This window comes from Carcharhinus amblyrhynchos, chromosome 6 (assembly GCF_965287045.1).
Source record: "Carcharhinus amblyrhynchos chromosome 6, sCarAmb.v2.hapA, whole genome shotgun sequence".
NCBI lineage: Eukaryota > Metazoa > Chordata > Chondrichthyes > Carcharhiniformes > Carcharhinidae > Carcharhinus > Carcharhinus amblyrhynchos.
The window spans coordinates 85,031,280-85,103,368 of record NC_137329.1 but is presented as its reverse complement, the minus strand read 5'-3'; the positions used below and the strand labels follow the sequence as shown (position 1 = coordinate 85,103,368).

Genomic DNA, 72,089 nt, shown 5'->3' with positions numbered 1-72,089 from the left:
TCCTAAACTCAGGAAACTTTGCCCCAGTACTTGGAAAGCAATATTTTTAGAAGACAGCAACCTTCTAAGTATAACAGCAGGTACAGGAGGGCAAAGTATTTTTGATGCTCACCTTTCTCCTTAAGCATAAATTCCACTTGGCACTGTGCAAACATCAGGGATAATATACTGACTGCATTAGAGGAATTTAAATGCTTTCACTAGTCTGAATAAACAAAATTCTCAAATACCATTTTATATTCAAAACAAGAGATCGTTGATAATGAGCTGCCAGTAAATTGTGCCTGGATGTTAATGCTCCATCTACCACCCTCTCAACAAGTCGGCTTACGAGGTCAACGCTGAGTATTCGTTTGGCCTCCAGTAACTGAGCTAGGTGTTGCAGAGTTAAGAACAGCATCATTTCCTCATTCACATTACACTCACAGCTGGGCATCCCTCTGCAAATGTCACGTATCTGGAGAAGGCTCAAATTCCTGCCAATCTGCTCGCAGGCATGTACACAATGTAAGGAAGAATAAACATTCTGCAGTCTGGCTTGATTGCCCTCAGGGATCACGGGACCTTTCTGAACAGATAACATTTTGCTTCTTTGTCCTGTATCCTAGGGAGGGGCACAGTGTGTCTGTAAATAAAGTGGTTATCGAATCCTCGATGTGATTGATGTCACAAGGCATGGATTGCACTTGTATTGCAGACGATGGCTCTGATATGATGGGTATATATGATTACATTGTTGCACCTGAAGCAGTGCCTGTAATCTGATGTGGAATCTGTCCTATTTAGTCCAGCAGATTTGACAGTGTTGCCACCAGCACAGATGCTTGTCTGAGAATCTGGCTTTAAAGTAATTCTGTCATTTAAAGAGGCCACAAACTTCATACACAGGCCCGCGGGGAACAATACTGCCTGTGCTGATGAAAATATAATGAGATTACGGTCTGAGAGGTGCATTTCAACACCATGCCCAATATCATTATAATGGCAGGGTTTACACTGGCAGTTTCCAGTCACAATGGGCACCGTTTCATACTGGTAAATAACCTGGGATAATAATTGAGGCCATAGTCACCTATTTCTGGGTAACTCCAGTCAGTTTATCATTTACTGTGATGTTGTAGCCTCATGCAAGCTCACTTCCTGGACTAACTCAGTGTTAATTCCACCAAAATGTACAATAGACAGCAACAACAACTTGCATTTTGTTAGCACTTTTATTGTAGGGAAACATTCCAAGACACCGTTGAAAAGTTGCACTTTCCTCTAGCTTCTCTCCCATCTCACTTCATGCCCTCTCTGATCTGGTGGTGCCCTTAGACCACTTGTTGCTTTTTTGATCCTATTCCCACAAACATGCTGACCATTCGGCTTCCCTTTTGGGCCAGACAAATGAGCTAATATGGCAAACTATTCCCACTCCGTAGGTATTGTCCCTCCTCTCTTTCAAACCGACAGTCATCAGTCCCTCTTCTAAAATTTACCTTTGACCCCTCTGTCCTTGCCAACATTTACCCCACTTCAGGCAACCCTTCCCAACATTCTTTGGACCTCCAGGACCTCACCTCTACTCAGGCCATAACATCGATACAGCCTTGATTGAAGTAAAACTGATGTCAATGGCGGCAACTTACATTAATACCGTAAGAAGTCTCACAACACCAGGTTAAAGTCCAACCAGTTTATTTGGAATCACGAGCTTTTAGAGCGCTGCTCCTTCATCAGGTGAATAGAGAGATTGGTTCACAAACATGGCCATTTAACCTGGTGTCGTGAGAGTTCTTACTGTGCCCATCCCAGTCCAATGCCGGCATCTCCACTTCATTAATACAGCACTTCGAATGCAGAAACTACACTTCAATGGGGCATTATCAAACAAAATTTGACTCTGAGCCACTTAATGATATACTAGGATGGATCAAAAGATTAGAAGAGCCTTAATGGAAGAAAAAGAGGTGGTGAGGCAAATGGGATAGAGGAAATTTCCGAATTTAGGGTCCACGCAATTAAAGACATGATATAATGATTAAAAATTGAGATAGCGCAAGAGGCCAGAATGGAAGGAGCACAGAGATCCCAGACCACTGTAAAACTGGTGGAGGTTACAGAGATAGGAAGGGGGCAAGGCCATTGAGGGATTTGAAAATAAGGAGGAGGATTTTAAAATCAGAGCTTAGTGGACTGGGAGCCAATGTTGGTAAGTAAGCACAGTGAGATGAAGAATAGGAATTTATGTGTGTTAGAGTATGGCAGCAGAACATTTGATGATTTCATGTTTATAGAGGGTACAAAATTAGAGGCCAACTACAAAATCATTGGATTTTTTAAAACAAATTAGCACTGGGATGTGTCATTGCAGGAAAAGACAACATTTATTGCGCATCCCCAATTGCCCCTGAGAAGTTGGTGGTAAGTTGTCATCTCGAACCTTTGCAGTCCATGTGATATATCTACACTGGTGTAGTTAGGATAGGAATTCCAGGATTTTGATTCAGTGGTAGTGATAGCATTCCAAGTCAGGATGGTTAACTTGCAGATGGTGGTATTCCAATGTTCCTGCTATTCAAATTGCAGAAGGCAGAGGTTGTGAGTTTGGAAGATGTGATTGAAGAAGCTTTAGTGCATTTAGCTGAAGCATGTTTTTATCAGGTGTATAGAGCATCCATGATGCATTGATTGTGGAGGGAGTGAATGTTTAGGATGATGAATGGGATACCAGTCAAACAGATGATGCTGAGCTTCTTGAGTGCTGTTGGTGCTGCATTCATTCAAGTAAGTTGAGAATGTTTCATCACACTCCGGGCTTGTCCCTTGTGGATGGTGAGCAGGCTCTGGGCAGTTAGGAGGAAAGTTACTCATCCAACTTCTTAAATAAAAACAATGAAGGTTTCCCTCCTGTTTCCCATTGTCTTCAATTTTAACAGGTTCCTTGATGCCATGGTTGGTCAAAGGCTACCTTGATGTCAAAGGCAGTCGTGTTCAATTCATCTCTGGAATTTCACTCTTTTGTCCATGTTTGGACAAAGGCTGAAGTGAGGTTTGGAGTTGACTGGTCAATGTGGAAACCAAACTGAGCATGGGTGAAGAGGTTACTGCTGAGTGCTGCCTGATAACACTGTCATGACAACTTCCATCACTTTGATGATGCTTAACAACTGACTATAGGAAGGTAATTGGCTGGTTTGGATTTGTCCAGCTTTAGTTAGACAGGGTATAGCAGGCAATTTTCCACTTTGAAGAATGTGTACTTCAGCAGCAGTGAGCATCCTCTGTGACTACAGGCCAGTTATGCTCTTCCTCCTAGAATCATAGAATCTCTACAATGTAGAAGAGGCCATTTGGCCCATTCACTTCACACTGATTCTCTGACAGAGTATTTTATCCAGGCCCTCTCCCCTGACCTATTCCTGCAACCCCACACATTCCTCACGGCTAATCCATCTAACCTACATGTCTTTGGAGCATGGGAGGAAACCAGACAACCCAGAAGAAACCCACACAGACACGGGGAGAATGTGCAAACTCCACCCAGCAAGTTATCCGAGGGCAGAATTGAACTCGGGTCCCTGGAGTATTGAGACAGCAGTGCTAGCCAGTGTGCCACCTCAACCTCTTTACATGGTTGACCACATCACACCCCCCTAACATTACTCTGCTTTTGTGTAGCTGGGTGGGATTGCCGTTGCTTGGTTCTATTGCTGTCTTTCCAGACGTAGCCAGAGACCTTTCTGCAATTGCTTTCTTCATACCCTCGGTGTTCTCCAAATTTCCACCTTCATACTCCCCTCAGTGACAGTATCCAAAGGCACACGTTAGCTTCCAGATAAGAACATAAGAACATAAGAAATAGGAGCAGGAGTAGGCCATCTGGCCCTTCGAGCCTGCCCCGCCATTCAATAAGATCATGGCTGATCTGTCGTGGCTCAGTTCCACTTTCCCGCCCTCTCCCCATAACCCTTAATCCCCTCTCTTATCAAAAACCCATCAACCCGCTTCTTAAAAATATTTAGCGAGGCAGCCTCCACCACTTCAACGGGCAGAGAATTCCAGAGATTCACCACCCTTTGAGTGAAGAAGTTCCTCCTCAACTCCGTTCTGAACCGCCCCCCCTTTATCTTGAGGCTGTGCCCCCTAGTCCTACTGTCTTTTTTGAGCGGGAAGAGTCTTTCCACCTCTATCCTATCCATCCCATTCATCATCTTATACGTCTCAATGAGATCTCCCCTCATTCTTCTAAACTCTAACGAGTACAAGCCTAGTTTATTCAGCCTCTCCTCATAGCTCAACCCCCTCAACTCCGGTATCAGCCTAGTAAACCTCCTCTGCACTCCCTCCAAGGCCAAAATATCCTTGCGCAGGTGCGGCGCCCAAAACTGCTGTTTGTGGATGACTCTATCCAGCTCTATCTCGTTCTTTGTATCAGCATCAAGTCTTGCCTTGCTGCAGGCATATTTTGCCTTTTTTTTACAAAGTATCATTCCAGATGGGAAAGGTGGAGGATAGCTGACTGGCGGTGTTACCGGGTTTCCCCACTGCATTTTTAAACTCTTTGCCAAAAGGACTGAAGTGGCGGGTCCCAGAGCGCACCCCTTCAGTAACTCAGTGTGCTGTCTTTAACAAAAATGGAGGCAACTGCCCTCCTACCTCACACCTGGAATTCCATCCCTTCACAACACAGAAATCTGCCCCCCCAGCACCTCCCTCATGAAACCCCCTCGGCACCTCCCCCATAAAACCCATAGAAACCCCGGCTCCTCCCCCATAGAAACCCCGGCACCTCCCCCATAGAAACCCCAGCACCTCCCCCATAGAAACCCCGGTACCTCCCCCATAGAAACCCCGGCACCTCCCCCATAGAAACCCTGGCACCTCCCCCATAGAAACCCTGGTACCTCCCCCATAGAAACCCCGGTACCTCCCCCATAGAAACCCCGGTACCTCCCCCATAGAAACCCCAGCAGCTCCCCCATAGAAACCCTGGTACCTCCCCCATAGAAACCCTGGTACCTCCCCCATAGAAACCCTGGTACCTCCCCCATAGAAACCCTGGTACCTCCCCCATAGAAACCCCGGCACCTCCCCCATAGAAACCCCGGTACCTCCCCCATAGAAACCCCGGTACCTCCCCCATAGAAACCCCGGTACCTCCCCCATAGAAACCCTGGTACCTCCCCCATAGAAACCCTGGTACCTCCCCCATAGAAACCCCGGTACCTCCCCCATAGAAACCCCGGCACCACCCCCATAGAAACCCCGGTACCTCCCCCATAGAAACCCCGGTACCTCCCCCATAGAAACCCCAGCACCTCCCCCATAGAAACCCTGGTACCTCCCCCATAGAAACCCTGGTACCTCCCCCATAGAAACCCCGGTTCCTCCCCCATAGAAACCCCGGCACCTCCCCCATAGAAACCCCGGCACCTCCCCCATAGAAACCCTGGCACCTCCCCCATAGAAACCCCGGCACCTCCCCCATAGAAACCCTGGTACCTCCCCCATAGAAACCCCGGTACCTCCCCCATAGAAACCCCAGCACCTCCCCCATAGAAACCCCAGCACCTCCCCCATAGAAACCCTGGCACCTCCCCCATAGAAACCCCGGTACCGCCCCCATAGAAACCCCGGTACCTCCCCCATAGAAACCCCGGTACCTCCCCCATAGAAACCCTGGTACCTCCCCCATAGAAACCCCGGTACCTCCCCCATAGAAACCCCGGCACCTCCCCCATAGAAACCCCGGTACCTCCCCCATAGAAACCCTGGCACCTCCCCCATAGAAACCCTGGCATCACCCCCATGGAGCCCTCTGGCACCTCCCCTATGGAGCTCCCTCCCCTCCCACAGAACTCACCCATGGATCACTCCAAGAGGCAGTGCTCATGCAGTGCTAGGATATTGCCTGGGCATGACCCTCTCCCTCCTGGGGGTTGTACTGACCTATGCATCACCAGAGGGTTTTGTTTGCTAGGTGTACATTATGGGAGACCTGTTGCGCTTTACAGTGGCATGCCGTGAATGGACAGTTCACTGTGTGGGGACCATTATGCATAAAGGCCTGACAACAATGGATCAGGCAAATCCAGCTGGCGTGAAGGCCAATCTGGGACTCTAGTGCTCTGTCATTCTCGCCCCACCCCCAAAAAAAACAGAAGTAGAAAATTCACCCCTGCAGCTGTGAAGCGCCATGATGTGTTTCCTTATATTAAAGTTGCTCTATAAATGAAAGATATTGTTGCTATCAGAAGCTATGAGAGTTGGCTAAAAGCTTGTGAAACAAATTGGATTTTACTAAGAGTCCTGGAGGAGGAGGGAGGATGTGCAGTTGTGGAGCGCTTTAATGAGGGAATCGGTTCAATCTGGTCGTTTGTTCTTTTTGATTTCTAACAAACTAATAAATCGAAGTTGTCATTGATGTGATACAGAGCTGTTCACCACGCGTGAAGATGGTCAAATGTCTTGGGATTCTCTTTCCTGTGGGTTACACGACTCGTGTCAACTGATTTCTTTGCGTGTACTGTCTGACTTTGTTGTTAGTGACCTACATACTTAATAGGGGAGGTGGGGGAAACAGGAGCAGGAAAGGATGGCATCAGGGTCCATATCATCTCAGAGAGCTGATGAAATGACCTTGAAATAATAACTGCTAATAAAATCTGTCTGATCCCTGAATCACCATGGTGATGTCATGTGATGTATTGGGATGAGACAGGCGTACAATACATGAGGGAAGCCCTTGCATTCTCACTACAGATGGCAGGCAATAAGCCTGAACAATTACTGTTCCACTACCAATGCAATCTTTCCATTTTTTATGGAATTGGTTGACTTTTTTTGTGTGTTCTCCTATTTCGTTCCTTCTTAAAAAACAACTGCGTGTAGCAAACAGCATCTGTGAAGCATCACTCTCTAAGACTTTTAATTTCACCTTTATCTTCATCCTCCTCCTCATCCTCCTTCTCATAACGTGGGATTAGGGGGATTTCCACTGGGAAATCCATTTCCGCAGTCCAGAAATTTCCTTTCCCAAGCACGTATAAAATGGTCAGGTTTAACCTCTGAAAGAGTTACAGAGCAAGAGCCATTCAAAAATCGTGGCCTGGATTTTACTCCTCAGAAATGGATGGCGATGGAGGCAGTTGAGGGGGGTGGGGGGAGGGGGTGGCTGGGCTGTAATGTTGTGTGGGATAGTGTCATGTCAGCCACCCCCTCTTCCCCCCCACACCCCCAGTATAATCAGGTAATGCCCAAATGTTACAAGTGGCAGATATCAAGCTGCAAGGGGATGTCACTCACATTTTTGTAAAAGGCAATTTAAAAAGTACTTAAGCTTATTAATGAGGCAATAGAATGGGATTTTCCTCACCCTTTGGGTGCAGACAGCAACATGGAGACTGAGATATCACGTGTCCAGGCTATACTGATAAAAGACAAGCTGCCTGTAGATGTTGGAGTGGCAGTGTCACTAAAGACTGCACCAGTCGGCTTGTCACCGACTTGTACACCCTACTGGTAGAGGAGGTGGGCTCCGGTTGTGTTGGTGGTCATCTGATGCCGGTGGCCATCAAGATCACAGTGGCGCTAAATTCCTGTGCCTCTGGTTCATTGGGATGTATGGCTTCTCCCAATCAGCTACACATAAAGCAAGGCGGTGATGGATGCCCTTCCCAGGAGAGCCAGTCGATTCAGAAATGTATACACTCAGGCTTAGAGAATTAGAGACGTCAGTGCCATGGCTGGATACTCCAATGCTCAGGGTCTCATAGACTGCATACATGTGGCCATTATCGCTCCTAAAAATTCCATCCAGCAGCCTTCATTGAGCAGTAGGGTTTTTACTCAACCAGCCTGTGACCACTACCAGCACATCCTGCAGGTGTGTGCTCTTGGAAACAGTCACAGGTACCAGTGCTTTTCAGCCCCACACTGAACCTGCCACTGACTGACTGCTGGACCTTGCCTGTAACTGACGGATGTTACTCCTGCGTGCCACTGCCCAGCGGTGCAAACAGTTCCTCTGTCTGTACCTGTATAAAGGCTCGTAACATTCTGCTTTGAGTTGAGTTTCAATGAAAGTGATGGATCTCATCAACAAGGGATACCCCACTGAGAGATGACTGCTGCAACCAGGGAGGAGCCTGAGGACTGAGGAAGAGAAACATAACATGAGATACGATGAGAACAGAGCAACCATCAAACAGATTATTGATCTCCCCAAAATAAGATTCAGGTACCTGGACCAAGTTCTTCGATATACCCCAGCAAGGCTCTCCTGGATGGCGCTGATGTGCTGACTCTACGCAGCCTGGCACTGCAGAGCAGAGAGGCCCTGGCTGCTGAAGACATGGTGAAGTGTAAGGCATTTTCAGACGAGATGGAAGATGATGATGAGCTGTTACATTCTGATAGACAAAAGTGGTGTCAAGATTTAGGCACAAGACACCTACAGTCAGGAGTTTCTGATGATCCTTACCACATCTAGCCAAATATAGATGCATATTCTTCCCACACCAATGCCACTCACATCAGGTGAAAGCCCAGACCTACACGCCACTTGCATCTGATAGTTCTCTAATGTGTAAAAGATGAACAAACACACACACACACACACACACACACACACACACACACACACACACACACACACACACACACACACACACACACACACACACACACACACGTCATAGTCACCCCAGCCAACCCCTGGACTGACACATGTCACTTTTGCATGGCAAAAGGCAAAGGGCCAGCAACAACAGATGGAAGCTCTCAGTAATGAAATCAGGCATTTAATACATTAATTATATCATGCATGTTGTGAATCATTCTCTGTCTAGGCATCTGCGATTCTCCCTTTACTGCCAGCTGCAATGGAGCCAGGTTGTTGACCTTGATGACCTTGGAGACTGTCCTCTGGAAGGCCTCAGCATGCTGAAGGACCCTTCTCTGCCATCATGGTAACTTGACACACAGGTTAAGACAATACTGGACCAAGCAAAAATAAGAAGTCTCACAACACCAGGTTAAAGTCCAACAGGTTTATTTGGTAGTAAACACCACCAGCTTTTGGGGTTTGCCCCTTCATCAGGTGAGTGGGGAGTTCTGATCACAAACAGAGTATATAAAGGCACACACAATTTACAGAATACTGATTAAAATGCAAATCTTTACAGCTAATCTGCTATTCAAGTCCTGAAGGTGCAGACAATGTGAGTGGAGATAGCATTAAGCATAGGTTAAAGAGATGTGTATTGTCTCCAGACAGGACAGTAAGTGAGATTTTGCAAGCCCAGGCAAGTCATGGGGGTTACAGATAGTGTGACATGAACCCAAGATCCTGGTTGAGGCCGTCCTCATGTGTACAGAACTTGGCATGGATGACAACGGATGAATGAACACTGCTCGACAAGGCTGTTCCCTTCCTGTTGGCGAACACTTCAGTGATCACGGGCATTCGGCTTCTGATCTTCGGGTAAATGTTCTCCAATGCGGCCTTTATGACATATGACAGCGCAGAGTCGCTGAGCAGGAACTGATAGCCAAGTTTTGCACACAGGAGGATGGACTCAACCGGGATCTTGGGTTCATGACACAGTATCTGTAACCCCCATGACTTGCCTGGGGTTGCAAAATCTCACTAACTGTCCTGTCTGGAGACAATACACGTCTTTTTAACCTGTGCTTAATGCTATCTCCGCTCGCATCGTCTGCACCTTTAAGACTTGATTAGCTGTAAAGACTCGCATTCTAATCAGTATTCTGTAAACAGTGTGTGCCTTTATATGCCCTGTTTGTGATCAGAACTCCCCACTGATTTTAATGAAGGGGCAAACCCCGAAAGCTAGTGGTGTTTGCTACCAAATAAACCTGTTGGACTGTAACCTGGTGTTGTGAGACTTCTTACTGTGTTTACCCCAGTCCAACGCCGGCATTTCCACATCATGACTCCTACCAAGCAAGAGTCCCAGGCCAGCAACATGGACTCCCACTGACTATGGCAAAACCTGTAAGACATAACACACTACAAGATGAAGGCCTGTAGAATCCCCGGCTCCAACGCATCCCTCCCCAATGAGTTCAACGCATTCTATGCCCGTTTTGAGCAAGAGGTTAGCGAGAGCACGCCTTCCGCCCTGGAAGCCTCGGCTGAGCCAATATCCGAGGTCACCATCGCAGATGTCAGATCAGCCTTCTCAAAAATCAAATCACAGAAAGTGACTGGCCAGATGGGGTACCCGGACGAGCACTCAGATCCTGTACGGACCAGCTGGCAGGGGTATTTGCAGACATTTTTAACCTCCTCTTACACTAACCTGAGGTTCCTGTCTGCTTCAAGAAGATGACCACCATACCTGTACCAAAGAAATGCCAGGCAGTGTGTCTTAATGATTATCACCCAGTGGCTCTGACAACCATCATTATGAAGTGCTTCGAAAGGTTAGTCATGGCACAAATCAATTCCAGCCTCCCAGATTGCCTGGATCCATTACAGTTCACCTATTGCTGCAACAGTTACACAGCAGATGCCATTTCCCTGGCCCCACATTCAACCCTGGAACACCTAGATAACAAGGACAGCTATTTATTGACTGCAGCTCAGCCTTTAACATCATTATTCCTATAAAACTCATCTTGAAACTCCATGGCCTAGAGTTTGGTTCTCCCTCTACAGGTCTGCATGCATCTCCTGCACCTACTGACTGACGTCCTGGATCTGTCTCTCCATGACTGTCACCAATCTCTCAATGAAAGAGGTCACCTTATTTGCAGGCAAAAGGGAGATTGCAACACTCATGGCTTGGGTGAACTCATTCACTTTACAACAGGATACCCTCTGTAAACTCGGTCAGATCTTCAAGCACATCATCTTGTAGGGCCAGCATCTGACACCTGATGAGTGACTCCAGAGACAGATCATCAGCCTGGGGCTCAACATGGGCCTGGTCTCCATCATAGCACTGAGAGTCAGTGGCCTGGATTGTCAGGGCCTCTGACAGCTGGTTAAGTATACGTGTTGTGCCGATACCAGCTTGTGACGCGGATCCAGTTGTGAGCAATTACTCACTGAGGTGAAAGTATCTGAATTGTTGGAGGGTGCAGGGGAATGATTTGACACTGGATCCTTTGAGGGCCCCTCTCCCACTTCAGAGGTGGATGAATGTCCCTGGAGACAGGAACTCTGTGTTCCTGTGTGAGCGGATAGATTGATCAGTATTTCTCATCCTCCAAACTGGTACCCACAGATTTGGCTGCGTCTCACATCGATGCCTACACATTGGAAACACCCACAAGACCATCCCTTGCGCTTGCCGGAGGCTTCCCTCATACCTGATAGAGCATGATCACTCACAACACAATGGCCACCAACTAGGCTGCCAGCTCCAGAGTTATTCCTGCTTGGGAATGAGGATGGTGATGATTGGAACTCTGTCACTCATCCAGGCCCCATCCCTGATGTTTGTGGTGCTTTTCTATTGCAGGACGATGGAAGAGTGACATTAGTAGCTACGCTAGAGAAAATACAAGACCTAATCACTGTCTGTGGCCTGTATCATAAATGTGGTACTGAGTCACTTTGGAAGCATTTTGCGTAGGTCAGCAATGCCAGCCTTGGTCCTCTTAGCAGAGTTGCAGCCATTCCTTTCCATGAGAGTGCTGCAGCCTTCACAAATTGTCAATGAAACGGTGGGCTAGACGTTGCAGGGTCTCTGCTGTCTGGATAAGGGAGGGGCTGTCAATAGCTGGACAGTGGGGCATGTCGCTGAAAGCTGAATGCTGGAGGGGTCAGTGGTAGTTGGATAATGGGGAGGGTCACTGTTAATGGATGCTGGAAGTGATCATTGGTAAATGGGTGATGAGGAGGGTCACTGATAGCTGGATAGTGGGGGATGTCACTGGATCCTGGAGGGTACTGGAGGTGGTCACTGGTAATTGGATGCTTGTAGGCCTGAATCTTCAGAGGATGGTTGCTGGGACGATTGCTAAGGGGATGACCACTTGAATTAGGGTCCAGCTGCTGGTGCCTCTTTAAATATGGCACCCGTATTTTCTTCCATGTCAGGTAATGGCTGGTTCTAAACTCTGCCTTCTGGCCTTTAATTGGCTGGTGGTATAAGCCCAAATTGGGGCGCTCACCAACAGAGATGGGAAAATGTTTTGCCCTTTCCCACCTGTCAACTGTCCAGAAAGTTTGAAGTTTTTAAAGTTTATTTATTGGTGTCACAAGTAGGCTTACATTAACCTGTGACCAATGGTGTGCCTCAGGGATCGGTGCTGGGTCCACTGTTATTTGTCATTTATATTAGTGATTTTAATGAGAATTTAGGAAGCATGGTTAATAAGATTGGTGGTATAGTGGACAGTGAAGAAAGTTATCTCCAATTGCAATGGGATCTTGATCAATTGGGTCAGTGGGCTGATGAATAGTAGATGGAGTTTAATTTAGATAAATGTGAGGTGATGCATTTTGGACTTACTCAGTGAATGGTAGGGCACTGGGGAGAGTTACAGAACAAAGAGATCTAAGAGTACAAGTTCATAGCTCTTTGAAAGTGGAGCCACAAGTGCACAGAGTGAAGCAGGTATGCAGCACACTTGGTTTCATTGGTCAGAACATTGAATACAGGAGTTGGGACATCTTGTTGAAGTTGTACAAGACATTGGTATGGCCACACTTGGAATACTATGTACAGTTCTGGTCACCCTATTACAGAAAGGATATTATTAAACCAGAAAGAGTGCAGAAGAGATTTACTCGGATGCTACTGGGACTTGTGTTTGAGTAATAAGGAGAGGCTGGATAGACTGGGACTTTTTTCTCTGGAGCATAGAAGGTTGAGGGGTGATCTTATAGAGGTCTATAAAATAATGAGGGACACAGATCAGCTAGATAGTCAATATATTTTCCCAAAGGAAGGGAAGTCTAAAACTAGAGGTCATAGGTTTAAGGTGTCAGGGGAGAGATACAAAATGGCCCAGAGGGGCAATTTTTTCACACAGACGATGGTGTGTGTGGAACAAGCTGCCAGAGATAATAGTAGAGGCAGGTACAATTTTGTCTTTTAAAAAGACAGTTACATGGGTAAGATGGGCATAGAGGGATATGGGCCAAATGCGGGCAATTGGGACTAGCTATTGCACCTAAGCAGCACAGCTTTTGGACTGTGGGAGGAAATGGGAGCAGCCAGAGGAAACCCACTCAGACATGAGTAGAACGTGCAGACTCCGCACAGACAGTGACTCAAGCCGGGAATTGAACCCGCTGTGAGGCAGCAGTGCTAAACACTGTGCCACCATGCTGCCCATGATAAAGCTGATGTGCTAAAGAAAACAAAATATTTTAACCCTTTGACTAATGTAACATTCAAGGACAGGCAAAAGACAAGGTTTTTTTGCACATTTTGAAGAAGGATAAATGTTTATTTCTCAATAATCGAATGTATTTGGAACAGCGCTCACCATATATGGACACAGGCATTCACAAACACATCTCCAAGCACGAGGGAATGTGATTGCAAAAGAGGGAGCGCACACTCAAATTTTAAGGATCCAGAATTTCACTGAATCTTTGATTCTTTTGATTTGCAGTGTTGAAGTGTTGCAGGTCTGTAAATTCCATCTGGTTCATCAAAGAAATGGGATTTGGAAGTTTCTGATCCACAGTGCCCACGCCTTGCAATAGCAGATTTTTAGCTTCATTCCACTTTGATGGTGATAGCATTCTCTTGGGTAGATATTGGGCCAAATGGAGGAGGAAGAATTAGGCAGACTCAGTGGCCCCAATTCACAGCTGGTGGGTCAGTCTCCAGGCAGTGGGGTATGAAAGTTTCAGCAGAAGAATCTTGTTACAACATTTTTGGATCAGTATTGAGGAGGAAGACACTATTGCTCCATTGTACTAAATTAAACTGACCATAATATCAGCCAAAACCTGACAGTAAGAAGGCCAAAGTGTGGCACCTAAAGGATACCAGGAAGTGCCTGTGGGACCATGCTCCTAATGGGAGTCAGTACTTTCAAGGGAATATTGGTGGAACAGTGTTTGAAATTAGACATGTAAACAGACACAGGATGGCAACGAATATCATCAATGCAGATTTTATTTTATTTCTTGGAATCTGTCGGGACTTCACCGGACTGAGGCCCAGGAAGGTTAAAATCCTGAGCAGTAAGTACTTATTTAATCACTTGCCTGTTCCATTTCCAAGCTGGCAAGGGTTAAAATCGGGCCTCATGTTCTTGGTTTTCTTATGATTCCAGTAAGACCATAAGAGGATAAAACAAGATCCCTTCTAAACCACAGGCAGAACTTTCAATTCCCAGCGTAAGCCCTGTTTTCCTTTCAAGTTAACTCTCAGATGAATTGCTGCCTTGTCCACGCCTTGTTCAATTTTTTAAAAAGCTGCAACACCTTGAGTACATAAAAAGCCCCTTCAGCCACTAAAATATAGACAAATCTGCTCACTTGAATACAAACCACCGTCAATTGTGTGAAATGAAGGCAGTGGGAGGCTCCAATGAATAGTTTCGGTGATTGAAGAAAGGGAATAAAGTTACCTCAGTGAGGCTGATGGACTTTAATGAGGAGAAATAACTAGAACCGAGTCTGCAACACTCCTGGGTGCCAATTATAGGAGCTGCAGGCATAGAAAATGGGAAGACTGTTAAGAAAGTTTAGTCAACCTGTTTAAGATGCTCCAAGCGCATACAGATGGGTTCCTTGTAACAGCTTTCATGTTCAGATTAGTTGTTTCTGGATAGCTCAGACTGAAAGGATCATGTATAGGTTGTCTCCTCCCCTCCTCTTTTACCTCTTCTTTCTCTTCCTCTAGCTTCTGCTCTTTAGTTGCTGGCCATGGCAAGGACCGTCTCCTCATGGTGACTAGCATGCAGCAGGACATCAGCCATTCTGCTCAGTACTTCCCTAGAGTTGTCCAAATGATGGAACTTTGATTCAGCTTGACAATGGTCTGTTCCATCATGTTGCTTTTAACAGTGTGGCTCTGATTGTATGCAAAATGGGCAATGCCATCAACCCTCCATCATCCACCATTGCCATCGGTGCATCAACCTTTCCCTGCTGTGTGCCTGAGCTACTGAGTGCCCGCTCCTCAGGCATGTGCATCTCCACCCAACACCCTGCACCAGCTCTTCCAATCCAAGGAAACCTGCTTCCATTTACGTCAGCTATTGACACTGGCTTCCCATACTCCAATCAGGCTGGCACTGTCTGGCTGGCACTGTCTGGCTGGCACTGCCAGGGTGTCAAGGGACAGTGCCTGGGTGCTGTCCAGCTTTGTCTCTGAACACTTGGAAACTACACTGGCCTCTGTGCCTCTGGCATGGTCATCTCGACTGCAATAGAACAGTAATGATTCCTGCTAGCGATACCCCCACGCTGGTGGCTGGAAACATTTGACATGCCTGGAAGATACAGCATTAAGCTGTTTAATCAGATGTTAATTCATTTAAATTCATTTACGTTCCCTTTCTGGGAGTGAACCTGATTACATCATCAGCCAGAAGTGGGTGGGGTGGAGGTGGGGTGGAGGTGGTTGGTGGGCGGGAGGCAGTGGGAATTGGTGAGATCTCATTCTGAGATCTCCCCAGTGCAAAATCCCGTTATGGCCCTCTCGCCAGTTTTCGGCCAGCTGAGGAAATTTGGACTAAGGAAACTGAGGAAATTTGGCACGTCAGCTACGACTTTCACCACCTTTTAAAAACGCATCACAGAAAGCATTCTTGGTATACTTGGTATGGCTCCTGCTTTGCTCAAGACCACAAGGAACTACAAAAGGTTGTGAATGTAGCCCAATCCATCATGGAAGTCAGCCTCCCATCCATTGACTCTGTCCACACTTCCCGCTGCCTCGGCAAAGCAGCCAGCATAATTAAGGACTCCACTCACCCTGGACATTCTCCCTTCCACCTTCTTCTGTCAGGAAAAAGATACAAAAGTCTGAGGTCACGTACCAAGGGACTCAAGAACAGTTTCTTCCCTGCTGCCATCAAACTTTTGAATGGACTTACCTTGCATTAAGCTGATCTTTCTATGACTGGAGCGCAACATTCTGCACTCTCTTGTTTCCTTCTCTATGAACGGTCTGCTTTATGTGTATAGCATGCAAGAAACAATACTTTTCAATGTATACTAATACACATGACAATATTAAATCAAATCAAAACCAGAACACGATTTGTACCCATGTTGAATGGGCCCAGAAAATGTCCCCTGTTATCTTTTGGATAAGACATTCAATTGAGATCTGGTCTGTTTTTGCAAATGAACCTGAAACATCCCATGGTAATAATTGGAAGAGGGAGATAGGTTGTCTCCTAGGTGTCCTGGCCAGTATTTAACCCCAACTCAACATCATTTGAACAGATGATTTGGTCAATGCCACATCACTGTTGTGGGATCTTGGTGTGCACAAATTGTCTGCAGTGTTTCTTCCATTAGAAGAGTCATTACATTTCAAAAAGAATTTTGTCTGGTGACATTCTGTTCTTGAAATTTCTGTGTACTTGAAATTCACCGTAGAAATCCAAGACTTTCTCTTTAAAATCAAAATGATTTTCATTGTTATTAACCGGGATAAATCTCTGGGCCACTTTTCCAGTCACTATTCTGGTTGCTATGATTCTGCCACTGAAGTTGTGGATAAACGGGAGATTATTGAATCCATCATGACACAAAGCCAGATTGTTATCCCTACTCCCATGATAAATCACAAACTAAAATATCCACACTTAATTAAAATTAAACATGTATGGATTCCACAAATCAAACTAGTTATTTATGAACCCTTGTTACGTCTGTTAATATTTTTGAATCATTTGTTGGAGTTGTATGTCTCATTTTACTATATATATTTGATATGATTTGAACTATCATCTTATATTTATAACCAAATAATATAGATAAGTGGAACCATGGTAGATATCTATCCCCTCACTCTGCCTTCTGAAGACAATTAAATTCCAAAGTGGCAATATCAACTTTTTTGTACTGTGTTGTGCTAAATTTCAGAGGAAGCCAAGAAAACAACAACATGAGATAGATTTTGACTTGGTGTGGTAATGTACAATGGGTGATAGAAAATCAACAACTACAAAGTCAATAAAAAGTCAAAATCTACCCTCATGTGTTCCTAGAGCAACGTATCTCCCCATTATTCTACTAACCTGGCTAGATATATCAGATGATCAAATTAGAATACTAAATTTATATACGCAATCTGGTAGCACAGAAGGTCCTTTCTTCTGAGCCAGAAGCTCCAATTTGAGTTTCACCCCAGGTCTTGATGGCCAAGGAAGGTGTGCTTACAACGTGGTCAAACACAATGGGCAGGATTTAAAGTAAATTTTATTTATTCGTCAAAAGTAGGCACTGCAATGAAGTTACTGTGAAATTCCCCCCAGTCGCTACACTCCGGCGCCTGTCCGGGTTAATGCACCTAACCAGCACACTGAAGTGAGGTTAGAGAATTTGGCATCCAGCTAAATCTCAGTTCATTGCAGCGGGATGGGAACGGCTATAAGATTCCGGCCACTAAGTGTCAACCTGCAAAATCCAATGGGTGGTGGTAAGAGTGGGTGACACTCCTGGTCAGCCATACTTGATGCAGTGTGGCATCCCTCAAGTTTTAAGCATTGGTGAAAGACTAGCAATCTGCTCCAGGAGCAGACAAAAGTTTGCCTTAGTGCAGCACTATGTGCGGGATGAGAATTGGAAATATATATTTAGTAATTGGAGGCGTATGTGAATCTTAATGCTCCAAATGATATATTGGCCCACACTTCACATGGTGCTAGTATCACAATTAGTCCCTGTTGTCCATCCTTTGATGTCTAGTTTTGTATTCAAGTATCAAGTATTAAAGACAAACCACCACTTTTAACATAGAATGGCAGTATCAGCACAGATTAAGCAATTCAGATCAAAACATGTAGGAGGTTGGACGGATCGAATCACTGAGATAGAGGAAATATTTATGAAGATGATGGCTCAGCGACTCATGTTGACATACTAACATAGCAATTCATTTTTAATGCTGATCAACTAAGTCTGTAAGCCAGAAATAACGGTATTCTGGAATCACAGGTTTCACAGCCCTGAGTGATGTACGTGAAAGATAGCACAGAGAAGACTGACATTAAGGAAAAGTTTGCAGCAAGTATAACTGACACAATATTACCAGTTTGCTTGTGAGAGCAGAATTCAAGAAAGTGCTTTAGTATTATTCACTGTCTCCTTTTGAGTTTGCAATCCAAACAATAACTGGATTGGGGTCTCCTGGCTTACCTCCAAAGCATGGCGTCGGGTGATAGGTCAGTCTGTGACCATACTTTCTTACACAGTCTGCTTCTGATATCCGATCGTATCACAGACATGGAACCATTTGTTGTGCGCTATTGAGTTAGGATAAGTTTCACTTCTGAAAATCCAGGACAGTCAATGAAGAAGATTCACTAAATCCCAGCTGTACTAATACCCCATTGCTCAGTGGGTCACAATGGAAACGCTTGGAACAGCAAGTCTACAAAGTGGCCTTGAATTATTTCATGACTATCGTCTATAATCATAAAATGATACAGTGCAGAAGAAGCTCTTTGGCCCACTGAGTCCGCACCAACATCAACATACTGGATCATACTGTGGAATGAGTCCAGCTATTAAATATTAACTTTCATGGGAGATGTATAAACCTAATGTACTGTAACAGACAGAGATTCTCCAAGTTGCAGGGTATATTTTTACTATAATTCACTCTGATTGTGGCCCTGCATTGAAAGCTACTTTGCAGATATGTTTCAAAGGAACTTCAAATACAGATTGATTCAGCTGCTGCCAGTTTAGTGGCATTTCAAACTCTGGAAGATAAAACAGAAAGCAGCAGCTTTCCCCAGGTAGAATCTGAAATTCGGACTCATTATTTTTTATTTCACTAAAGGGAAGTGAGATCCAAAGCATTTAGATAAATAGAGCACTTTGTGTAGATAATTGGGGTTATAACGTTCTTAAAATCATATGTGTAAAAAATAATACAGAGTTAGCTAGTGTTTGGATGTGGGATTATTCAAAATGCATCTTATTTGTCTCTCTGACTTGATTTGTTGAAAATTTGGCTTTAGTGGAATAGGTGTCCCCTCACTGAAAAGCTTGGTTCGTCCTGTTTCTCAGTGTTTGGGAATTTGGGTTGGGAGATTGTGTAAAACTGGCAGCAGCTATGACTACGCTACGTATTCAATATACTTGGGGAGTCACAACTCACCACTTGCAATCATCAGTTTCCTCTTGCTTTCATTTGTGTAGTCGTCTGTTGTGCATTGTAATGTGGATGTGGAGTCTTATTGCACTCTCGTATGGCTTTCTGTGGTACAGATACAGGTGAATCGTCTGATTGTTGTTGGGACTTTTCTGTCATTCTAGCTTGCCTTCTGTCCTTTGCTGCCTGTATTCTTATCTCTTTGAAAAAAGCTACACCACTATTTGAGATCGCTTCCCAGGTAGCTCTTCCTTGTCCTTTTTCTTCTGTGATGGATATGTCAAATTTCCTGAGGTTGATCTTCAAGGAGTCCTTGAATGTTAATCTCAGTATATCTCGCTGGCCGTGTCCAGGCTTAACTTGTGAATACGCAGTCAGACATAAGTACTACATGTCCACTCCATCTGAGCTAAACTCTGATGACGAGTACTTCAATTCCAGACATTTCTGTTCTGAAGTGTTTGTCCTCCTATTTGATGCTGATGATGTTCCGAATGCATCTCACGTGGAAGCTGTCCAACTGCTGGATCAGATGATAAGTGTCTCAGAGTCATATAGGAGAGGAGGTGTTACTACAGCTTTATACGCAGCAAGTGTTATTATTATTGTTTGGTACCTTGTTTCCTCACTACAAACAGATACCAAGCTGTCTCATTGTCAATGCAGACATTTCTGGAGAATGTGCGCCTAAGATAGATAAAGTTATCTATTGCATTCAGGGTGTGTCATTGTTAGCTACAAAAGGTGGGCATAGTCAATTAGGTGTTGTTTGGTGGAGTATCTTTGTCTTCCTTTAGCTGATGATTAACCACTTAAAATATCTATATGTTTATAATGGGCAACTACATATATTGGTCAAAAGAGTGAGAATTATTAGCTTATGGTCTTATGGATATGGAAGCAGAATGAGGCCATTCAGCCCATTGGGTCTGCTCTGACATTCAATCATGGCTGATAAGTTTCTTACCCCATTCTCCCACCTTTTCCCCTCAACCTTTGACCCCTTTACCAATCAAGACCTATCTATCTCTGGCTTAAATACACTCAATGATTTGGCCTCCACAGCCTTCTGTGGCAACAAATTCCAGAGATTCACCACCCTTTGGCTGAAGAAATTCCTCCTCATCTCAGATCTAAAAGGTTGTTCCTTTATTCTGAGGCTGTGCCATCAGATCCTGGTCTTTCCTACAAATGGAAACATCTTCCCCATGTCCACTCTATCCAGGCTTTTCCATGTTCTGTAAATTTCTGTAAATGAGAACCCACTTCATCTTTCTAGCCTCTGTTAAGTAGACTCAGAGTCCTCAAACTTTTTATTCCAGGGATCATTCTCATGAACCTCCTCTGGATCCTCTCTAGGGCCAGCACATCCTTTCTTAGATACACTTGCATTAACAGCAATTTCAAAGTTGCTGGCTATAGCATCTTAATATCTCTGTTCATTTCAGGCAAAAGTAACTGTACTTTACTCACTGTTGCATTTCTCGTTGAGGTTTCCTTCATTCTATTTACGCTAGTATTCAGGTTTTGCTTATTTACAGTGTTTCTGAGTTGGACTCTGAACTTCTTGCCTCATTTACAATGCCAATGGTTTTAGGCAGTGCTGCTGAAAGGACCATAGCTTTTACTTTACCATCTTTCCAATTTCAACTCCTTGAGCTTTCAGTGGCCCTGCCACAACATGGAAAAAAAATTGTATTATCCAAATGGAACAACATGTCCAGAATGAAGGACGTTTATTTTCCCTGTAACAAGCTTCATGCAACTCCTCAGTTTCCAGATTCTTTGACAAGACTGGCTCAGATGCTGGTGAAAAATCTTTGCTTCCCAGCAGTGGATATGTTCTGGTACAGCGCAAGGAAGTGTCAACTTTACAAGATGAGGAATTCAGACATTGGCTCTATGCCTACAGATGGGTTCTAGGAATACTGGGATTCAAGGGTAGAGTGAGAAGAGATTATTTGAGTGGAAAGAGTTTTTGTGAATTGTTAACAAAGACCAGACCAGATGTGCTGTAGAGATAGATTCTTGGGGGATAGAGGTTGGAGGGGGAGCTAAGCAAGAGTGGTACAGTTGTTATATATCCTGCTCAATGTTAATCCTTATGGGTGGCACGGCGACACAGCGGTCAGCACTGCAGCCTTACAGCGCCAGGGATCCAGGTTCAGTTCCAACCTTGGGTGATTGTGTGGAGTTTGCATGTTCTCCCCATCTCTATGTGGATTTTCTCCAGGTGTTCTGGTTTCCTCCCACACTCCAAAGATGTGTGGGTTAGGTTGATTGGCCATGCTAAATTGCCCAATAGTGTCAAGGGGACTAGCAGAATGAATATGTGGGGTTATGGATAGGTGGATTATTGTCGATACAGGCTCGATGGGCTGAATGGCCTCCTTCTTACTGTAAGGATTCTATGTTCTATGTCTTTAATAAAGAGTAAAATTGAAAGGGTGGGGATGGGGGGTGTGCGTAAAACCATTGGATCACATCAGTTTCCCAATGGCCAGGTCAGGGGAAACTGGCCTGGTGTGTAATTCAATATAAAACTGGACTTACATTTGCTGAATTTGCTTTTACATTCCCCTTTCTCTGAGTTTCACTCTGCAGACTCTGAAAGGTTCTGTATGAATAATGCAACAAGATTGGGATCATTGTTATTATTTATTAACAAGATGAAAATGACAGACATGCTACACACACACACACACACACACACACACACACACACACACACACACACACACACACACACACACACACACACACACACACACACACAGGCATTCCTCTTAGAGTTGAAAAGATTTGTTCAATCTCAGCTTTATAACAGTCTGAAATCAGGCAGAAAAGATGTAGGTGATTTTTATGGGCTGGATCATATTGGTGTGATTAATTCTTATGAACATTGCCATCTATATGGTACAAAATCTAATTAGGAGACACACTATTTGAAAGAATATATTAAACAATTTACATAACCAGATACAATTTAAATAATAGAAGCTTGCAAAAGCATTTCCATCATTCTGAGTACAGAAACAACAAAGGAGTCAAAGAGCCTCAACCGAGGGGGAACTCACTCTGTTTCTGCTATAAAATCAAGGATACATTTACTCTGCTGGTCTGACCTCAACATTTGGTGAGGAAATGACATGAAATGAGAACATTTCACTCACACTTCAAGCTTTCTTCTGGATGTTAAAGTCTACATTTGACCCAGGCAGGGTACTGTGAGCTTCAGGTGAACCTTGAGCACATTGCCTGAGTGTCTTACTGCCCAGTCTGTTATCTATTTGCAGGCAAGCACCAGCAAATGAGCATCAAGCTACTGTGCAGTTGTTAGAAACTCAACTGGCTCAGTAAGGTCTTTCTGGGAAAGGCAGTTGCCTATCTGTAAGTGCAGCTCTACAATTCACAGTTGGCATAGGGCAACAAGGGATGGGCAATAAATATACATATTGGATTCTTGCTCTCTTTAATGTTTAACCTTATTGCTGGTATGGAGGAGCCAGCTGTAATAAAATGGTATGGGGAATGGGGCATTGACCATGAATTTGGCTAAGATGTACCATGGGATCTTGTTATTCCACAGTTTTCATCACAGAGACATTGTTAAGCACATTAAATGGCACACATTCCATGCTTTTAAAGAAATGCAGTTCTCAGAACCATAGAATCCGATAGTGCAGAAGGAGGTCATTCAGCCCATCGAGCCTGCACTGCCAACAATCCCACTAAGGCCACATAGCCCCACATATTTACCATGCAAGTCCCCCTGACACGAAGGGGTAATTTAGCATGGCCAGTCAACCTAATCCGCACATCTTTGGAGTGTAGGTGGAAATTGGAGCACTGGAGGAAACCAACGCAGACATGGGGAGAACATGCAGACTCTGCACAGACAGTGACCCGAAGACCTTGCGCTGTGAGGCAGCAGTGCTAACCACTGTGCCACAAGTTTGATTGCATATTTCACTTTTGAAAACCAATTATTTAAAGTGGTGAATCAACCATTTTGATGCTTTGCATTCTATTGCCATATTACATGACTGCTTGGGATTATTTGTCAGTGTTTGTCTCAGAAATAGAATCATCACCTTGCAGTGAAGGTAAGAGTAGGAAAAGGGAGAAAGTAGAGGCCAGGTGTAGAAGATAAAATTCCTTTGGTCAGCAATTCCTGTTTTGTTTTGTGGCTCTTAGAAGTTTGAAATAATCACAACATTTTACCCAGGTATTTTTTCAGATGTGCTGCAGAATAATACAATATTGCACAAGTTGTTGTGCAGTAGTGAGTGGTGTGGCATTCTGACTAAATATATGTTTAAATATATACATGATTAATATAGTTCCTGATTAATTTTGGAATAGTACAACAATATAACATCCTCTTTCTTTAAAAAGAATAATAACTCTTCACATCGACTTACTGATTCAATCATTAACTTTTCTAAATGTCTAAAGAAAAGACAATTTAAATCAACTTTTAAAATTAAATTTTCAATTCTTTAAAATAATTTTCACAGTATTGATTTCATGGTGGTAAAATGCTGTATCTCCATTTTATGGATTTGGTATGCCTCCAGCTAGTGGTTTTGCTATTCATTTCTCTGTTTTTTTGTAGAAACATCTACTTGCAGAGGTTTCTTTCTGTTCTTGTGTGACAGATTTGTCTCCTTGCACACTACTGCTTTGTGTTTGCTGAAACTCCACTCATGTGGATCTGACCACTAGTACTCATGTCATTTCCCATCAATTCTCATGGGTTTGATGTGTGCTCTGACATGTATGAATGAACTCATATACTGGACCAGGCCATAGGAACTTCTCGGAGATTCCACCTCAGAGATAGCTGTCAATTTTTCAGAGCTGAGTTTGACTCCGTAAAGTGTGAGCATCATTCTGAAGAACTGGAAATCTGTTACCTTCACAAAGCATTTGATTGTGTTTGGCTTGATCCCAGCTTTCCTGGTTCTCTCCATGGTTTCATTTAGACGGTGGTCATAATCTTCTTCTACACCATAGATATTATTAGCTGTGCTATTCGGTTTCATTGTATCCCTTATACACCTCATCTACTGTCTCACTTCAAGACCAAAAAGTAGACACAGGGATTTATACCTTCCAAAGGGTATGTTGAATGTTGTGAAATTTCTCATCAAGCTTGATGGTCCAGTAGCCATTTCTTACTGAAAATCTTTGATGCTGGCATGATCTCTTCCGTGTTGGAGTAGAGTAGTGATTTCTTTTATTGCTTCTTTAAGATCTTTGAGACCCAAGCAACTTCATAGCCATTTGACTTTGTTCTCACGATAATGGAATTTATCTAACCTGCAGAGTCTTTTACTCTGGCAATCACTTTATTTTCTTCCGTTACATGGATGTGCTCTGTCAAGCTAGGTGTTTGATTAATTGCACTTAATGTGGTGGTGGGCATGGACAGGAGGGTGGGAAGGTGAATCACTAGTTTCTTCTCTAGATCAATGGTGATAGGATATCCAAAATCTTTGAAACATCTAAAGTTCTCATCAAAACATGCTGGATACATTTAGACCAGATCTGTCTTGCTTCTGACTGGAGGATCTTTTCAATGGGTGTACTACCTCAACCCTCAGTGATACCTCCTCAATCTCATAATTTATTGAGATCAGCTTTGCTCTTTATAACTGTCTAACCCCAGGATAGCAGGACCATCTGTTGGATAATGTAGAATGTGCTTTGCTAGTCCTTCTGATTTGAATTGTTCATAGCTGTTGAATCTCAGTTCCCCAATGTCATCTGCATCATGTTATTCGGTTTTAGAGCATTTTGCGTTGGGTGCCCATTTTCTTTCTGATTTTCTGGAAAGATCTCTGATATAGTCTGTGTGACTTGATGTTACTGTGTGCTCCGGTATCAAGTTTCAGTTTCAGGTTTATGGTTGTGGGCTTATTTCTCACCTTCTACCTGATCTGAATGGTTGCGTTTCTTCTCAGTGGGAACAGTTGCATCCAAACATTTCCTGCAGGTGTATGGTTTCTATGTCTATTATGTCTTCAAACGTATCAACTTATTTTTGGGCATGGATATTTTGGTTTCTTTTCCTTCTCCTTTGCCCTGTCACTCTGCCTCTGGTAATTCCTTTACCTTCTTCTTTCTTTGCTCTGCACATCTTTTCCTAGCTTTCTACTCACTCTGCCATTTGAACTATATGTGGGACACTTCCTTCTCTCTGTGAACTCATGTGGTCACTAACATCTTTCTCTGGTGTGCATTTTTTTGCTCCTATTTCACTGCATCAAACCTGCTACCTTTCCCTTGACAGAATTACTAATGTTGGAGGTGGTCCAGAGAAGGTTTATCCCGGGTATGGAGGGATTTTCTTATGATGGGAGGTTGAGTAGGTTGGGCCTGTACTCATTGGAGATCAGAAAAATGAGACACGGCCTAATTGAAACATGTAGGACTCTGCTGGGGCTTGGCAGGGTAGGTACTGAGAGGTTGATTCCCTCTGTGGGAGAGCCTACCACCAGAGGGCATAATCTCAGATTAAGGGGTCACCCATTTCAAACAGAGATGAGGAGGAATTTCTTCTCTGAGAGGTTATTGAATCTGTGGAATTCTTTATTGCAGAGGGTTGTGGATGCTGGGTCATTAAGTATGTTCAAGGCTGAGATAGACAGATTTTTAATTAATAAGTGAATCAAGGATTAAGGGGATAAGGCAGGAAAGTGGAGTTGAGTATTATCATGTTGGATCAATCATGATATTATTGAATGGTGGGACAGACTTGATGGGCTGAATGGCCTACTTCTGCTCCTATGTGTTATGAACTTATGGACTTACCTGAAGGCTAGCCATTTGGGGCATCAGCATTTTTTATCTGTCTACCCCTGGCAATGTCAACAGCCTGTGATATTTTGAGTTTGTTTTTTTTCAATTATAGCTTCTTGTACATCGGGATATGATGAGCCTCAGATGAGCTGATCTGCCAGCCTTTCATCTGTTCACTTAAATTTCCTGTTCACTATTCTCAATCTCATTCAGAAAATATCAACTGGCTCAGATGGTTCCTTCCTTAGGTTTTGAAATTCACATTGATGGTTTGCTGAATATTTTAAACATTTTGTCTGGGTTTTTTATTGTGTCTTCACTGATTTCTTAACTATTAAAACAATCTAAGCCTTTCTCTCTTAAACCCAAAAGGATGTAGCTGACCCTTTCCGTTTCACTCACAACATTTTAAACATCACCGAATGTCAATCCGCACTTTTATTTAAACTTCTCAAATTCTTCCACGATATCATCAGTCTCCCATTTCATCCTGAGCTAGGGCTGTGCACTCATTGCTGTGGTGGCAGTCATTTCATTCTTGTGAATCTAACTCAGCATTTATTTTGATAATATTGTTAGGTTTTGCTCCTGCTGCCTCCAAGTTATACTTTGCAGTTCCCAGAAGTTCAAAATATGCGCTTATAGACAAAAATACTGCACTTTAAATCAAGTGCATTTTTTCCAGATCCCCGTGCGCTATGAAATGATACTGCGGTGTTCAATGGTTTGATTGATCTGTGTTTGACTGTGTTGGTCTGTCCTTTAATCTATGTAATTGTACTTGATTACTTAAGCCTACATGTGCAGCTGGAGAGCTGAAAAAAAGTGAGAAAATTCCAGAAATGACCAGGGCCTAAACACATTTGAGGGTATACAAAATCCTGAGTTCTGAGACTTTAAAAGTGTTGGAAATAAACTTGTCCTAGATTCAGAACTAGTGTCACCTCTACATTGGTCTGAGATAAATCAGGCATATAAGATAAACAGCAAACTGGTGAATAGGAGCAGATATAGGCAGCACGATGGCACAGTGATTAGCACTGCTGCCTCACAATGCCAGAGACCTGGATTCAATTTCGGTCTCAGGTGACTGCCTGTGTGGAGTTTGCACATTCTCCCCATGTCGGTGTGGGTTTCCACCAGGAGCTCTGGTTTCCTCTCACAGTCCAAAAATGTGTGGATTAGGTTAATTGACCATGTTAAATTATAGCTCCTTAGTGTCCCAAGATGTGTAGGTTAGGAGGATTAACAGGGTAAATATATTTGGTTATGGGGATAGGGGCTGGGTGGGATTGTTGTCAGTGCAGAATGGGCCAAATGGCCTCCTTTAGCATGGTGGGGATTTTATGATTCTATGATAGAGTGCAGTAATCAGTGATGATGCATTCTGACTATGCATATATGCATTTGCACAAACAATACAGTTCCTAAATCATTCTGGAACAATAAATTAACATAATAACCCTCATTTGCCTAAAAATGTTTGAAAGGTGATAAGAAATGATTGGATATATGGCCCTATCCCATATCACAGAGCAGTCACTAAACATACCTAAATAGCAATAGGCACATCTTTTTAACATTTTCTGATGTGAAATTAGAATTTGTACACGGTTTCATTTTCCCTGAAACTTGAAACTTAGAGCTGGCAGCTATGTGTTAAATCTACCATCGACCATTCCAGCCTTTCAACTTTAAAGTGTTAATATTACTGTGAAGGTTTTTGGGTGGTATAATGTGCAAATGGCTGTCACCTTCAAGTTGCACATTTTCAAATGTCAGGCAGGAAACCTGTCGTCAAGAGAAGACTCTAGGGCTTTGTATACGTAAATCCTGGTACGTGAAAGGAGTAGGTCAGATCAGCTCGCAGACTGGGCATGTTATCCAGATGATCATGTTCTTATCTTTATTATTTCAGTGGCAGCTCAAAGATAATCCAGTTCTTTCATTCAGCAGATACATCTACTGAGGTTTGAAACAATAAAAAAACACGTTACATTTGCTCACTCACATGATTAAACTTTGTTTTGGAAAGAAGCTTTAAAATTTGAACTGAGATGCATGTGTTCCTATCTAAAAATGCTTCTCATTTTGAATTAGCAACCCACCTCTCGATTTTTTTAACTATGTACATTCGAGGCCCAACTTTCTGTTAGTTGGTAAACTGGCCTCTTTTGACATTCCCAGATGGTCACGCCACCAGTGCTACTCAAGGGCTGTTGTTCCTGACACAGTGACTGATGTTGCTGCTTGCTCTCATACATGTTCAGGAAATATGTGGCTCTAATGAAAGTTCAGCTCCCTGAAATGTGAGCTCTTTGTTCAGATGCTGATGCTACCACCATCAGACGCTACCAGACCTGCTGAATACATCCAGCATTTTCGGTTTATATTTAATCTCGTTTTCACATCGCTGTCAATGTGTAAATGCTGTCAATCCCAGATTTCTGGTGGTCTGCCAATGTTAGTACTGAACCCTCAGTGTTGGAATAGCTACAGCAGTTTTAGATTATGTCTGACAACATGATGCAATACACTCTGTTGGACAGTTGTCAATGTTTTAAACTTCTGGGTCACTGACACATGTTATATTTTCATTAAGTGTCAAATAACAGAAATCGATACAATTCTCTCTCTGTGGGATTGGGATTCTTTATGATATTAGAACTGGCGCGCTCCCTTTCTCCATCCCCAAAGTGATTAACTTTAAAATGCATGTTTTATGGAGGGAATTTGGAAGAATTTCATTTTTTGATTTGATTTATTATTGTCATATGAGCAGCACAGTGGCACAGTTGTTAGCACTGCTGCCTCACAGCGCCAGGGACCTGGGTTCAATTTCTGGCTTTGGTCACTGTCTGTCTGCATGTTCTCCCCGCATCTATGTGGGTTTCCCCAGGTGCTCTGGTTTCCTCTCACAGTCCAAAGATGTGCTGGTTAGGTGGATAGGACATGCTAAATTGCCCCTTAGTGTCAGGGGGACTAGCTAGGGTAAATGCATGGGTTTATGGGGATAGGGCCTGGGTAGGATTGTGGTTGGTGCAGACTCGATGGGCCAGATGGCCTCCTTCTGCACTGTAGGATTCTATGATTCAATTGGTGTACAGCAAAAATTATTGTTTCTTGCGTGCTATACAGGCAAAGCATGCCATACATAGAGAAGGAAAGGAGAAGATGCAGAATGTAGTGTTACAGTCGTAGCTAGGGTGTAGAGAAAGATCAAATTAGTATGAGGTAGGCCCATTCAAAAGTCTGGTGGCAGCAGGGAAGAAACTGTTCTCGAGTTGGTTGGTATGTGACCTCAGGCTTTTGTATCTTTTTCCCAATGGGAGAGGGTGCAAGAGAGAACGTCTGGGGTGCGTGAGATCCTTAATTATGCTGGCTGCTTTTCCAAGGCAGCAGGAAGTGTAGATGGAGACAATGGATGGGAGGCTGGTTTGTGTTATGGACTGAGCATCGTTCATAACTCATTGTTGACAGAGCAGGAACTGTACCAGGCTGTGATACAACTGGAAAGATTGTTTTCTATGGTGCATCTGAAAAAGTTGTTTTAACACTCTGTCATTTTTGACTGAAGTCTGGAACCAAGAGGGTGGACATAGCATCTCAAACATTGACCAGAACTCCCGTGGCCAGCCTGAAAGCATCACAGGTTGGTAAGCAGCTATTTTTACTGGGGTTTCTCAGGGAAAGTGACCGTCCCTCATAGATATGCTCCCTGGAGCAGGGAGGTAAGTCAGGAACCGACTGGTGCTGGGCTCAAACCTTTGCCTATCCTTACTCGATGGCATGAAGATGATCTTAAATACAGAACCACAAAACTTGAAATGGAAGTAATTAGAGTGCCTTGACATCCTGCAACAATAGTTATTGCCTTTTCTTATCTCCAAAGGCAATGTGCATGACTAATGGAAAGTGGGCAAGGATTAATTTACTCGGTATTCATGCAAGCGCTAAAACCAGTTAGTGATGCTCTGTGACAAGGCTATTGAGCAGCTATTTAATATATATTTTCAGTTAGGATGCCACAAATTAGGTAGAAACTTTGATTAAAGTTTTGACAGTTGAGTGCGGCTGGATTTAATTGCTGTTACTGAACGCAGGGTCAGTGCCATTACTTCGCTGAGCAGGATTGGACACACATCAGTAAGGCCATATTGAGAGACACTGCGAAAATCAACCTGCGAAGCTTTATGCCTGTAGCATCTGACACAGGGTCACCCACTGAATTCAATTGTGAAACAGAGAAGCAGTGACTGACATTAGGTCACTCGTTGAATTCTAATGAAGAATTGGGATGTGGCATGCCGTTGCTATCTGACCTTGAATGTTCCAAGCCAAGGAAATGCAAATAATATGCATTTAGCAATTGACACTGGATCAACACTTCAACACTCCAGAGAAAGTGGAAAGTGGAATTAACTTCAGTGATTCATGTTTCTCACTAAATCAACTCAGGATTGAAAGCCAAATCAAGAATTCCTTGTGAGCTGACAAGAGTAAAATGTTTTGCGTTGTTTAACTGCTCCTGGCTTACAAGCAAAAACTGAAGTGGGAGAATCCATCAAAAAGAGGCATGCAATGTTGGTCTAAGGAATTGGATAATTTCCTACGGGGCTGCTTGGAGTCAGTGGACTGGTCAGTATTTAAAAACTCTGTGACCAGCCTAAACAAGTACGCCACTACATTTAGTTTGTTAGCAAGTGTGTAGAAGAATGTGTGCCAAAGAATCAAATCCATGTGTTAAGAACATAAGAAATAGGAGCAGGAGTAGGCCATCCAGCCCTTTGAGCCTGCCCCGCCATTCGATAAGATCATGGCTGATCTGTCGCTGCTCAGTTCCACTTTCCCGCCCTCTCCCCATAACCCTTAATCCCCTCTCCTATCAAAAACCCATCAACCCACGTCTTAAAAATATTTAGCGAAGCAGCCTCCACCACTTCAACGGGCAGAGAATTCCAGAGATTCACCACCCTTTGAGTGAAGAAGTTCCTCCTCAACTCCGTTCTAAACCGCCTCCCCTTTATCTTGAGGCTGTGCCCCCTAGTCCTACTGTCTTTTTTGAGCGGGAAGAGTCTTTCCACCTCTATCCTATCCATCCCATTCATCATCTTATACGTCTCAATGAGAACTCCCCTCATTCTTCTAAACTCTAACGAGTACAAGCCCAGTTTATTCAGCCTCTCCTCATAGCTCAACCCCCTCAACTCCGGCATCAGCCTAGTAAACCTCCTCTGCACTCCCTCCAAGGCCAAAATATCTTTGCGCAGGTGCGGCGCCCAAAACTGCACACAGTACTCCAGCTGCGGCCTCACCAATGCCCTATACAGCTGCAGCAAGACCTCCCTACTTTTATATTCAATCCCCCTCGCTATGAAGGCCAGCATCCCATTCGCCTTCCTGACCACCTGCTGCACCTGCAAGCTGGGTTTTTGCGACTCATGCACAAGGACCCCGAGGTCCCTCTGCACCGTCGCCTGCTGCAGTTTTTTGCCCCGTAAGTAATAGTCCTTCCTACCATTCTTCCTACCAAAGTGGACCACCTCACACTTGCCAACATTAAATTCCATTTGCCATTTCCTGGCCCATTCGCCCAGCCTATCTAGATCCTTCTGCAGACTCTCCACACCCTCCGCACAATTTGCCGTTCCCCCAATCTTGGTGTCATCAGCAAAATTCGACACTCTACACTCGGTTCCCTCCTCCAGATCATCTATATAAATGGTAAAAAGCTGAGGCCCCAGCACCGACCCCTGGGGCACTCCACTAGTCACCATCCGCCAATCCGAATAGCACCCGTTGACCCCCACTCTCTGCCTCCTATTTGACAACCAATCCTCTATCCACGCTAACACCCTACCCCCAACTCCATGTCCCTCGACCTTCTGCAATAACCTCTTGTGAGGTACTTTGTCAAACGCCTTCTGAAAATCTAGAAAGACCACATCCACCGGCTCTCCTCTATCCACCGCCCTAGACACATCCTCATAGAACTCCAGTAAATTTGTCAGACACGACTTCCCTTTAATGAAACCATGCTGCGTCTGCTCTATCAAGCAATTCCCTTCAAGATGCCTCGCAATTTCCTCCTTTATGACAGATTCTAACATTTTACCTACCACAGACGTTAAACTAACCGGCCTATAATTCCCCGCCTTTTGCCTGGCACCCTTCTTAAACAATGGCATAACATTAGCCGTTTTCCAATCATCCGGCACTTCCCGGAATCCAGCGACGTTTGGAAAATAACCACCAAGGCATCCACTATCACCTCCGCCATTTCTTTCAGAACCCTCGGATGCATTCCATCCGGTCCTGGGGACTTGTCCACAATCAGCCCCTCCAGTCTGTCGAGCACCGCCTCTCTAGTAACAGTAATGTCATTAAGACCCTCCAGTCCTACCACCTTTCCATCGCTAACACCCGGCAAATTATTCACGTCCTCCTCCGTGAAGACAGAAACAAAAAAGTTATTCAATACCTTAGCCATATCCCCATCCCCTACCACTAGGTCCCCTTTCTCATCCTCTAAAGGACCAACGTTCACCCTAGCCAGCCTCTTCCTTTTTATATATTTATAAAAACTCTTGCTATCCTTTTTCATATTAAGCGCTAGCCCAGCTTCATAGTTTCTCCTACTCTTCTTTATCAACTTCTTTGTCAATCTTTGTTGACATTTAAACCTCTCCCAATCCTCTTCTCGCCCACTACTCTTAGCTACTCTAAATTCCTCCGCTTTTAGTTTAACACTTTCCTTCACCTCCTTCGTTATCCACGGCTTATTACCTCTCCTCCTACTATCCTTTTTGACCATCGGAATAAATTTCCGCTGAGCACCAAGAAAGATCTCCTTAAAGATCCTCCACTGCTCCTCAACAGACCCTCCCTCCAACGCGCTCCCCCAGTCCACATTCGCCAATTCTTCTCTCATCCTACCGTACTCCCCTCTATTCAAACAAAGGACGCGTGTCCGGGAACCCACTTTCTCCTCCATCTGCACCAGAAACTCCACCATACAATGATCACTCTCCCCAAGAGGATCCTTCACCACAAGGTCCCTAATTCTACCCGCCTCATTACATAACACCAGATCCAAGATAGCTCGCTCCCTCGTCGGCTCCAACACACACTATTCCCCAACCGGTAACCACGGATGAACAGGGATATCCATTGCTTCCTGAAGTTCAGGCCTGAGGCGTTCAAGTCAGGCAACACTGATTTATACAAGAAAGCCAGATACGATCTAAGGAGATCCATCAAAGATGCCAAAAGACAGCGTTGGACCAAACTAGAATCCCAGGCTAGCCACACCAACTCCCACCAACTATGGCAAGGTCTGCAAGACATAACAGGCTACAAGATGAAGGCATGTAAAGTCGCCATCTCGAACGCACCCCTCCCTGATGAGCAATGTATTTTATGTCCCTTTTGAGCAAGAGGCCAGCGAGAGCATGCTCTCCACCCTGGAAGCTCTTGATGAACCTGTATCTGGGGTCACCACTGCTGATGTCACAGCTGCTTTCTCAAAGGTCAACCCACGGAAAGCGACTGGCCCAGATGGGATACCCGGATGTGCACTCAGGTCCTGTGTGGATCAGCTGTCGGGGGTATTCACAGATCTTCAACCTCTCTTTACACCAATCTGAGGTCCCTATCTGCTTCAAGAAGGCGACCATCATCCCGGTACCTAAGAAAAGCCAAGCAGTGTGCCTTAATGACTGTCGGCCAGTAGCTCTGACATCCATCATAATGAAGCGCTTTGAAAGGTTAGTTATAGCACAATTCCAGCCTCCTGGGCTACCTGGATCCACTACAGTTTGCCTACTGCTGCAATGGGTCGACAGTAGATGTCATCTCCCTGGCCCTGGAACACCTAGCTAACAAAGACACCAATGTCAGTCTTCTGTTTATTGACTATAGCTCAGCCTTCAAAACCACTATTCCCATGAAACTCATCTCCAAACTCTGTGGCCTGGGCCTCAGTGTCTCCCTCTGCGACTGGCTCCTGAATTTTCTAACTCACAGACCACAATCAATAAGGATAGGCAGCAACACCTCCTCCCTGATCATCCTCAAACCAATGTCCCATAAGGCTGTGTTCTCAGCCCTCTATCGTACTCCTTATACAGCTCTGACTGTGCGGTCAAATTCCCCTCCAATTCGATTTTCAAGTTTGCTGACGATACCACTATAGTGGGTCAGATCTCAAACAATGACGAGACAGAGTACAGGAATGAGATAGAGGATCTGGTGAACTGGTGCGGCAGCAATAATCTTTCCCTCAATGTCAACAAAATGAAGAAGATTGTCATTGACTTCAGAAAGCATGGTGGTGAACATGTCCCTGTCTACATCAACAGGGGACGAAGTAGAAAGGGTCGAGAGCTTCTCAAGTCTTTATGTGTCCAGATCATCAACAACCCGTCCTGGTCCCTCCAAGAAAGCACCAATGCCTCTACTTTCTCGGAAGACTAAGGAAATTTGGCATGTCAGCTGCGACTCTCACCAATCTTTACAGATGCACCACAGAAAGCATTCTTTCTGGTTGTATCACAGCATGGTATGGCTGCTGCTCTGCCCAAGATCACAAGGAACTACAAAAGGTTGTGAATGTAGTCCAATCCATCATGCAAACCAGCATCCCATCCATTGACTCTGTCAACACTTCCCTCTGCCTCGGCAAAATAGCCAGCATAATTAAGGACCCCACGCACTCCGGACATTCTCTCTTCCACCTACTTCCTCCAGGAAAAAGATAGAAAAGCCCGCGATCACGTACCAACCAACTCAAGAACAGCTTCTTCCCTGCTGCTGTCAGACTTTTGAATGGACTTACCTTGCATTAAGTTGATCTTTCTCTACACCTTAGCTATGACTGTAACACTACATTCTGCACTCTCTAATTTCCTTCTCTATGAATGGTATGTTTTGTGTGTCTTTCGCGCAAGAGACAATATTTTTCACTGTTTGTTAAAACATATGACAATAATAAATCAAATCAAACTACATTTAGGAGGCTGGTTTTAAAAGTTATTTTCACTGTCTAAATTAGTAATTTACTTCTGTGTGAAATGTTCTTACTATTGAACCAAGAATTTTCCTGTGCTGTATTTGAATCTTTCCTGGATTGATTAAATGAAAGCCTCCTCTTTCCTTTGAATGCAGAAAACTTAATAGCAATGATCCTGAGTGTGAGAACCTTATTATGTAAGAACATAACATAAGAACGTAAGAGCTAGGCCCCTCGAGCCTTTCAATAAGATCATAGAAACATACAAACATAGAAGGTGGGAGCAGGAGGACACCATTTGGCCCCTTGAGCTTGCTGTGCCATTCAATAAGATCATGGCTGATCTTTTTGTGGACTCAGCTCCACTTAACCTTCCACTCACCATAACCCTTAATTACTTTACTGTTCCAAAATCTATCTATCCTTGCTTTAAAAACAGTCAACGAGGTCTGCTCAACTGCTTCACAGGCAGGGAATTCCACAGATTCACAACCCTTTGGGTGAAGAAGTTCCTCCTCAACTCAGTCCTAAATCTGCTCCCCTTTATTATGAGGCTATGTTCCCTAGTTCTGGTTTCCACCCACCAGTGGAAACTACCTCCCGATCTTATCAATTCCCTTTATAATTTTATATGTTTCTATAAGAGCCCCCCTCATTCTTCTAAATTCCAATGAATATAGTCCCAGTCTATACTGCATGTATACAAACAAAGCCATCTGAAGTTTAATAAAAATCTGCAATATGCCTTAAAATAAGAAGGCAGCTACTTTAAAACTAGCCCTCCTTGCCATTATGTGTGGTCACCCAATCCATTAAAAGTGTGTGTGGGACTTGTCCATATGGAAACATACAAAATGCTCAGAGAGTTATATAGTCAGTGAGAGCGCATAATTACATAAATGAATGATTTTAAAGTTTATTTGTTAGTCACAAGTAAGGGTTAGATTAACACTGCAATGAAATTACTGTGAAATTCCACTAGTCGCCACACCCCAGTGCCTGTTCGGGTCAATGCACCTAACCAGCACACCTTTCAGACTGTGGGAGGAAACCCACACAGACACGGGGAGAATGTGCAAGCTCCATACAGGCAGTGACCCAAGCCGGGAATCAAACCCAGGTCTCTGTGCTGCGAGCAGCAGTGATAACCACTGTGCCACCGTGCCGCCCGATTTTCTTTCATACAGTGAACTTTGCTCCAAAATAAACCCTTTGTGTACAGTGTACTAGGTTGCAGGAAAATGTAGTAATTACGGTGATACATGATGTGCCGTGTTTCAAGGTAGTAACCCCTCCAATTCAAAATCCATTGAAGAGTGTAAGGACTCACTGTGCCAGGTCTTTCCAGTTTAATCTTCTTTCCCCCCGGTAGATGAGCTGTACACTAGCCAGAGCAGAAAAATATAACACAGCCTCTGTCGGTGTTTGATCGAACAGGGAAGGGAAGCTGAATAGGAGAAAAATGACAACAGTGAAATCACCTCGCTTCAGCCTTTCAACCCGTGCACTCAGACTGTGCAGAGTTAAACACCAGAAACAGATTATTTTAATTTTCTTATTTTGAATGCAGTCGCCTTATTAAATCCTCTCTTGCTAATGTGAATAACCTTTGAGAGAGCTGTGGGTTTGCCACTTGCCCTTTTATTAGTCTGTTTTGCAATTCAAATTTGATTCACTCGAGAGGAATATAATCCACGTCTTGATTTGCCTAATGATGGATAAAACTGTAATCAAGCAGAAACCAGTCCTCTCCAGCTTCAAGTGATGCTCGGCAGCACCGCTCACCACCCCTTTACCCATCCTCCACACCCCTCCGTATTTTGGTTGACATTTTCATTAAAGTTATATTTGTGCTTCCCAAAGATTCTGATTGATTGGGGGGGGAGCGGAAACATAGTTTCTGAATGTATTTTCTTTCTATCATGCATTGTGCTTCGGTTTATCTCTTGCGTCTTTGTGACTTTGCAGTTCTTAACTCAGCAATAGTCAACATTAGACTACTCCCCAGTCATTGTCAATGTCCTCTTGTGATCATTCAGGTGTGGATATCAATGCCAAAGCGTATTTCCTCCAATAACGAAACAGTCCATGTCTACACAGCAATGAGAACGGAACAACATCCAGTCTTATAGGCTGGAATTTTATTGCCACATCCACCCCGAAATCAGGACAGGCGCGGCATGCAGAATGGAATTATCCATTGGCCTCGGGCAGGATTTTACGTTTTATAGGTTTTATAGATTTTTTTTATAAGTTAGCATCACAATTAGGCTTACATTAACACTGCAATGTAGTTACGGTGAAAATCCCCCAGTCGCCACACTCTGACGCCTGTTTGGGCACACTGAGGGAGAATTTAGCATGGCCAATGCACCTAACCTGTGGGAGGAAAGCGGAGCACCCAGAGGAAACCCACGCAGACACAGGGAGAATGTGCAGACTCCAACAGACAGTGTCCCAAGCCAGGAATTGAACCCAGGTCCCTAGTGCTGTGAGGCAGCAGTGCTAATCACTGTGCCACCATGCTTCCCATCCCGATCAGACTTGGGCTGATAAGTGGAAAGTTACAACCGTGCCCTACAAACATTAGGCAAATACCTTTTCCAATAAAAAGAAGAGCTTAATGCTCACATTCAAATGTCATTAATGCTACCTATTTGCACTCCATCGGCATCCTGGGCGTTTATCCTTTAGCAAAAATATGACCAGCCACATAAATGCCATAGTGGCAAAATCCAAGTCAGGAGCTTAGTATTCTGGGGTGCTTAGCTGACTGTCTAACTCCCCAAAGCATCTCTATCACATATAAGGCAAACATCAGAATTGTGGTGGAATGCCCTCCAGTTATCTGCAAAACAAAAGACCTCCTGTATTTTGGCACTAAATTGGCAATCTCACTCCATGATACTGTCAGAACTCTGCAAAAAGCAGAAACTACTGGGGGAAAACACCTCAGCAGGTCAGGGGGCAGATTTAGAGAGAGAAAGGAAGAAATAAATTACATTTATTTGTTGCCCTTCATCATCTCAGGGCTTCCCAAAGGGCCTTTTAGCCAATTAAAACATAACCAATTGAAACATAGTCTGGGTTTTTACCATTGTGTTGCTCCCGTTTTCGGGTGCGACTCAGTCACAAAGCGGAGATTAAAGCGATTAACGCAATTGGTGCCAGTTTTTGCAATGGGTGCCATTTTATGCATGCTGGATTTCCAGAAATGGGTAAGAGGCAGTGTTTACATGTCACTAGTAAGCCTGGTGCTCAATCATCTGAGCTTGCCTGCCTTTATGACCTCGCCAGGAAAGGTTCTCACCAGTGAGGAATAGACATGCTCCCTGAATTCCCCTGAATTCCAGTTAGGAATTCACCCTATTCCTAACTGGTGAATAGGGACCAGTTGTCCTGGCCTTGCTGGTGGAACCATTGAGACCCCCTTGGGAGGCTGAGGGCAAGGGTGGGGTATGCCCCTTGGGCAGTGCCAGACTGGCACCTGCGCAATGCAAGTCTCACACCTGGGCAATGCCCACAAGGCAACGCCAGGGGGTGAGGTTAATGGGGGAGGGTCAGTGGTGCAGGGCCAGTGGGGTGGGGCAAGTGGGGGAGGGTTTCCTCCCACAGTCCAAAAAACATGCTGGTTGGGTACCATTGGCCATGATGAATTCTCCCTCAGCGTACCTGAATAGGCGCTGGAATGTGGCGACTGGGGGATTTTCATAGTAACATCATTGCAGTGTTAATGTAAGCCTATTTGTGACACTAATGAATAAATACACTTTAGAGACATAAGTATTTATTCAATATGGGATGTGGGTGTCACTGGCTGGAACAGCATTTATTGCCCATCCTTGAGCGCATTTAAGAGTCAACCACATTGTTACCACCAAAGTATAGTTGACAGAGAGAGAGTCAGCAGCCAGGATTTTAAACCTCCGGGGATGGGTGGGTGCTGTACCCATCGCCAACTAATGGCTGCTTAATGGCCTTTTCCTGCTGGGGATAGGCACCTTTCACATGAAGACAAGGATCAGTAAACCTGGTGGCCTCCCTGCAGGCTTCAGGTTTATTGGAGGCAGTGGCAGGTTCCCTCTTGATTGGGCATCCTGGACCTATGGAGGGCTCTGCAGTGGCCATAAGACAACTCCTTGCACTTTGATTGACTCTCAACCCTCTACCCCAACCCCCAGCACCTTACTGGCCTAGTGATTCCTGGCTCCAATTATCTTCACTCTGGGTCCTCACAATCTCGGCAGTGGCCGCTGCTCTGGATGATATTGCAGGAAATGGAGCATTGCCAGCCCTCTGATTGAACGACAACTTTTGAAGGCAGGACATTCTCCTTTACAGGAGTGGAAGCCACAACTACAGCCCAGAATTGCCTAGGATTGAAACATCTAATCATGGCTCCCAGGGCCAGTGGAGATAGGCTTTCTGGGTGGTAGTAAAGACACCAGCATCCCATAGAATCCCAGCCAACATTTATAATTGATGACCTTTTATGATAGAACTTTAATAAAAGTTTTTAAACATATTCAGAGCAAGGCAGTGGAAGTGCACCTGTGTTCAATTTGGGGAATGGGAAGAAAGGATACAGGAGGAGATCTATAATAGGTGCTCTTGTGGTGCAGTGGGTAGTACCTCTGCTTCTGAGCCAGAAGCTTCGAGTTTGAGGTTCACTTGATGACAAGGATGGTGTGTTCATTACATGGTCAAACAAGGTGAATACGTCAACCTGCAAATCCTTCCAACATGCCAGTGGTTGACGGTAATGGCAGGGGAGACTCCTGGTCAACCACGCTTGATGTGGAGTGGGAGCCCTTAAGATAAAAGTCTCTGAAGACAGATTACTGACTTGTTCCAGGCATATCTAGCTATACAAACACACAAAAGTCTGCCTTAGTGCACAACTAAGTGTGAGAAGAGAATTGGATTAAATCTGTAATAAGATGATGGGTAGGAATGATTCAATTACCAAAAGTTTGATTGCATAAGGCATAAGAGGCGGTGATGGGACAGGTAAAGAAACAAAATATTGGGCCAGTCAAACTGTAAATGTCTTCAACAGAATATCATCTGGGCATTATAAATTTTCTACTGTGAAGTGTATGCAGTTAGTCTCATGCTCTTTCTTTCAATCTCCCTTCAGTGTTGACATGAGTCACATGCAAAGCAAATCATAAAGGAAAATATATATTGAGTATTCCATCTATCCTGTTCAGAATGAACAGTTTTATCAAATCTATCATGAACAATACAGGAATTTGAAAGACTACAAAAGATAATACTGTCTTTTTGAGCAGTCTGTCCACATATACCTTGCCTTTTCTGAAGTAGTTACTCAAAATCCTTTCCTCATCATCTTATCTTTGTCCTGTGTCTTCTTGATTCCAGAGTATGCAGGGGAGGAATTTGAACCCTCCAATGTTGGGTGGGAAGGTAATGATTTCATGAATCGCAAACCTGCCTTAATTTACCCACATCCGGTATTAGGAGAGATGAGCTCATATGACCACCCAACTCTCAGTGGAATCGATCAAGGAGGAAGAGTCTCCATTTTAACACTTATTTTAAATACATGGAGGCTGGAACTCTTGGGCCTCGAGTATCTTGTCAGGTAAAAGACACCGAGGGTTGGATCAATGAGGTAAGTGCTTTTCTAGCACTATTTCTGAACCAGGAGGAAGAGGAGTGTCTCCCCCAGGCCCAGCATGCCTACCTTCACACAATTAAACCTTTGTGATTGGCTGATCCCCAGCCCCTATGTGCCTGAATCATCAACTCTGCCACACTGATATCCGATCCCACCTGTTTTCCTTCTCCACAGACAACCCACTTGTCAATTTGGCTGCCTAACATTAAAAAAAATTTCCTGGAATTAATTTATTCGCTTCCAGTTTTCCCCTCCAAAAGTTGTCCCCTGCCACTTTCTTCTTGGCCTTGAATGAATATTGGGTCTCATTGACTATTTAAAACCATTCAGGATCCTACTAAACAATATATTGGGTTTCAATTTATTTCTACTCCATTTCTATTGGACTCGCAACAACTTTGGAAAATTCTCTGTGATCTTTCTTTCCCTACTTCAGTTATTTCCAATCAATGAGCGCATCAGTAGGTATCATCCACACTGTGAGCTAAAATGGCCAGTTCATTAATAATGGGAAGCCTGCTGTTACACTTCCACATAACTGAGAGTAAAACAAGTTATTCTCACAGCAAAGCTGACCTTTCACACAACTGCCTCTTATCCTATAGATATTGTTGGATCTAGCTTGTACTTTATTTCTCTGTTTGTGCACATTGTCTTTTGTTTGTACACATGTACAAAACAACATGAGTTTGCCTGGTCCAGCAATTGCCCGAACTAGGATCTTTTGAGCATCTAATGCTGACTGAGTTTATAGCAGTTTATGTTCATTGAACTGAATTCACAAATTAGCATAAATCTAAGGTTGAAACCTTGATGGGGTGAGTACAATTTTGTAATGCTGATTTGAGTTGTGTACAAATACATAATGCTACCAAAATAAATTTTATTTAGTCTGTAATTTAGAATTGGAATACTCCTTTTTCAAAATTGAACTTCTAAATCTATCAGTACAAAAATCTGTGTTTTCATGTAATTTATTCTTTAGCTGCAATAAACATGATGAAGTATTAGTGTGATGTCCAATACAACACAAATTACCACAGGATAACTGAAACACATATAACAGGGTTACCAGCTCTGCATCAAACAAGACCTGAAAACAATTTGTGCAGGAAATAAATACCAGGGACCAGACTTGACATTTCAGGCAAAAATACTCCATCATTGACATTGTTATCTTGCTGTCAAGTGTAATGAGTATGGTACTAATCAAGATTTTAGCATAAATATGCAAGAATTTAAAATATTGAAGCATGCTGTACCAGGTATAATGGATGTTAGCTTTCACTCACTGTGTTATTTGCAGAATGCTTCTGATTTCACTTTGAAAGATCAGTCATAGAGTTCTACAATGCAGAAAGAAGTCATTTGACCCTCTGAGTCTACACTGACTGCAATCCCACCCAGGTCCTGTTCCCATAACCCTATGTATTTACCCTAGCTAGTCCCCCTGACTCTAAGGAGCAATTTAGCATGGCCAATCCACCTAACCCGCACATCTTTGGATTGTGGGAGGAAACTGGAGCACTCAGAGAATACGGGGAGAACTCCACACAGACAATGACCAAATCCAGGTTTGAACCTAGGTCCCTGGTGCTGTGAAGCAGCAATGCCAACCACTGTGCCACCGAAATCCTTCGTAATTTCTAGTAATGTCAGAAGATTGTGTTGCACTACCTTCTTGCACAGTGGTACATTTGTTTAGCTCTGTCTCTTCCAAAGCTGATATGTTTATTACAAAGAACAACACAGCATGGGAAACAGGCCCTTCGGCCCAACGAGCCCGCACCGCCATTTTAACATTGTGAGTGCCCTCTTCTACCTATAGCCTTTGTCAATGCCTATTGGGGAAGATTGAGGGAAGACTAATTTAGGGACAATTTATTAACACCAATCAGCTTAAGATTACGGTGATACAGTTGCCATGCTGAGATTTCAGTGCAGTTCCAGTACATTGTGCCTCCATCATATTCATTCTTAATAATCACAATGTGTGGAGAGAAACCTGAATGTTCTCAGTATCTTAGATATTGTCTTAGGTTCAGAGGTACGTCCCTGAGCTGGTCCCAAATCAAGATTACTCCCACGTTGCTTACTATCTGACAACAGAACTGCTGGTATATATAAAAGGTTTCCCTGTGTTACCCTTTGTTAATTTGTACTGTATTGGACATCACACAAATATTTCATGGTATGTGTGTGACTTCCCTTCTCTTGGAATTGAGCATGTCTGGGAGAATGAAGAGAGGCCAAGCAAAATAGAACAAGCTGTTGGAAGAGAGAGGAGAAAATTGGGTTGGGGTGATGGGGGTGGGGGGAAAGAGGGAGTCTCAGTCGGAGGCTATATCAAACACAGATCTTCAACAAAAATCAATGGGCAGAATTTTCCCATTGTGCCCACCGCAGGAATCGTAGTAGCGGAACAGGATCATGCAAGGGTCTGTTAGCCATGGGTGGGATTTTCCAGGCTTGGGGCGAGTGCGGCTGGAAAATCCTGCCCAATGTCTTGGCTTAACAAAATAAGTCTGCTAACTACTGCAACCAAAAGATCAACCTTAAAGATGGCAAGGACAGTATTATCTGTGGCTGTCAAAGTGACTGAGTCTCTTAACATTTATGCATCTGCTTCCCCGAATCTGCTGCTAGAGATAATAAGCAACATATTGCAGCTGCATAAGGGAATTTATTGAAGGCTTGTGAGAAATTATTTAATCTCATTCCCTCTTGCCAAACACAAGCAGGCAGAGTAGCAGGAGTATTTGCATAGATTACACAGGCTTCCGCCTTTTATAGGGTCCTATTGACTGGATGTAAATTGCCCTGTGTGTGCCTCACGTCAGTTCTGTCATTTTCATTAAGCAATAGCGACTTCATTCTCTCAAAGCGCAGCTGGTGTGCAAACTCTGGCTTCCTGTAAATGAGTGCCTGTTATCCTGGCAGTAGTCACAATTCTTCATTCTGTGGCAATCCTCTGTACCAGTTCTATATGCCCATCACAGCAAGCTAAAGCAACTGGCTAATAATGGATATCTACTCCTGACATGGCTTATGGCTCTGGTTGCGAACCCATACACTCATGCAATGCATGCTATCCCATGTTTTCTCTCTCCATCCTTGTATAGTGGCATTGCAATTGCTTACATCATTCTAGAATCAAGGGAATTTTGTAAAAACATAATATGCATGGTCACTATCTCTGCAGATCTCTTTTAGAACCGTAGAATGTAAGCTATCAAGTTCTGGAGAATTGTCAAATTTTCGTCCCTTAGGTTTTTCCAATACTGGCTCTGCTGCTATTAATTACCTTAAGTTCTTCAATCTGATTTGCTAGCTTTTTTTGTCATCTACTATGAAGACAGACATAAATTTCTTCAATAGTTCTTCCATTTCCTCATTCCCCATGATCACTTCTCTTCCTCAAAGGGACCAAAATTTATGTCAGCTATCCCTTTCCTTTTTATATACCCGTAAGAGTTCTTACAATTTATTTTTATATTCCTAGCTTGTTTACTCGCATTCTGTTTTTTCTCCTTTTTATCAAATTTCTGGTTGTCCTTAGCTAGTTTCCAAAACTCTCCCACCTCAGGCTTGCTACTACAACAATATTTCAACATTGTAAACTCCTTCTTTTAATCTAATCCTATCCTTAACTCCCTAGCAAAGCTGGAATGAATCTTTCTCAAGAACATTTTGTCTTTAAATCAAATATATTTTTGTTGGACATTTTAATCATTTTTGTACAGGCAACCAAGTATTTATTTCTAATACAGAATCACAGAATTGTATGGCACACAAGGAGGCCATTTGACTCATTGCCCCTGCACCAACTCACCAAATGAGCATAATGACTCAGTGCCATTCCCCTCCTTTCATTTAAGTCAATTTACCTATTCAACTTTAACCAAAGCCACCTGATTCCCCCTCCCCCTCTTCCTCCCCCCAACCCTCAACTCCACCTCACCTTACCTGGGTGGGAGAGTGAGCTGTGAGGAGGCTGCAGAAATCCTTCAGTATGACTTGGACAGGTTGAGTGAGTGAGCATATTCTTGGCAGATGCAGTATAATGTGGACAAATGTCAGGTTGTCCACTTTGGTAGCAAAAATAGGAAGGTAGATTATTACTTGAATGTGTGTAAATTGAGAGAGATGGATACTCAGTGAGGTGTTGGTGTCCTTGTACATCAGTCACTGAAAGTAAACATGCAGGTACAGCACACAGTAAAGAAGGCAAATGGTATGTTGGCCTTCATAGCAAGAGGATTTGAGTATAGGGAATGGGATAGTTATTGCAATTGTACAGGGCATCATTGAGGGCACACCTGGAGTATTGTGTGCAATTTTGGTGTCCTTATCCAAGGAAGAATGCCCTTGCTACAGAGGGAGTACAGCAAAGGTTTACCAGGTTGATTCCTGGGGTGGCAGGTCTGTAATGTCAGGAGACACTAAGTTGGTTAGGATTGCATTCATTGGAGTTTAGGAGAGTGAGATGGGATCTCATGGAAACTTATAAAGTTCCAACAGGATTAGACAGGATAGATTCAGAAATAATGTTCTTGATGGTGGAGTGTCTGAAACTAGGGTCATAGTTTGAGGACTGAGGTGAGGAGAAATTGTATTGGTTACACACGATGATTATGTAAAGCAGCAGTTAACAGAAATTTATTGTGCTACCTGTAGTGAATGGGTCATGGTTAATTTCACTGCAATCTCTGCACCCATTTTGAGGGATTTGTCAATTTTTCTGAGGCATGTCTTCCTCCCCAAGTCCTTCAGATATGCTTCACTCTCATCTTTCTGTAGGTGAAGCTGAAAACCACTTCAGCAAGACAAGGTGGCAGAGTAAAAATCAATCAGCCGCTTTCATTTACAGACATCAAGTCAAATTAGGAGTAAACGTTAAAAAAAATTCCATTTCCTTCACTCACTAACTCCTGTGACTGCAAAAAGAAATGAGAAAAATAATGAATTGCATTCCCTGCCCTATTTGCGGCTTGACTTACTTGTTCACGTCACGACTTACTTCCTGGACAAGATCCAACTGCAAAGCTGTCCTCCTTGCATCTTACTTCCCAGCCCCCAGTCGAGGACTGCACCTCACAATCTCTTATTTAAAACTTGATTGACCTCCTCATGTCCTTTTCCCAATCCACCTCACATCCCAAAGAGCACGTGTCCCCAGCTCTCCTGCAGACTTCTCCATTCCATGATTCGCCAGTTGCTCTGTTAAACTGGTTCCCTCTCCACAACTTTGGGAGGTATTTTTAAAGAAATTGTGGACAAAATTGGATAGCCCCCGAAAATAAGGAGATTGTGATGAACTTTGTATGGCTCATTTAAATGCCTCTAACCTGCAATCTAGTGCTAAATGCACTATTGAATGGCTGCATGCCTCAACAGAACACCCACGCCCTTGTGAGGTTAACATTACTTCAGAATCAGCTACACTACTTAAATCGAGTCTCCACCTCTTAAAAAGAAGAAGCATTTGGTTGGGTAAGTACATATACATAAACAAAATAGGAGCAAAAGTTGGCCATTCTCCTCTTGACCCTGCTCCACTGTTTGGAAAGGACATGGTTTATCTGTTTATGTTTCAAGTTCTACTTTTCCATCTACCCCGATAACATTCGATTCCCTTGCCTAACAAGAAGCTATTTACCTCCATCTTAAGCCAATCCACCTACTCTGCATATCTTTGGACTGTGGGAGGAAACCAGAGCACCCAGCGGAAACCCATGCAGACACAGGGAGAATGTGCAAACTCCACACAGACAGCCACCCAAGGCTGGAATTGAACCTGGGTTGTAAGGGCTCAGAGGCAGCAGTGCTGCCTTAGCCTGTCTAATCTTTCCCCATCAGACAACCTGCTCATTCCAAGTATATTCCAGATAAATTCTTAACTAACAAGTGAGTCAAAAGTTGTAAGGGATGAATGGAATGTGGAATTGAGGCCACAATCAATGATCTTATTGAATGGCGGAATATGCTTGTGGGGCCGAATGGCCTACTCCTGCACTTATTTTATATGTTTTTTAGCCGTAGCTATTCACTTTGTTTCAAACACAACATTTAAATCATCATTTATTCCCAAACACTTTTTCTGGAAGTGATAATGTGTGATCCCATTGCAGCATACAGGTTGGAATCCTTTCCCTTACCTGCTACTCCACTGAACTCCAGCAGGTCACCGGAGCAGACATCTTCCAAGAAAGGGCTAGTTGCAGAACTGGAAGAAGAGGCTCGGGTGGGGTGTTGGTGGTAGTGGGAGTTCATATCACCATGATACTTGACTGGCGTTGGGGCAGGGAGAGGCGGACGTGTGGTATCCTGATCTTTGTGGGGAGGTTGCCCTTTTGTGTGTGGGTGTTGGGAGGCATTCCTCTTGTCTGACAGGGGATCCCAATGTCTGTGGAAGGGAGGAAGGGAGCCTTCAAGTTAACTTCGAGATCGTGTCCTTTAACAATGGCACCCTGATATCAGAGTCCTGCCTTTGCTGACCTGGTTCGGCTCTGCCCCTCCAGCTGGCTGCCTGATTCTGCCAGCACTCTAAATTTGTACAGAGTGTTGTTTAATTAAGCAATAACACGTGTCTGTGAAGCCAACACAGCTTTTCTCACCTGATCCAACACTGCAATTTTGGGAAAATTCCATCTACATTTCTTCCCCTATTCAACTTATAGCAACATCAGCCGAAGATGGGAGGATACATTTGATGGACACTGCTTAAATCTTATTATTATGTGGAGAATATTGTTAATTGGGTCCACATTTCTTACTGTGGGGTGGCATGGTAGCACAGTGGTTAGCACTGCTGCTTCACAGCTCCAGGGTCCCGTGTTCGATTCCTGGCTTGGGTCACTGTCTGTGTGGAGTTTGCACATTTTCCTCGTGTCATAAGAACATAAGAAATAGGAGCAGGAGTAGGCCATCTAGCCCTTCGAGCCTGCCCCGCCATTCAATAAGATCATGGCTGATCTGTCGCTGCTCAGTTCCACTTTCCCGCCCTCTCCCCATAACCCTTAATCCCCTCGCTTATCAAAAACCCATCAACCCGTGTCTTAAAAATATTTAGCGAGGCAGCCTCCACCACTTCAACGGGCAGAGAATTCCAGAGATTCACCACCCTTTGAGTGAAGAAGTTCCTCCTCAACTCCGTTCTAAACCGCCCCCCCTTTATCTTGAGGCTATGCCCCCTAGTCCTACTGTCCTTTCTGAGTGGGAAGAGTCTCTCCACCTCTATCCTATCCATCCCATTCATCATCTTATATGTCTCAATGAGATCTCTGCGTGGGTTTCCTCCGGGTGCTCCGGTTTCCTCCCACAGTCCAAAGATGTGCGGGTTAGGTTGATTGGCCATGCTAAATTGACCGTAGATGCATAGGCTAGAGAGGATTAGTGCGTAAAATATATACAGATTGGGGGTAGGGCCTGGGTGGGATTGTGGTCAGTGCAGACTTGATGGGCCGAAGGGCCTCTTTCTGTACTGTAGGGTTTCTATTTCTGTTCTTATTTCTACTTGGTTGGTGAAATTAAAATGAAGACACAGCTGCTTTCTTTGCTGTAGAGCGCTTGTTGACTTAGTTCACAGTCAACACTACTCCAACCAACCAGTGGCCCAGTTATCCCCATTTACAGCTGTACAAATAACCATCACCTGTACAGCATAGTAATTGCTGTTAAACTGTAACAATGTAATTAATAGGCCATAGACAAGAATGTAGAGATCATGAAGCCTTGGAGAACTTTACGCTATTCTGGTCTCAATCCCATTGAAAGGATATAGAAGCACCAAAAATGTTCAAAAAAAAATTTACAAGGATGATATCACAACTTGATTGTTTTAACTACCAGGAAAGATTGAATTATCTGGATTTTTTTCCCTTCGTAAAGAGTAGGTTGAGAGGTGAGTGACCTAATAGAGATCATTAAAATTATGAGGAGGATAGACATAAAGAAAATGGGTGGGATTTTCTGGCTGCGCTTGCCCAGAAACCAGAAAATTCCACACAAGGTCAATGGACCTTTGCACGTTCCACCCCCGTCTGCTACAATTCCCACGGTGGGTGGGATGGGAAAATTCCCCCCAATGTTTCCATTTGTGGTGGAATTCAAAGCTTGATATCACGAATGAATCAAATAGCGCCCTTACGAGGAACTTCTTTACCCAGCTGCCATATGGAGTAGTTGAGTTGAACAGCATAGATTTATTTAATCAGAAATATATGAGGAAGAAAGGAATGAATATGTCATCCTAACCGGGTTAGATAAAGTAAATTAGGAAGACGCTCATGTAAACACCAGCAGCTGGACCGAATGGTCTGTTTCTGTTCCAGAAAATTCCAGCAAGTTCTCTGTGGTTCTGCTTGCTATTCAGAATGTCTAGAGCAATTTGGAAGCTTGTAGGACCAGCAGCAGCTTTAAACCTGTGTCGTAGTTAGGTTTCCTGCAGATAAAAGAGTGTAGAAGAGGGATTTTCATCAACATATAAGTATTTCAAAGCTAACAATGACATGAAAATGTTAAAAAGGCACTGCCTGCTGTCCTTGGTGACTCAGCTGGTACGTGGCATTCATGATGTGCGCCTGGTGAATGATCTTTGAGGAGCGTCATTATGCCACAATGTAGGTGATGGAGAGCAAACGCTTCTGACAAAATCCCATCTTTAAATAGAAGGCATTGAACCAAGGTGACTGCAAGCTGCAGCAAAGTCTCTACCTAGAATTTTGGATAACTCGGTGGTAAACACTTTCCTGTTAAGGAAATTGACAATAAATGCTGGTTGCAAACTGATCGGCAGTTTATTAATTCACATCCTTCCCGGTGTCACTAAAATTGAAGCTGCATTATAATAGAGTTCAGTTGACAGCGAACTCAATTATTAGAGGAAGAGAGAAACCGAGAGATGGATAATAATTCCCCATTCATCTGAATTTTAATGCACGCAAGTATTTCACATCTGCTCTCATGTGAAGTGATGCATGCTCATGCTTGTCCAAAATCTCAGTGGATCTAGACTAGAAATGGATTCCATTTCTGATGTCCAGAATAACAGAAGACAGTGTCGTTCTGTGATACACGGGGAATGTTTAGTTCAATTTTCTTGGGTCCTTCGTCAGGTTTCAAGAATCAATTCACAGTCTCGCAGTTTCCTGACACACTTCTGTGAATAATCAGTCAGACAGGCTATAAGATCTTTACTCAGGAATCAAAATAACAAACACCACCTGAGTCCCAGACTATTGCTTATGAACTCAACTCTCTGAAATGAAATGAGATACAATTGCCGGGATTATTGATTTAGCTTGCTCGCAGCATTTCTGCCCACCGTTCTGTTTGGCTTTCCCTTCTTCATATAAAATCAGACCACATCTATGCTATTTATTGTTAAAAAGTTCCTTAATTTCCCTGTGCCATTTTCTCCCAGGCCATGTCTCTTCCCCTGGAACTTTGTCAGCACCTCTGGAGTTGGTTGTAAGAAGCCATGAAACAATGAACCACCAATAACTCTCCCCTTAGTGACCCTCCCGGTCTTTCCCTCAATATTGGAACATCCCTGAAGTTGAAAATGATCGGGGGTGGAAGGATGTAGTTTTACTATAGGTTTCTCCACTTCAGGGAACGATGATGGTAATGATATTGTGTGTTGTGGTTTGTGCTTCGGAGGTATGCAGAGATGATACACTGGTTTCTATTGTGTTTATGCATTTACAATAGTTATGAAATCTCTGCAGTCAAAAGCGTCCAACTGCCTGTTTTCAGTTTAGCTTCTCTTCCTTAGTCATCACACCCAGGTTTGACCAACAACATACAAAACAGTTAACAGATGGAAACAAGCACCAAACAATTGAATGCAACATCTTTTCTCCCTTGTAAACCTAAAGAATGGCACAGTGGCACGATGTTTAGCACTGCCGCCTCACAGCATCAGGGACTCAGACTCAATTCCCGGCTTGGGTGACTGTCTGTGTAGAGTCCGCACATTCTCCCCGTGTATGCGTGGGTTTCCTCCGCATGCTCTGGTTTCCTCCAAAGATGTGCGGGTTGGGTAGATTGGCCATGCTAAATTGTCCCTTGGTGTCAGGGGGACAATCTAGGGTAAATGCATGGGGTTATGGGAATAGGGCCTGGGTGGGATTGTGGCTGGTGTAGGCCCAATGGGCCAAATGGCCTCCTTCTGCACAGTTGGATTCTATGATTATTTTAAATTAAACCATCAAAAACAACAATGTATGTGATTCGAGTCATATCCTAGAGGTTAGACTGTCCATTTTCTCTTAAGTATAGAAACAGTCTTTGCAGTATGAAAGTTGTTGCAAATGCTCTTTGAAGTTTGCTATTGAATCTGCTTCACTTTGAATCTGCCTTTCAGGCAGTGCACGCCAGATCATAATAACTTGTTATATAAGAATGTTCATGTTGTTTCCCCTCTGGTTCTTTTGTCAACTATGGAAGACCTCTGCCCTCTTGTTGGCAAACTTCAAGTCAGTGAAGCTTACTTACTTTCTCTTTACTTACTCTATCAAAGCCCTTATCATTTTGTATGCTTTCATTAAACCTTGCCTTGGCATTCTCTGCCCTAACGTAAAAAAAATCCCAGCTTTTGTCGTCTCACCACACAACTGAAGTCCTGCATCTCAGCTATCCATCAAAAGGGTAAAGGGTGGGGTGAGGGGAGCAAGTAAATTAAATAGGAGAAAACAGACCCCACTGAAGCTCACTCTGACACTACTATCCAACATAAATCTAGGTAATACAGATCCAGGTATTCCTAGGTTTCCTCTTCAGTTTTGTCAAATAATCTGATTTCATCTCGAGGAAGTGATGGCCTAGTGTTATTATCGCTAGACTATTAATTCAGTAACTCAACTAATGTTCTGGGGACCCAGGCTTGAATCACACCACAGCAGATGGTGGAATTCAATAAAAGAAATTTAAAAATCTGGAATTAAGAATCTACTGGAACCATTATTGAGTGTCAGAAAATCCATCTGGTTCACTAATTCCTTTAAGGAAGGAAATCTGCCGCCCTTACCTATTCTGGCTTACGTGTGACTCCAGACCCACTGCAATGTGGTAAACTCTCAACTGTCCTCCAAGGGTAACTAGGGATGGGCAATAAATGCTGATCAGCCAACGAAGCCCATGTCCCACAAATGAATAAAAACAAAGGTAGATTGTAAGGGGGTGGGCTGTGCTAAGGAGAAAGATGAACCAGTCAGGATTCGCAATCCTAATTTTTAAAAATTCATTTGTGGGATAGAAATGTCATTGGCTAACCAGCATTTATTGCCCTTCCCTAGTTGCCTTTGGAGAGCAATTGAGAGTCAACCATGTTGCTGTGGCTCTGGAGTCACATGTAGGCCAGACCAGATAAAACTGGCAGATTTCCATCCCTAAAGGAAATTACTGAACCAGATGAGTTTTTCCGACAATCGATAATGGCTTCATGGTCATAATAGATTCTTAATTCCAGATATATTTGATTGAATTCAAATTCCACCATTTGCTGTGGAAGGATTTGAACACAGGTACCCAGACCAGTTTTCTGGATTCATAATCTAGCAATAATACCATTGGGCCATCGCTCCCCATAATTGGCATTTTGTGAACACTGCTGGCAAAAGGCATGATCAGTTCAAACCTGAAGTTCCTTGTAGTTGAATAGCCTGACAATACTCACCCAAGCCGACATTTGTTTAGGGCAGAGGCATGAGACAGGCAATGTTAGGTCAGGCATCCTTTGTACGCAGTGTCTGATATTCAGTTCCACTGCAGTTAATCTGTGGAAACTCACACTGTTGTTACGGCATATTGTTCACGAAACCTATTCCAACAACGGCTTCAAAAGAAAAGGGGAATACTTTAAAGAAAATGAGAGAGAATAAACTGATTAAATGGAGTGAAACTAAAGTAAAATATAAACAATGCACTATATTCTTGGTAAAGAAGCAAGAGTCAGAGCTAGGGTATAGAACTGTCTCTCATGTCATTTCCTCTTTTTCAATATCTATTGTAATAAAGCACAATTCCAATGTATCTGAATGTAGGTCATGCTTTTATGTCACAAAGTTGTAATGAAAATTCAACGTTTAAAATATGCATCAAGGGCCACATATTCTGATTGTCTCATCTGTCAATCTCCTCCCCACGTGGAACAGGATTACTGTTCCACAGTCAGTGAGCATTTTACGTTTTTTTTATTGGAGGTTTTTTTCAGTTTCCTAAGAGAATGAAGCAATCATCAAACAGAATTCTACAGCTGTTAACCTCAGTAAGAAAGTTGATAAGTGTGTTTTAAAAAATTTTTCCATGGAATATGGGTGTTACTTGTTAGGCCAGAATTTATTGCCCATCCCTGATTGCTCTGAACTGATGATTTGCTAGGTCATTTCAGAGTCAACCACATTGCTGTGGATCTGGAGTTACATGCAGGCCAGACCAGGTAAGGAAGGCAGATTTTCTTCCCTGAAGGAAATTAGTGAACCACGAGATTTTACAATAATTGACAATGGTTTCATATTGCCATTAGACAAGGACAGCCTGCTGCCATCAAACTTTTAAATAGATCTATGTTATATTAAGCTAATCCTTCTCTACACCCCAGCTTTGATTGTAACACTACATTCTGCACGCTCTCTCCTCTCCTTTTCCTTTAGGTACTCTATGAACGGTATGCTTTATATGTATAACACACAAGAAACAACACTTTCCATTGTATACCAATACGAGTGATAATAATAAATCAAATCATTCCAGACTTTTTTTCTTAAGTTCAAATTTGAACATCTACTATGATGGGATTTGAACCTGGGTCCCCAGAGCAATACATTGGGTCCTGGGTTACATCTCCAGTGACAATCCCACAAATTGTAACATGGTTTGAATTGAACCATTCTTGTCCTTTGCTATCATACCTTCCAACTTTGTTTTCTATTTTACTTCAATTCATTTCACAAATAGCAAAACACGTAGACATTCAGGGCTTGATTTTTTTCTGCAATGTTTTAACAAAAATGGCTGCTGCCAATGAAAATCCAGGAAGAAACAAAATAGGATAAATGTATTTAATGTAATAAAAAACCTGCACTCCTTAGTTTCAACACCTGCTAGCTAGGCAAGGCAACCTCCAGCCAAGAAAACAGCTTCTGTTTGCTATCTATTGACTCCTTCTTGATATGATATGTGTGTGGGTGTAAGGTGAGAATATAATTGGGCTTATTTGTGATGTTCTTCATGATCAATTGGCCTGCCAACACATACTGTCAGTTACATATATATAAAAATGGCACTGGGGGCAAGATTCTAGAGGTCTTTTGGCAACCAGAAAAATGTATCTGAAAAGAAGCCATAGACAAAATAAGGACAAGAACAAAGGGACACTGAAATATTAACTAGTTGTATCCTGTTTTAATGAAATCTACATATACACAGATACACAAACACATTACCCTTTTTATTTTAATACTGAAGATTTTATGGGAATTCCATAAACATTTCCACTTTAACACCAGCTTGTTTTTATACTTTTTTGTTTTCTTTGATCATTTCCATCTACTTGATCAGAGTTTTAATCACACCTGTTATGTGGATAGAAATGTGGGCTTTACAGCAGCGTAATTTGCACTTCATGAACTATATATTTAAGCAAAGGATTCTACACAAAAGAATTGATGCATTGATAAACATACCATAACTTCCTGGGGAGGACCCTCTTCGAATCCCTCTCGGAGATTTCCAGATGAGGCTTTACCCGGCAATTGTCCAGAAAGGCTGACTTCCACTGAACAATCGTGCTAGGCTAGGAACCATCTGACAAAGTGATTTTAATCACTAATTTCAGCTGGTGCTGCCAGTTTTTTCTCTCATAGTTACTCTAAAAGACATTAGGAGGAAAAATCCACTTCTAAATTCAGAGAAACTATTTAAAAGATCCAGACCGAGCCCCACACTCCTGAGAGCCCCTCCACCTCCTCCCTGACCCACACCCCTCCTCTCACAGCAAAGCACCAAACCCCCTCAAACTAATCATCCCCCTGCCCCCCCCTTCCCTCCCCCCCCCACCCCCAGCACCCCCCCCCCCCCCCCCCCAACCGTGCCACCACTGTGCCCCCGTGCACAGTGGTGGCACGGTGGCACAGCGGTTAGCAGTACTGCTTCACAGTGCCAGGGACCCGGGTTTGATTCCCAGCTGGGGTCACTATGAGGAGTCTGCATGTTCTCTCTGTGTCTGCTTGGATTTCCTTTGGGAGCTCTGGTTTCCTCTCACAATCCGAAAGATGTACTGGTTCAGGTGCATTGGCCATGCTAAATTCTCCCTCAGTGTGGCAACTGGGGAATTTTCACTGTAATTTCATTGCAGTGTTAATGTAAGCCTACTTGTAAGCCTAATGTAAGCCTACATGAGTAAATAAACTTTAAACCGGGTCCGATCTCACAACAGCCTGATCACTCCTCCAGTTGGAATGATTCGTGCTGGAAAAGGGGAATGTGTTCTCCTTTCTTCTGCTCCTTTCACTCTTTACCGCTGGAGCCAGGGATCTGCCTTGTTTCTTAAGACTCACCTGGCCTGAGTTAGGATGCTCGAATGAGACAGGTGCAGTAAGCTGGTACGGTTTGGCAATCTGTTGCTGATTGGGCAATAACATTCTTAGAGTGGCAATGTCAACTTTTAACAACCAAGACTTTCAGTCTGAAAACAATTCCCAATCTGCATGGTAATACAGAATGTCGAATTTCCAGTGGTTAGTTGAAAATTAGCACTTTACAATTCCTCATTTTATCTGTAGCTTATGCTTCCCTGCCCTGGGTTTCTTTTTAACGGAAGGATAGTGCCAAAAGCTCACTGATTTAATCCCCCTTTCAACATTCACTGTCTTACTCCTCAGCTGGACGGAAGGGGGAGATTGACCATTAATGTCAGTTCCTATCCAAGGAGAGGTCACCCCTTATTTTTTGACTCCTTTCCATTCTCTGTAAGACGAAATTATTCATTAGCTGCGATACAGTACAACATATTTTATGGAAAGGATGGCAGAGTTGCAATGCCAGTCAAGTCTGGAATTCAGCACACGGGTCCCTGGACAGAACAGCAGCACTCTAACTAGAACTGTTAAGGCTGCCCTCCTAATTTTAATGATACCATGCCTCATTACCCAGGAGGGTGGAGATGGACTGCCCTCTTGGCCTGCACCACATCCATCAAAGCCAACCCCAGATCAGCAGGCAGGAGGCAAATGTTGGCTGAGCTTTAATTATAAGCTTATTAGAAAAGCCTGACTAGAGGCATGTACAAACACGGTTCTCATAATCTGTTGGCAGCTACAAAGTTAGAGCATTAGACTGTCGACTAAGCCAATGTTGACTGACATTAATTGACCGTTGGATTTTTCCATGGGGAAGAGATGTATTTAACCCTCCTTTAATGGAATGCCAAAGAATGGAAGGAACACTGTCTGAGGAAGGTTTATTTCTCGGATGTCTCCTGTAGGTCAGTTAGAAAGAAATATTGATGATACTCATAGAGATGTTTACATACAAAGTCACAGAGCTCGCATCGCTCAACAGACAAGAATTATGTAGGTCAGGGAATAAGAAACGAGGACAACATTTTGTAAAGAGTTGTCCTTACTTTGATTATGACTTGTTGAATATGTAACTCTACTGTCAAGGCAAATCAGCGGAAGAGAGTTGCATTGATATTAACCTGTTGTCAGGTTTAATGTTGGTGGCAGGACGGTTAACAGGGAATGAAAGCTTGTTACACTCTTCATACAAACAGGATGTGACTCTTGTAGTGAAAGCATAATGATTACTCATCTTCTCTTGTCTCCTTAATCAAGGAAACGTTGACACACTCAAGATTTTATAATCGCTCTGCATTGGTCATTGACAATTCAAACAAGCCTCCCACGGAAGCCTGATTAACACATGAGGTGACAATGTATGTGAAAAGTGTAAACATCACTAAATTAACAGTATCAATTGTTAAATTGCACCAAATTTTTCTACACAACTCCCCAAATTCAAGCTGTCAAATTAGCCCATTAAGAGCCGCATTTGTGTTTTAGGAATTAGAATAATTGTATAAGTCAAGCTTTTAAAAGCTGTGAAAGAAACACATTAAAAACACAGAAAATAAAGCTGACTATTAACAGATTGTGAGATCTCCTAATGCGTTTTCAGATAATCCAAGATCTCACATCAAGTGACGCCACTATACCTAACTTGAGTCTTAAAGCTAAGTCTCAATATTTAATGCATTCTGGCGCATACTAGGACTCATAACGTCAGCAACTCCAGTCACAGAAACCAGAAGCAACTCAATCACATAGGACTGCTGACTTACCCATATTGGAACAAAATGGTAGGATACATTAAAATGGATGCTTTTTTTGCACAAATAAAATGAAACTACCAAGTATTTTGTAAACCATGTTTGGACAGCTACTCAGAGAAAAGAAAAGAATAGGGAATAGGGTGTTCTTTGTTACTGATAATTAGTAGTCAGAGTGCTGTGAGCCTGGAAGCAATTTCAACACAGGTGAGGTGTTGAAGAGGCAGCAGCAGGAAGGAGAGAGGGACAGCCATCTCCAGGAACCAGGCAAAGATTAGGAGCTGAAGGCAGCAGAAGAATAGGGGAGAGGAGCAGACATCATCAGGAAACAGCTCAGCTAGAGATACTAAAGGCAAGCCAGTTTGTGCAAAAAATCATTTTACTCACTGAGCCAAAAACCATTCCAAAGTCCTGGTCACTTAAGTTGTACGGTGTGGTGATCACTGGCAAGATTCGACCAATAGATTTAGGGTTATTATTTGGGAAACGGGGGTGTCAGCAGAGTTTAGGATTATGGGGGAAACAGATATTTTAGAGTTTTCAATCTTTAATGGACTAAGTGCTTGCTGTTAATCTGTCGATGTTTAAGATTGTTCTTTGTTGTGTTTTATTAACCCTTTTTTACTTTAATAAATACTTTGTATTTGTTTGTTTAATGGAAAAGAGTTCAGAGTTCTCACCGTTTCCGTAAATGTTTCTCACTAATATCCAAAAAAATACATCAAGGGAAAATCAATGTTTCAGGCTGAAACACTTTCACGATACTTTCAGCTGGGTTTCATAACAATACATTTTTGTGATCTTCCTAGCATAGAGCCATAGAGATTTACAGCATGGAAACGGGCCCTTCGGCCCAACTTGTCCATGCTGTCCTTTTTTTCAAACCTCTAAGCTACTCCCAATTGCCTGCATTTAGCCCATATCCCTTTATACCTATCTTACCCATGTAACTAAACACTTTTTAAAAGACAAAATTGTACCTGCCTCTACTACTACGTCTGGCAGCTTGTTCCAGATACTCACCACCCTCTGTGTGAAAGAATTGCCCCTCTGGACCCTTTTGTATCTCTCTCCTCTCATCTTAAACGTATGCCCTCTGGTTTTAAACTCCCCTACCTTTGGGAAAAGATATTGACTATCTAGCTGATCTATGTTCTTATTATTTTATAGACCTCTATAAGATCATCCTGAAGCCTTCTCTCTTCCAGAGAAAAAAGTCCCAGTCTATCCAATCTCTTCTTATAACTCAAGCCATCAAATTCCGATAGCATTCCAATAAATCTCTTCTGCACTCTTTCTAGTGTAATAATATCCTTTCTATAATAGAGTCTCCGGAACTGTACACAGTATTCCAACTGTGGCCTTCCTAATGCCTTGTACAACTTCAACAAGACATCCCAACTCCTGTATTCAATATTCTGACTAGTGAAACCAAGCATGCCAAATGCCTTCTCCACCACTCTGTCCACTTGTGACTCCACTTTCAAGGAGCTAGGAACACGTACCTCTAGATCTCTTTGTTCTGTAATTCTCCATAATGACCTACCATTAATTGAATAAGTCCTGCCTGGTTCAACCTACCAAAATGCATCATCTTGCATTTATCTAAATTAAACTCCATCTACCATTTGTCAGCCCATTGGCCCAATTAATCAAGATCCAGTTGCAATCTGAGATAACCTTCTTCACTGTCCACTATGCCAGTAATCTTGGTGTCATCTGCAAACTTACTAACTTTGCCTCTTATATTCTCATTTAAATCATTAATATAAATGACAAAAGCCGTGGACCCAGCACCAATATATTTGACCTCAACATGAAGGTGCCCCTCATTTTTCCTGCAGGGTTAGCAGTGACCATCCTCAGTGCTGCTGAGATTGCAGAGCTGTTGAACTTCTCATTGAGCCAGACCTCTGACCTTAATTGAATGGCAGGTGCCATGCAAGCCTCCTAATTGGCTGCTGCCATTGTGGTTCATGGCCAACCACGAGGATTTGGGACCAACAAATGGGTCCAATGTTGGGACTCAACCCTGACGGATGTGTCACCTTTATATCTGTAGAGAAATGTCAGACTTTCATTCCAACTGATGTGTGCCATTTTGACCTTGAGGAAAACTAATTCCTCTGCCATGCTTGGTCCATGTGGATGCAATAAACTGAAGTAATATGTCCGACACATTAAAACTGATGTCCTTAATAGTGATGTAAAAATGTAAACTGCTCATCTGATGAATTAAGATGTGCAGGTTAGGTGGATTGTCCATACTAAGTTGCCTGTTAGTGTCCTAAGATGTATAGGTTGGATGGATTAGCCATAGGAATGTATGGGTTACAGGGTTAGGGCAAAGTTGGGCCCTGATAAGGCACTCTGTCAGAGAGTCCGTGCAGATTTGATGGGCTGAATGGCTTCTTCTGCACTGTAGGGATTCTATGAAAAAAGAAACTTCATGATAAAAGATTAGGTAATAAAAGATTATGAGCAAATATTTAACATTTGATCTCCCATTTTGTTGTATAAGAGATAGGCTAGAAAATATTGAGGAAAGAATGTTGATTCCGCAGTCTCTCTAGACAAAAACCATAACTTAAGTGTCCTCTCCAGGAGAGTACACTAAATACAACTATCTAATATAAAATCCAATTAACCTGAGAGATTCTACAAGTAAAACTAAATCAGGATGTTGTTGTCAAAACTATTTTGTGGTGTTCACCAGGTCAGGGAAGGTAATGCATACCATCTAATTATAGGCAAGCTATTCAAATTTGTGTTGTTAGGCCGGCTAGATTACAACGAGCTAGTCCCTTGGTGAAGTGAGAAATACCAGGAGGCAATATGATGCAGGTATTCCAGCCAGTAGCTCATACAAAGGTAATTCTGCTGGGCTCATTGCGCATAGAAACAGAATAAATTCTATATTCCACAGTTGTGAGATTAGAACTATTTATTCATAGGGTTGTATTAGCCACAAGCATCATCTAAATTAGAGAAGTAATCCTTACTTCAAAGTTTCATTCCTGTGGAGCATGGAACACAAATTTAGTTTCCTGCCTCTTTTATTATCATGTATCAACTGAAAGTAATTTGACTATTCTTTGGACGAATTTGTATGAACTATTAATTGATCCTCTGTTTATTTAAGTCAGTACAGATTAGTTTTTCCATATTGTCGATTGTTTAATTTTTACTTGGCCATACCAATTACACTGAAGGCCAGGAGCTTTGTAGTAAAATGAAAGAATATTATCTCATTAAATATCTCTTAATCTTCAATCCATTAATATTTTCCCCGCAGTCAATGATTGAGACATTATTCCTTCAGAGACATTCCCCAGAAAACCCTAGCCCTATTAACCAGGCCCAACTGCACTGCAAACACACTCTTGCACAATATTTATCACTAGTTTAACTACTATTAGCACAATGTTCTACTAAACAACGATTTTTGCAGTTGCTTTAAATACATTAGTCTCAGCTAAGCACCAATCTCTCCTTTTAGCACACAGGGACATTGTAGCCAAGTGGTTATGGTACTGATTTTGCAATTGAGAGTTGGTGAATTCACAAATGAAATCAAAAATGTGTGCCTTGTTGTTCAGAACCTGCTGGTTAGTTGTAAAAAAAATACAAACGCATTCACTAATGTCCTCCAAGGACTCTGCCATCCTGACCTGGTCTTACCCTTCCTGTTTCTTCAGTCCCTCTGGTGATTTAAAAGTCTAACACTTTTGAGACCACTCTTTAACAATTCAACCTTCCAATATCCACATTCATCCAATGCTAAAAGATAGAAGAGATCACGAAGCAGTAGTTGTGGGGTGATGACTCCACTGAGAAAAGTAAGGTTAAATGATGGAGAATCAATAATAAATGGATATGCAGAGGTAAATGTATTGCTAGTCTTTTCATTTAAATCATCAAGTGGATGATGGTATTTGTGAGAGCTGAAATATAAATTGGCATGCAAAAAAGCTCACAAGATTGTGTACTTCGATATTGTTTGAGAATATGTCCACCTTTCCCCTGTCAACCTTACTAAATACACACTTGGTGGCATCTAAAATGATGATGAGAGCTACCGGAGCTCCTCTTTCAAAGCAGCAGTAAAGGAATTCAAAGACTATTGTTCTCTTCCTGATGTGGGACAAGTATTAAGGACATCAACATCATTTCTCCAATAAGGATAAAGAATGACATTGGCCCAAGATTTGATGGCCCCGCCACAGTGTTTCATCCACTGGTGGATGCAGGGACGTGAAACCCTGGCTGCTGTTTCCATGGTGTCAATATGAACCAAAGCCCATTGCTGAATGGTCTCAGCCAGAACTACAAAGTTACTGAAGTTGGTCATTGAAATGCACCGTCACAACATTTTGACCATTTTGGACAACTGCACAGCTAACCCACATCACTTCTCACTTTGAAGTATTTTCTCTGCCAGAAAAAAAGCAGCTCCATGAGTAAAACTGCTTGACCAAGTTTCAATTAAAAACTTACATCAGCATTGTAGATAAAAAATCAATAGCCAGTGGTCAGAATAATCCACGTTTTCTGGATTTTGTGGATCATGTATAAAGTTTAACTCCATATTCCAATCGTACAAATCTCAACAATAACATCAACTGACACATCTGGTGAGCCTTCAGTGTTGACAAATATTCCAAGACATCTCCCAGACAAGACTGAGCTGAAGAAGAAATTATGTTGCTTTTTTTTATTTATTCATGGGACATGGATGTCACTGGTTGACCAGCATTTATTGCCCATCCCTTGTTGCCCTTGGAGGGCAGTTGGGAGCCAACCACGTTGCTGTAGCTCTGGAGTCACATGTAAGCCACTCGAGGTAGCAGATTTCCTTCCTAAAGGACAATAGTGAACAAAATGGGTTTTTCCAACAATCATTTCATGGCCACCAGTAGATTCCTGATTCGTTTTGATTGAAGTCAAATTCCACTACCTGCCATGGCAGGATTCGAATGCAGGTCCCCAGAGCATTAGCTGAGTTACTGGAATTAATGGTCTAGTGATAATACCACTGAGCCATCACCTCCCCATGGAGTGAGCTAATCAAAGCGGTGGCTCTGAGGACAGTCTTTAAGTTGGAGGAGATAACGTGGAAGAAAGGTTTGGGGACAGGTCTTTCTGAATATCCCAGCCAAAGAAGTTCAATATTTGTATTATGATTTATTCTGACCTTATTGCCTTCATAAGACTTATTACCTTTTTGTTATATCAATTTGGGCCAAAATCTCCCTGCAATCACTGGAGGTGACGCCCCTTCATGAATATTTAGTAAGGTGGAGAGGGGAGAGGTGGACCTATTGTTAAATAATATTGAACTTGAACTAATATTTTACCACCAGTTAATGATCAAAACGTTATCCCTTAAAAAGCAATTTCATGGAAGAATCCCAGTGAGGCTAGGCTTGCCTACACTCACAATCTTATTCAAAATAGATGCCTTTCGTATTATCCTAAAATAGTGTTGCTTTATGTTATGTACTGTAACTGCCAGTAGTGTCCTTCCCCTTCAAGAGGAAGTACATGTTTGTGTCCTTGTGGCCTTGGTTTGTTTTGATGGTATTTGGAAACTAGTCTGTTTAAATTAGAATCCCCACCACAGATGATGGACGAGAGATCACCAAAGGCCAAGTACGTTAATCTCGGAGATGTTACACGCATGTTGTCTGCTGTCTGGGCTCTGATGATAAAAACTTATCATGTATCTGTGCTTGATAAAGGAAATGTGGCTGTGTGGAACTGCCTGTGGGATCGGTTGGACTGTTGAAAATACAGCAAATCTGCATTTAAAGTTTCTAGTAAAGCCAGTTCAAACAATTTACAGAAGTTCTTCTGCCCCACCCTCTGACAAACCTCAACCTCCCCCCCCCCCCCACTCACTTCCCTCAACCCACATCAGGGAGTAACAAAAAGAGAAAATGCTGAAAAATCGCACCAGGTCTGACAGCATCTGTAAGGAGAGAAAAGAGCTGACAGTTCAAGTCCAGGTACCCTTCGTCAAAGTTACCATGATGAAAGAACATAATGTTGAGCCTGGAATTCATTCTATGATTCTATGATAGATGGGTACATAAGCGTACAAAGCTGATCCTTGCCTCCCCTTCCCCCTCACTGATCACAGGCAGAGTGGCAGCAGACACCCCCCTTCCCCCTCACTGATCACAGGCAGAGTGGCAGCAGACACCCCCCTTCCCCCTCACTGATCACAGGCAGAGTGGCAGCAGACACCCCCCTTCCCCCTCACTGATCACAGGCAGAGTGGCAGCAGACACCCCCTTCCCCCACCACTGTTTTCAAGCAGAGAGCCATTGCACCCTCCTTCACCCCTCCACTGACAATCTCAGAGAGCTGTTGGACGCTCGGCACTTACTGCTTCACTAACTGGAACGCTTGAATCGGACTGTTTTGTGCCGAATCTGGATGGGTGAACGTGTGGCAAAAGAGGAAGTTCTGGTAAGATTGTGCGTGCAGCCCATTAAGTCAGCGTTTAAATGGCCATCATGCCCATTTCGGGTGCGGTCCCAATCGCGGCCATTTTCGTACTTTGGTAAAGGGAAAACCAGTGTGGAGGCGGGCACAGATCGTGCTTCTCACCTCACCCTTACTTTACCAACTTTTCATGGCTGAAAACAGGTGCAACTTGATGGTAAAATCGGGCCCAAAGTCAGCCCTTTCCTCTCCTTACAGATGCTGCCAGACCTGCTGAGATTTTTTGGCATTTTCTCTTCTGGTTTCAGATTCCAGCATTGGCAGTAATTTGCTTTTATCAGGAAGTAACCAATCTGTCCTTTCCTGCATAATGAAGGTTTTGTCTCCCATAGTTCTAACTACGTTGTGAGGGCCACTTGAAGCACTTGATCTAAAGCATAATGACAATCAGTGAAAGTACTTACTTCAGGAAATATACATACTTCTATAATAATGATAAAAGAAGTTATTTTGAATAGGTAATGTTCAGGGAATAAATAATCCATATTGAACCTTAAAGCTTTTAGACTAGATCAAAGTGACTAGGAGAATTCAGTTTGGCTGTCTTGATATTTAACCTTGGAAAATACTGAATACAGTCACTAAGGATGGAATCATGTTGAGGCATTAAGGGTCACATTGGATGGCTGGAGAGCCAGTGAGAGACTTCCACAGATTCACAAACTTTTGTGTGAAGAAGTTCCTCCTCAACTCAGTCCTAAATCTGCTTCCCTTTATTTTGGGGCTATGCCCCCTAGTTCCAGTTTCACCCGTCAGTGGAAACAACTTCCCTGCTTCTATCTTATCTATTCCCTTCATAATCTTACATGTTTATATAAGATCTCTCCTCATTCTTCTGAATTCCAATGAGTGTAGTCCCAAACTACTCATAAGTCAACCCTCTCAACTCCGGCATCAACCTAGTGAATCTCCTCCGCACCCCCTCTAGTGCCAGTATATCCTTTCTTAAGTAGGGAGACCAAACTGTACACAGTACTCCAGGTGTGGCCTCACCAGCACTTTATACAGCTGCAACATATGGGTCTCAATAGGTTTTTTTTTGAGACATGGGTGTCACTGGCCGGTCAGCATTTATTACCCACCCCTAGTTGCCCTTGAAACTGAGTGGCTTGCTAGGCCATTTCAGAAGCAGTTGAAAGTCAACCACATTGCTGTGGCTCTGGAATCATGTGTTGGCCAGACCAGATAAGGAAGGCAGATTTCCTTCCCTAAAGGACATTAGTGACCAAGATGGGTTTTTCCAACAATTGGCAATGGTTTCATGGTTATCAGTAGATTCTTAATTCCAGATATTTTTTATTGAATTCAAATTCCACCATCTGCCATGATGGGATTCAAACCCAGGTCCCCAGAACATTAGCTGAAATTTTGGATTAGTAATCTAACAATAATACCACTAGGCCATCACCTCCCAGGACCAGCAGTTCGACCGTATGTCTTCCCACGCAGAATTTAATTCTAGCACAGACTGGTTGACAGTAGGGTAGTGACACTCCACAATCCTGCAGAACAATCTGCCCTTCCCACCTCCAACCTCACCACCAGAGAGCACACAAGAATCCACCCTCAGTGAGAATTATTGTCCTACATAGCCAGTGATAATTAACAGCATTGAGCTGGGCAGGAGGGTTTCTGTTTTTAATTAGAATAAAAGTTATTAGGGGGTGACTATAGTACCAAATCTTGAAAGAGGAAGAAGTACTTGAATGTCAGATAGGTTGATTAGTGAGCACGGAAACTAAACTTTGCTTCTTTAAATTTGGGTTGCTTCATTAAAATTCTGCAAGATTTTGGTATTTTTAATGAAAATGAGGTCTTGCAGGATTTTAATTATCTGATGAGATACATCATTGCTATAATAAGGGCATGACGGTAAAGTCACTAATAATTAAATTACAGTGGATATGATCAGGACAGAACTTTGGAGTCGGATAGGGTCTTTAAAGAGACATGTAACATCGATGAGGAATGTCATTGATTATAATGCAATGCAGACTATTAAAATAGTTTTGTATTATAATAATTTTATATTATACTGTGAGTATGAACATCTATATATTCCTCTTCATTTGCACTCCTTCCGCACTCTTTTCTACCAAATATTGTTTGTGGACAATAAGGTAATAAAGCTACTTTTCCCAATGCTCAATGATGCCAGAGTTAGCCAAACTTGGAAACATCTTAAAGTGGCCCAGCTATAAGCCTGTTGTCCATGTGTGTTTTGTCAATATATGTCAAATATCAGTAGCCTGATTTTTCTGTCTCGACATGGGGAAAACCTGCATGGGATAGGCAGTAAAAAGAAGTGGGTGGGAGGCAGGCGGGTCTCCTGTAGGGAAGTCCCACCCCATTCCTATCACCAGCTATGGTCGATGCAGGTAAGAGGGGGGATCGCGAGCCTGCACACAATGCCCAGACCTTGGGCTCCACTGTGGGAGAGGGCATTGTAGATGCCCTGCAATTTTGAGAGAGGTGGGTCAACTTCTGAAGAAGATGGAATTCATATCAGGTGAGAGGTGCCATGAACAGAGGAGCCCTAGCCTAGAGTTGGAATCTATTGACAGATAAGTCCAAAAGTATTGGATAATGTCTCATGTCATAATATAACGCTCTATATTGTGATTAATGATAAGGCTTTGTTCTTAAAAGGAAATCAACCTAAATTGACCACCATTGCAAAAGTGAAAGTGTACAGATTCATAGACCAGAACTTTTCAGCCGCTCACACTGGTAGGATCTTCTTGTCTTGCCAATGGTGCACCACCACCATGGGTTTCATAGTGACAAGGAATGCATTCAATGGAAAAGCTCATTGACAACAGTGGAACCAGAAAATTCTGCTGCCAGCTAATAGAGGGCTGCCTCCAACACTGCAAAACATGCAATGGATTGCTTGAACAATCCCACCCATGTGGTACTTTACCCAATGGATAACGTGCTCTTCTGCATTGAACAATAGTGATATTTCAATATGACAGTATCGATTGTGTTTTGATCTTTTCATTAATTAATATCTCAGGTGTGTCGGTTCCACAGCTTTTAAGCTTGGAAAGATGGCTGAGCTCTTTCAATAACATCAAAGCTTTTAACGTGTTCAGTTCTGAAGGACCTGTTTATATAGCTGTGCAATGGAGTCCCATGTGAATGCTTGGCTGAGCTCCAAATCCTACTAATGGATTCAACTCAGCAGGAGTTGTTGACACAGATATCAAGGGGACTTTTTTTATCTGAACAATTTTATGACCATGTAATGTTATTAAGGGTTTGAAGTGATTTTTAAATGAATGTTTGCTTATCTGAACAATTTCATGAGTATCTCAAATTCTTCCCAATGATATTATAGGTTCAAGAGTTCTGTACATGGTAGTTACTAGGTGAGTGGGCATGGTGGGCTGTTAGATGATATGAGGAGGTGGGGCTACGATGGGCAAGGGGATGAGGGAGGGGGGAGGATAGGGGCATGAAGAGCATGGGGGATGAAGGGGGTCATGGGGAGACATAAGTGGACATGCAATTGACTGGTACATGGGAAGGGTTGGCTGTGAGGCCTTGCGGAGAGTTCACACATCTACAGAACTGGGCTGATGTCCCACAAATGGAGACAGACCTTCTAAACTGGCTGCTTCAGCATCTGCCTGGCTCCATTTCTATATCCACCCTGCTTCTGGGGATGGTGGCCCTGACTCCGTCCTGACCTTAGGGTGAAAAATATGGTGGGTGGGAATGACCATTCAGAAAGACAAGAAGACCATTGCAACATAGGGAAATGGCCTAAATCCCAATTCCTGCCGACAAAGGGAAAATCTGGCCCCAGGTGTTGGACAACATATTTGTTTCAATTCATTTAATTTCTTCAAACATCCGAGTATACACGTATGTAGTTGTGACAATGCAGGGCAAATCTTTAATGAGACATCTTACTTCCCAATTCTGGTATGGGTTTAGATCTTTGTTAAGACCTCATGTACGTGATGATTCCAGTATAATGCTGCATTCAGAATCTCACTACCATGGATTCTGCTTCTGATCTCTACATTGCTGGCATTTTACCAAGGGAACATCAAAGATATATGCAAGTGACATCAGAATAATAACATGAACCCAAATCAATCTCTTGATCTGTTTTTTTGGGTATCAGCTTCTAATGCAGAAGTATTTAGCATTGCTGTTTTGGCTTTGACTGAGTGATGTATTCATGCCTCAGCCTTCAAGTGTAACCATTTTAGTGGGGTGACTCCCTAATTCAAAGCTGCAACATACAATTGCCTTATTTAAAGACATATATTTTGTTTGCTGTTTCATATGCATTACTTAAGTGAAATTATTAGATAATTCAAGACCTATAACAAATTCACTTTATTAGGAGTAGACAATAATATGGAACTTAATCGTGATTCCTCATACAAGGAGCTTCCTGTCTGACCAATACTGGTATGAGCATGTGACCAATGAAGATTAGATGCTTCCGCATGGGGGACAAGAGGAAATCCTCACCTCAATTCATCTGCTGGTTTAAGTTTGAAAAAATTAATCACACGGTTTGCTCTTGACTATCAAGGAGGAGATATTTCAGCCCTCAAGGTTGTTGACATTGAGCACAATGCACTGGAAGAAATTAATTTTTCCAGTATATTTTCCTCTTGGGTGTGAGTCTCAGAGCACTGGGTTAGAATCAAAAAGCACATTATGTAACTGAAGGAAATGATTTGTTTTTTTTACTATAATGTGAACTAATATTTCAACAATTGAAGTCAGTACCCAAAAAAAGTTAAGTACATGATTGACTCAACTTTAGATTTTTTTAATCCACATTGTTCAGATTTCAAGAATTGCCCCAGAAAGTAAGACAATCTTAAGGATGTGAATGTTTGCTTTCCTATTAGATTTCACTTTAACCTCAATCAATTTACCAATAGGCCCAGCACTGCATCCATTAAGCAAGTGTTGCATGGTTAATCAGTGAACATCTTCATAGACAGTACTGTACTACATTACAGTGATTACACTTCAAAAAAAGGTACTTCAGTGGCAGTGAAGTGCTTTGACACTGAAGCCATGAAAGACGCTGTCTGATTGCAAATCTTGCTTCCTTTTGGTGTGTCGAGCGAAAGGGAATGGAAAAAGACTTCAATCCTGCTCAGTTTCTCTGACTGATGCTCAACTCTCTGTACACAGCTGTTTCAAAGCTTCACATGCTTTCCCAAACCACTGAATGCTTTGTTATTGTCGCTCAGATGCCGCAACTGTTGCCACCTTGTTTCTTGGAAAGGTGACCCCACAAGACAAGTTTTTCACACAACTAACCTGCATGAGGCAGCATAACCATTTTTGTTTTCAGTATTCTGTGTGCTTTTGACATTTCTCACGCTTCAGTACATCTCTACAGCACAGAGCTCCTCAGAACAGGATAGATCAGACTTGAAATGGTGGACTTGCTCAGTTCTGCCTCCCACAGCGTACAAGTGGACTGTGCTGTGGTTTTTAGCATGAGGGAAAATCTAGGGTGTGAGCCATGGTGAAGGTCATAGCCTTTCCTATAGCTGTAATGCATTTCCTAAATTGTCATTTTGAGTTCTAATGTTTAGAATTTTGTTTTTCTCTTATATATATTTCTTTCATTATCATCCTTCTTCCTTTTCATTTGGACACTCATTCAAATACCCCAAACAGTCAGTAAATCCAGAAGTATGCAATAGAGGACCTCTTACTTTTTGAAATTCTCTGATGGAATGTGTGCATCGCTGGCTAAGCCAGCAACTATTGCCTATCTCCCATCTTGTAGAAAGTACACGCTATGCTTTAGTCATGGAGGGAATAAAAGGACTGCCAATAAATGGGCTGTTTTGTCCTGGATGCTGTCAAGCTTCCTGAGTGATGTCATCCAGCCAAGTGGCAAATATTTAACATACTCCTGACTTACATCTTGTAGATTGTGGACAGGCTTCAGGGAATCAGGAGATGAGTTACTCACAGCAGAATTTCCAGTCTCTGCCCTGCTTTTGTAGTCATTGTGTTTGTATGACTGGTCCAGTTCAGTTTCTGTTCAATGGTAACCCCAAGATGTTAACAGTGGGTGATTCAGTGACAACATTGCCATTGAATGTCAAGGAGTGATGGTTAAATTCTTTCTTTTTAGAGATGGTCATTGCCTGGCACTTGTGTGGCGTGAATGTTACTTGTCAGCCCATGCCTGGAAATTGTCCAGGACTTCCTGCATTTGGATACAGTGTTTGAGGAGTCACGGATTATTCTTAACATCATGCAGTCATCAGCGAACTTTCCCACTTCTGACCTTATGATGGAAGGAAGGTCATTGATGAAGCAGCTGAAGGTGGCTGGGCCTAGGACACTATCCTGAGGGACTCCTGCAGTGATGTACTGGAGCTGAGATGATTGACGTTCACAACCACAGCTTTGGAGTAGGTATGACTCTTACCAGAAAGTGAGGGGGCATGGGATCCAAGGGGACATTGCTCTGTGGATTCAGAGCTGGCTCGCCCAAGGCAAAGAGTGGTTATAGATGGGTCTTTTTCTGCATGGAGGTCAGTCACCAGTGGAGTGCCCCAGGGATCTGTTCTAGGACCCTTGCTCTTTGTGATTTTTATAAATGACCTGGATGAGGAAGTGGAGGGATGGGTTGGTTAAGTTTGTGATGACACAAAAGTTGGAGGTGTTGTGGATAGTGTGGAGGGATGTCAGAAATTGCAGGGAGACATTGATAGAATGCAAGACTGGGCGGAAAAGTGGCAGATGGACTTCAACCCAGATAAGTGTGCGGTGATTCATTTTGGCAGGTCAAATAGGATGACAGAATATAATATTAAGGTAAGACCCTTGGAGTGTGGAAGATCAGAAGGATCTTGGGGTCTGGGATCATCGGATGCTCAAAGCAGCTTCGCAGGTAGAGGCTGTGGTTAAGAAGGCGTATGGTGTCCTGGCATTCCTCAATCGAGGAATTGAGTTTAGGAGTCGGGAGATAATGCTGCAGCTGTATAAGACCCTGGTCAGATCCCACTTGGAGTACTGTGCTCAGTTCTGGTCGCCTCATTACAGGAAGGATGTGGAAGCCATAGAAAGGGTGCAAAGGAGATTTACAAGGATGTTGCCTGGATTAGGTGGCATGCCTTACGAGGATAGGTTGAGAGAGCTCGGTCTTTTCTCCTCAGAGAGGCAAAGGATGAGAGGTGACCTGATTGAGGTGTATAAGATGATGAGAGGTATAGATCAAGTGGATTCACAGAGGCTTTTTCCCAGGGCTGAAATGGCTGCCACAAGAGGACACAGGTCTAGGGTGCTGGGGAGTAGGTACAGAGGAGATGTCAGGGGTAAGTTTTTCACTCAGAGGGTGGTGGGTGAATGGAATCGGCTGCCGGCAGTGGTGGTGGACGTGGATTCGATAGGGTCTTTTAAGAGACTTTTGATAAGTCCGTGGGACTTAGTAAGATAGAGGGTTATAGGTAAGCCTAGTAGGTAGGGATATGTTCGGTGCAACAAAGGGCCTGTTTGTGCTGTAGTTTTCCTATGGTTCTATGTTTCTAGAAGAGAGATTTCTCCTGATTCCCATTGACTCCAATTTTGGTAGGGCTCCTTGATGCCACACTCTGTCAAATGATTCCTCAATGTCAAGGGCATTCACTCTCACCCCACCTCTGGAGATTATCTCTTTTGTCCATGTTTTAACCAAGGCTGTAATGAGGCAAGGGGCTGATTGACCCCGGCAGAAGTCAAACTGAGCATCATGGAGCAGGTTATTGCTAAGCAAGTGCTGCTTGATATCGCTGGTAGTGACTTCTTCCATGATTTTACTGATGATCTAGAGAGGACCGATGGGATGATAATTGTTGAGGTCGGATTTGTCCCACAGGTTGTGTACAGGACCTATCTGGGCAATTTTCCAAATTGCTGGGTAAGTATCAGTGTTGTAACTGTCCTGGAACAGCTTGGATAGGGGTACGACGAAATCAGGAGGAGAAGTGTTCATTACTATTATTGGAATATTGGGTGGGATGTTCTGGCCCAGCCAGCCAATGAGATCATCCCCTCCTGCCAACTTTTGGCTGGGATGCCTAATATTCCAAGGCAGGTCCTGCCTTAATAGGGCCAGAAGTTGCCATCCATTGTCAGAACCCATGTCTTTGCAGCATCCAGTGCCTTCAGCCATTTCTTTATAAAATTTGGAGCAAATTGAATTGGCTGAAGACTGAGATCTGTGATGCTACGGACGTCTGGTAGAAAAGTAGATCATCTACTCAGTGCGTCTGGCTGAAGGTTGTTGCAAATGCGTCAGTCTTATCTTTTTATCCCATCTCTTTAATCAGCTCTAATCCTCCCTTCTTCATATCAGATTCCTTTCTCTTATGGGGGAAGAGTTTCTTTTCATCTCTCCTCAAAGTCCCCAAAGGTTCATCAGCTTTTGACAGTCTTGCGCTCATTGCCAGAGTTCCTGCTCTCTCCCTTCCAAATTTGAGCTTTAGCTTCCCTCTTTCAAAATGAGAGTTGAGTTTGTGTTATGTGGGTCTG

General features: G+C 43.1%; 1 long non-coding RNA gene across 2 annotated transcripts; it reads right to left on the bottom strand.

The window, feature by feature from the left end:
• Positions 1-21,817: 21,817 nt before the first annotated feature.
• Positions 21,818-49,163, bottom strand: LOC145344507 (uncharacterized). 2 transcript variants are annotated; one of them, XR_013886879.1, is made up of 5 exons: positions 48,983-49,163; positions 46,885-47,132; positions 36,413-36,529; positions 27,827-28,037; positions 21,818-21,882 (listed from the first exon to the last, which is right to left on the bottom strand). It is a non-coding gene; the product is annotated as an uncharacterized LOC145344507 (long non-coding RNA). The 2 variants fall into 2 exon arrangements; XR_013886880.1 differs by lacking the exons at positions 46,885-47,132; positions 48,983-49,163 and adding an exon at positions 46,075-46,184.
• Positions 49,164-72,089: the final 22,926 nt, after the last annotated feature.